The 60,948-nt window shown below is 45.9% G+C and overlaps 2 protein-coding genes across 15 annotated transcripts; both read right to left on the bottom strand.

Annotated features, from left to right (window-relative positions):
* Positions 1 to 373: 373 nt before the first annotated feature.
* LOC105497033 (zinc finger protein 701) lies at positions 374 to 54,211 on the bottom strand. Of its 5 annotated transcripts, none has more exons than XM_071086139.1 (5): positions 14,480 to 15,266; positions 11,162 to 11,282; positions 10,215 to 10,295; positions 8,780 to 8,906; positions 374 to 1,787 (listed from the first exon to the last, which is right to left on the bottom strand). In XM_071086139.1, the coding sequence occupies exons 3-5, from the start codon at positions 10,227 to 10,229 to the stop codon at positions 517 to 519; spliced, it is 1,413 nt and encodes a 470-aa protein (XP_070942240.1). In that variant the 5' UTR covers positions 10,230 to 10,295; positions 11,162 to 11,282; positions 14,480 to 15,266; the 3' UTR covers positions 374 to 516. The 5 variants fall into 5 exon arrangements, with proteins under 5 accessions (XP_070942240.1, XP_070942242.1, XP_070942243.1 ...); XM_071086141.1 differs by having other exon boundaries at positions 374 to 1,745; positions 14,480 to 15,261; XM_071086142.1 differs by lacking the exons at positions 10,215 to 10,295; positions 11,162 to 11,282; positions 14,480 to 15,266 and adding exons at positions 6,502 to 6,533; positions 7,843 to 7,966 and having other exon boundaries at positions 374 to 1,745; positions 8,780 to 8,850.
* LOC105497031 (zinc finger protein 808) lies at positions 18,511 to 45,300 on the bottom strand. Of its 10 annotated transcripts, XM_071086068.1 has the most exons (7): positions 45,215 to 45,300; positions 39,278 to 39,379; positions 33,556 to 33,605; positions 33,369 to 33,482; positions 30,273 to 30,354; positions 26,093 to 26,219; positions 18,511 to 21,624 (listed from the first exon to the last, which is right to left on the bottom strand). In XM_071086068.1, exons 5-7 carry the CDS (start codon positions 30,285 to 30,287, stop codon positions 18,995 to 18,997), a joined length of 2,772 nt encoding a protein of 923 aa, XP_070942169.1. In that variant the 5' UTR covers positions 30,288 to 30,354; positions 33,369 to 33,482; positions 33,556 to 33,605; positions 39,278 to 39,379; positions 45,215 to 45,300; the 3' UTR covers positions 18,511 to 18,994. The 10 variants fall into 10 exon arrangements, with proteins under 10 accessions (XP_070942169.1, XP_011766006.2, XP_070942167.1 ...); XM_011767704.3 differs by lacking the exons at positions 33,369 to 33,482; positions 33,556 to 33,605 and having other exon boundaries at positions 36,363 to 39,379; XM_071086066.1 differs by lacking the exons at positions 33,369 to 33,482; positions 33,556 to 33,605.
* Positions 54,212 to 60,948: the final 6,737 nt, after the last annotated feature.

Here is a 60,948-nt window from a genome sequence, read left to right as displayed (position 1 = left end):
TGTATGAATTCTCCTATGTTTTGCAAAAGATAAAGCTCGACTGAAGACCTTGCCATAATCATCACATTTGTAAGGTTTCTCTCCTGTACAGGATCGCCCATGAACTGCAAGGTGTGAATGATGTCTGAAAAACTTGCCACACTTATTATGCTTGTAAGACCTCTCTTTATTATGGATGCTCCAATGTTTTGCAATGGTTGTAGTGTTACTGAAGACTTTGTGACAATCATTACATTTGTAACTGACCACTAAAGGCTTTGCCACACTCATTACACTTGTACAGTTCCTTTCCAGTGTGAATTCCAGTATGTTGTGCCAGGTGTGACTCACACCTGAAAACCTTGTCACAAACCTTACACTTCTATTATTTCTCTCCAGTATGAACTCTCCTATGTATTTCAAGGCATGATTTGAAATTGAAAACTTTGTCACATTCTTCACATTTGTAAAGTTTCTCTCCAGTATAAAGTCTGTGATGACAGGCAAGGTTTGATTGTTGCCTAAAAACCTTGCAAATTAATTACGTTTATAAGATTTCTTTTCACTATGAAGTCTATGATGACATTCAAGGTTTGATTTTCGATTAAAAACCTTGCCACATTCATTACACTTGTAAGGTTTCTCTCCAGTATGAATGACTTTATGCATTACAAGAGATGAATTTTGAACGAAGGTCTTGCCACAGTCATTACACTTGTAAGGTTTCTCTCCAGTATGAATGACCTTATGCATTACAAGAGATGAATTTTGAACGAAGGTCTTGCCACACTCATTACACTTGTAAGGTTTCTTTCCAGTGTGAACTCTCTGATGTTGTGCCAGGTGTGAATCACGTCTGAAAGCCTTGTCACAAACCTTACATTTGTATGGTTTCTCTCCAGTATGAATTCTCCTATGTCTTTCAAGATGTGATTTGCGACTGAAAACTTTGTCACATTCTTCACATTTGTAAGGTTTCTCTCCAGTATGAAGTCTATGATGACGTGTAAGGTTTGATTGTTGATTAAAAACCTTGCCACATTCATTACACTTGTAAGGTTTCTCTCCAGTATGAATTGCCTTGTGAACTAAGAGGCCTGAATTCTGCCTGAAGGTCTTGCCACACTCATTACACTTGTAAGGTTTCTCACCAGTGTGACATTTATGATGGCATGCAAGGTATCGCTTCTGATGAAAGACCTTGCCACATACATCACACTTATATTGTTTGTCTCCTAAATGGATTATCTGATGTTTTTTAAAGAGTGAGCTATGATTAAAGGCTTTGCCACTCTCATTACATTGGAAAGATTTTTCTCTCATGTGTATTTCCTGTTTTTCTATGAGTAATGAAGAATGAAGGAAATTCTTCCCATACTTATTAGAAATATGGGTTTTGGGCCTACAGGAAATTCTTTGGGATGCTGAAACTGAGAAAGCATCATTGATAGGCTTCTCAACTTGATTGCCAATTTTCCCTTCAGGCTGAAATATGTGCAGTTCAGGCAGATGAGAATGAAAGCTTGATCTAAGCTGATCTTTAATAGGCTTATTTCCAGCAAGTCTTTGATCATATTGGTCTGTACTACTCATCAACATTTTTATTTTTGGCATTGGTGCTTCATGGCCATTTGTTTCATTTTCTTGCCACTGAAACACAAAGTCATGAATATCTTTCCCAATTTCCTGGAAGCAAACATCTCCAATGTGATGACTTGCTTGTCTTTGCAATGTTCCTGTGTGGATCACTTCTGTATTGCCTTGCCCTGTTGATGAGAACATATTCATCATGCATTTGGAAGAGATAGCTACAAAATATAAACACCAATAGGTTTCCAATTAAGTACAGAAGTTACACAATACTGAAATGTGTAAATATGACACAAAAAACAATACTTATTTTAAACTTCTCAAACATGATCTTCAAAGTTTAGGAACACAAAAGGGGTAAGATTTTTTAATAAATAATGGGCGATTACATATTCTTCAAATCATTTTTACTGAAGCCTCTTTCCAATATCATGACAAAACACTGACAGGGCACAAACATGTGTAAGCCTAAAGTAAGGAGTATTTTTCCACTGTGACCCTAAAGTGTGTCACAATTTGCAAAAAACATATCACTGTCACATCAAAGAGGAGAAAAATATATATTCTCCATATTTATAGGGTATTTACTGTATACAAATAAATGCTAAAAAAAACCAGACAAGGTATTATATTTTTTAATAATCCACAATAATCTCTTGTAAGGATAATCAAAACCAATGCAATTTCTATATTGTCAAACAATCATAGCACTGAGAAGAAAATATTACAAAAATTAGGCAGGTGCGGTGGCCCACGCCTGTAGTCCCAGCTACTCAAGTGGCTAATGCACAAGAATTGCTTTAAGCCAAGAGGTAAAGGTTGCAGTGTACCAACATCGCACCACTGCACTCCAGCCTGGGTGAAAAGTGAGACTCCACCTCAAAAGAAACAAGGCAGGGCATGATGGCTTATACCTGTAATCCCAGTACTTTAGGAGACTGAGGCAGGCAAATTACCCGAGGTCAGGAGTTCAAGACCAGCCTCGCCAACATGGTAAAATGCCTTCTCTACTAAAAATACAAAAAGTAGGCGGGCGTGATGGCGGGCACCTGTAATCCAAGCTACTTGGGAGGCTGAGACAGGAGATTTGCTTGAACCCGGGAGGCCAAGATTGTAGTGAGCTGAGATCGTGCCACTGCACTCCACCCTGGGTGACAGAGTGAGACCACATCTCAAAAAAGAAAAATGTTAATACCACATTTTTCTAAATAACTGTTACAAAATTACCTATATTCATGTGCAACAGGCACTTTGTGACTTTTTAAAAATTTTTTTGAATTTTTATTTTTTTGAGATGGAGTCTCGCTCTGTCACCCAGGCCAGAGTGCAATGGCATGAGCTTGGTTCACTGCAGCCTCTGCCTCCTGGGTTCAAGCAAGTCTCTTTTCTAAGCCTGCTGGGTACCTGGGATTACAGATACGCACCACCATGCCTGGCGTCCTGGAATTACAGGCAGGAGCCACTGCGCCCGGCAGCACTTTGTGACATTAACAAGTGGAGTGTGTCAGTTACATTGCATATCACATACCGAAAACTCACAGGTAAAGTCATGAAAATCAGTTAATGAAATATTGTAACCCTTGATAAAAGAAGTCAGAAAATAATAAGTACATGTATACAGCCTGCAGAATTGTACACAATTCCCCATTAAGAAAAAAGCCATAACTTGTACTTACCACCAGTACACAACATAAGAGCTGAAATACATGTTAATATCACTACTTTCTGATTTATTAGGTCAAAAATATACACAGCACTATAAGGAATAAGAATTAACTAATGTCCAGGCACAGTGGCACATGCCTGTAATCCCAGCACTTTGGAGGTCCGAGGTGGGTGAATCACGAAGTCAGAAGTTCAAGACCAGCCTGGCCAACATGGTGCAAACCCATATCTACTAAAAATACAAAAACATTAGCTGGGCATGGTGGATGGTGCCTGTAATCCCAGCTACTTGGGAGGCTGAGGCAGGAATCGTTTGAACCTGGAAGGCAGAGGCTGCAGTGAGCCAAGATCGTGGCAGAGCACTCCAGACAGGGAGACGGGATGAGACTCCATCTCAAAAAATAAGATAAATAACTACTTTTCAAATAAGCTTTGGTATATTTGGTATTCTTTAATAGGATGTTCCTGCAGATGCAGACTTTGAAAGAATTTAGTCATGAGTGTTTACAACTCGTTAATAGAACTAGTACCTTTATGAAGAGACATTAAAGAGCTCTTTCTACCATGGTTCCTCTTTCCACCATGTCAGGACATGGCAGGAAGATGACTGGGCTAAACCATGAAGAAGGCTCTCACCAGGAACCAATTTGGCTGGCACCTTGCTCTTGGATTTCCCACTTTCCAAATTCATGAGAAATAAGTTTCTGTGTCTGAAGCCTCTCAGTTTAAGCTATTTCCTTTTTTGTTTATTTTTGAGATGGAGTCACGCTCTATCACCCAGGCTGGAGTGTACTGGCAGGATTCTCCTACCTCAAGTGATTCTCCCTCCTCAGCCCAGAGTCTCACTCTGTTGCATGGGCTGGAGTGCAGTGGAGTGATCTTGGCTCACAGCAACCTCCACCTGCTGTGCAGATCAAGTGATTCTCCTGCCTCAGCCTCCCAAGTAGCTGGGATTACAGGCACATGCCACAATGCACAGCTAATTTTTGTATTTTTAGTAGAGAGAGTTTCACCATATTGGCCAGGCTTGTCTCAAACTCCTGACCTCAAGTAATTGGTCCATCTCAGCCCCCCAAACTGCTGGGATTACTGGGAGCCACTGTGCCTGGCCCATTTTTGGCATTTAGTACATTCGATGCTTCACCACATTGGCCAGACTGGTCTCAAACTCCTGACCTCAAGTGATCTACCCACCTCGGCCTCCCAAAGTGCTGGGATCAGAGGTGTGAGCCACGGCAGCTGGCCAGTCTAAATTATTTCTGACAGGACAGTGAAATGACTGAGACAGGAACAGGAGCATCTCATCATCAACATCACCAAAAGCTGACAAATCTTATTAAACAAAGGAAGTTAAGAGTCTGTACTGTAAAACTTGCAATCCTTGAAGCCATCTAATAGCACTAATGTGTTAAAAAAAACCTTCAGATGAGCCGGGCACGGTGGCTTACACCAGTAATCCCAGCATTTTGAGAGGCTGAGGCAGAAGGATCACGAGGTCAGCAGATCTAGACCATCCTGGCTAACAAGATGAAACGCCGTCTCTACTAAAAAATACAAAAAATTATCCCAGCATGTTGGCACTCACCTGTAGTTCCAGCTACTTTGTGGGCTGAGACTAGAGAATTGCTAGAACCTGGGAGGTGGAGGTTGCAGTAAGCCAAGAGCCAAGATCACACCACTGCACTTTAGACTGGGTGACAGACTGAGATTTTGTCTCAAAAAAAAAAAAGAAATGAAAGAAGTCTAAAGAGTAACTCCAACCCACAAACATATATGAAGTTCACCAGTAAAGATAAATTAAAAAAAAAACAAAACAGGCCAGGCATGGTGGTTCACATCTGTAATCCCAGCACTTTGGGAGGACGAGCCAGGTGGATAACCTGAGGTCAGGTGTTCGCGACCAGCGTGACCAACAAGGAGAAACCCTTCCTCTACTAAAAATACAAAATTAGCTGGGTGTAGTGGCGCATGTTTGCAATCCCAGCTACTCAGGAGGCTGAGGCAGGAGAATTGGTTGGAGGTGGAGGTTGTGGTGGTGAGCTGAGATTGCAGCATTGCACTCCAGCATGGGCAACAAGAGCAAAACTCTGTCTCATAAATACATAAATTAATTAATAAGAGGACAGATACAGAAACTGACATATGTGTACCTTTTGTTCAGAACTAAACTTTTATAATATTATTTAAAATGAAAAAACACTACATATATGTTACCAGAAATGCAACATACACAGAAATAATTCTGACAAAAATTTAAAAAGTTCTAGAGAAGTAGTTTTTGCAGGTTATGAAACTTTTTTTTTGAGATAGGGTCTTACTCTGTCTCCCATGTTGGAGTGCAAAGATGCAATCTCAGCTCACTGCAACCTCTACCTCCTGGGTTCAAACAACTCTCGTGCCTCAGTCACCTAAGTAGCTGGGATTACTGCCACCCACCACTGTGCCTGGATAATTTTTGTAATTTTAGTACAGATGAAGTTTCGCCATGTTAGCCAGGCTGGATTTGAACACCACCTCGGCCTCCCAAAGTGCTGGAATTATAGGCATGAGCCACTACACCTGGCCAGGTTATGAAAAGTTTAAGTTTCATTATTATGCTATAACTTTAAGATCTTTAACATACCTGCAACAATAACCACTTCCCAAAACTACTACTCCTCTATAACTATTTTTATTTTTGTCAGAATTATTTCTGTGTATGTTGCATTTCTGGTAATATACAAGTACAGTGTTTTTCATGCCTTTTTATTTTATTTATACAACACACTTAACTTCTGTTTACTGAAAGAAATGGGCACAAATGGGCACGGTGGCTCACGCCTGTAATCCCAGCACTTTGGGAGGCCAAGGTGGGTATATCACGAGGTCAGGAGATCGAGACCACGGTGAAACCCCGTCTCTACCAAAAATACAAAAAAAAAAAAAAAAATAGCTTGGTGTGGTGGTGGGCGCCTGTAGTCCCAGCTACTCAGGAGGCTGAGGCAGGAGAATGGCGTGAACCCTGGAGGCGGACCTTGCAGTGAGCCAAGATTGCGCCACTGCACTCCAGCCTGGGCGACAGAGCGAGACTCCGACTAAAAAAACAAAAAGAAAGAAATGGACACTAACGTGGTTGCTATATTCACACTGGAATCATGCTTAAACCACTTACATGTTTACAGAGAACTAAAAGACAAAACTATTTAAAATAATAACAATAGTTGTGCATGGCGGCTCACGCCTGTAATCCCAGCGCTTTGGTGTAGGGTCCAGCCCTACGGAGCTTACCAGGTGTTCTCCCCGTGTGTGGAGATGAGAGGCTGTAATAAATAAAGACACAAGACAAAGAGATAAAGAGAAAACATCTGGGCCAGGGGACCACTACCATCAAGACGCCGAGACCCGTAGCAGCCGAAATGGCTGGGCACTCTAATGTTTATTGCATACAAGACAAGGGGCAGGGTAAGGAGGGTGAATCTTCTAGATGATTGACAAGGTGAAGCAAGTCACGTGATCAGAGGACAGTGGGCCCTTGCCTCTTATGTAGCCGAAGTAGAGAGAGAGAAACCAGCATACATCGGCGTTTTCTTCTATGCACTTATAAGAAAGATCAAAGACTTTAAGACTTTCACTGCTTATTCTACCACTATCTACTATGAACTTCAAAGAGGAACCAGGAGTACGGGAGGAACATGAAAGCGGACAAGGAGCGTGACCACTGAAGCACAGCACCACAGGGAGGCGTTTAGGCCTCCGGACGACTGCGAGCAGGCCTGGATAATATCCAGCCTTCCACAAGAAGCTGGTGGAGCAGAGCGTTCCCTGACTCCTCCAAGGAAAGGAGACTCCCTTTCATAGTCTGCTGAGTAACGGGGGCCTTCCCAGACACTGGCGCTACTGCTTCACCAAGGAGCCCTCAAGTGGCGCTTATGCGGGTGTGACAGAAGGCTCACCTCTTCCCTTCTAGGTCACTTCTCACAATGTCCCTTCAGCACCTGACCCTATACCTGCCGGATATTCCTAGGTTATATTAGTAATGCAACAAAGAGTAATATTAAAAGTTAATGATTAATAATGTTTATAATAATGATTGACAATTGCCATGATCATCTCTATATCTAATTTATATTATGACTATTCTTATTTTAACTATTTTCTTCATTATACTGAAATAGTTTGTGCCTTTAGTCTCTTGCCTCAGCAACTAGGTAATCTTAGGCCCACACTTTGGGAAGCCAAAGCAGGTGGATCACTTGAGACCAGCCTGGCCAACATGATGAAACCCTGTCTCTACTGAAAACACAAAAATCAGCTGGGCATGGTGGTGAGTGCCTGCAGTCCCAGCTACTCAGGAAGCTGGGACACAAAAATCCTTTGAGCCTGGGAGGCAGAGGCTGCTGTTAGCCAAGATCATACCACTGCACTGTAGCCAGGGCAACAGAGTGAGACTCTTTCATAAAATAAGAAAAAGAAAGGAAGAGCAGAGGGATAAGAGGGGGCAAAGAAAGATGTTATTTCAGAGATCTCAGGATAGAAACTTTCCTTTTCCCACAGAATTCTCCCACTTGCAGAGTTTCCCCATACACTATTGGAAGGTGGAGCTTCCACTCTGCCCATCTGAGCTCTTACCTGCCTTTACACCTGTAATACATTCCCACCCAGCTGGATTTTTTTGCTATTTTCACTTCACTCTCCACAGTCCAGGGCTCTTTTTCTCGCTCCAACATGGAGACAGCAGATCAGCAAGAGATTCCTGCTTATAAAAGGAAAGGACTGTGACGTGCTGGAGCTTTTCTAGAGTCCCAGCCCTATGTTTCAGTAGGTAAGAAGACATTGCAGATGATATAGGAAAATATTTCACTGATTGCTCCACTGACTGCCTCCTTCTGAATGCTTGGGGAGCGTTGTAATATGTAATATGTGGACATCGAGCTCTCTTCCAAGAACTACTGAATCAAAAGCACAGGAGAAGAAAACAGGGAACTGGATATCTTTAAAGTATGCCAGAAGGTTTTGTTTTTGTTTTTTTGTTTTTGTTTTTTGAGACACAGTCTTGCTCTGTCACTCAGGCTGGAGTGCAATGGTGTGTTCTCAGCTCACTGGAACCTTGGCCTGCCGGGATCAAGCGATTCTCTTTTGTCAGCCTTTCTAGGAGCTGGGATTACAGGCATGCACTACCACGCCTGGCTAATTTTTGTGTTTTTAGTAGAGATGGGATTTCTCCATGTTGGCCAGGCTGATCTTGAACTCCTGACCTGAAGTGATCCACACGCCTCAGACTCCCACGGTGCTGGGATGACAGGCGTGAGCCACCATGCCTGGTCTGCCATAAGGTTTTATGCTTACTTGACTCTGGAACCCCCCCCCCAAGCTATCATGAAGAATGCAAAACATCTAAACAAAGGGGACAATGAAAGTCCAGAAGCTACATCATGAAGCTTTTCATTTCAAAATCAACATGACTTCCACATTAGTCAAGCAAGGACGCAGCTCCCAGGAGGCAACAAGAGAAAATACAAAGATACACAAGGGCACATCCCCACTTCTGGAGGGAAGGTATCCTCACCCAGGGAGACCAGGTTCCTATAATTCTCCAGCATCACGTCTCTGTACAGAGTCCTCTGAGCAGGGTCCAGACATTTCCACTCCTCCTGAGAGAATTCTATGGCCACATCCCTGAATGTCAGTAGACCCTGAAATGAAAACACATTTTAACCAAATGGCTATGGGAGAAGTTCTTATCTCTACAGAAAATGAGAAGAGGAGAGAGGGAAAGCATGGATTCAATTGTAGGAATGTTCTGACAAATCCAAGTGAGGGATTTTCCACCACATAATGTCTTCCCAGTGGTGTTTGATTACACTTTTTGAAGAGGTCAGGATACCCTCTCAGTATGAATTTCTTATGTTAGAAGTAAATAATTAGCTGGGCATGGTGGCAGGCACCTGTTGTCCCAACTACTTGGAAGGCTGAGGTGGGAGGATGGCTTGACTCTGATGGTGGAGGTTTCAGTGAGCTACGATTGCACCAAGGCGTTCCAGCCTGGGCAACAAAGGAAGACTCCATCTCAAAATAAAATAAAATACATGAAAATAAGATTAATTAAAGTACAAAACTCTATTTTGTATATGTTCAAAAAATAATAAAACCTACACACACTCACAAAAAACTACATGTTAACACAAAGTGTGGTCATTTGTCCCAGATTTTCAAAGTATGCAATATTTTCAAAATACATACATATGTGTATATATGTATGTGTATGTATATATGTGTATATATATAAAGGTTTTAAAAATATAAAAAGTAGCAAGTTTTGTTTAACTGAAGAGGAACCTCATTTTGGTGGAAAAGGATACTTTGGCAGCTAGAAGTACTGCTCCTATACTTCAGAAAAATTGTAACCAGTTTTACAAAAAACACCTGTTTCACAAGACTCTCCACAGTAACACCACTGTCTCCATCAGGTTAATTTGTTAAGAATGGTTTAATAAATCTCCTGCTGTTATTTAGGTTGACTTCATATTCTTAAAATAATGATGGAATAAAACCCCCGTATCATTCATGTCTGTGTATGAATTTCCCATTCTAAGTACTAAGATTTTTTGAGTCAGAAACACAGCAACTCACTCAATTACTGAAAAATTTAGTATAAAATCAGGGAGAAAAGATTTTCCCTTATTGGTCTCCTTTTCTAGAATTTACCACGTACTTTGTGCATATGAATATGTGACTTCCATTGGCAGCTGCTCTAATCCTGATCTACAGAGAACTGACAGAGCATCCAGATGTGGCCCCTGAACAATCCCCACTGCCAAACAGCACTGACACCATGGGACCCTCACCCTGTGAGCAAGATGAGAGGGACTGAGGGAAGGCATGGGTGAGTGTGAGCAAACCTGTCAGGGAGGACACTTGAGACTCAGAGAAGATTCACAACACCAAGGCCCAGGGTTTCTGAAAGGAAAGAACAGAACAATCCACCGAGAATATCATCTCACCTGAGGAATAGCCATCCCTGACCCTTTGCTTTCCTCTTCCGTGTTTTTTCCTCACGTACCAAGAGTCTTTAGAAGTCAATCCTGAATGTTAGAAATATGTTGTTTATTGCTCAGAATCAACACACTTCCTCCCTGTAACACAATGACACATACAAAGGTGCCCTCACCCTGAAAAAATACAGTCACCTCTGCTGCCCACTGCACCAGGGATGATACATTTCTACAAGACTCTCACTTCCCTCCTGGAGAAGCCCACACACACACTGCAGGATTGAGGAGCCGGGATGGAATGAGCTCCCCTTCAGGGCACAGACCCAGCCCTGACCAAACCCCGTGCAGAGGCTGGGTGTGGTAGCTCATGCCTGTCATCCCAGCACTCTGGGAAGCCAAGGTGGGTACATTGCTTGAGCTCAGGAGTTTGAGACCAACCTGGGCAACATGGGAAACCCCATCTCTACCAAAAATACAAAAATTTGGCCATGTATGGTTGGTGCACGTCTGTGTGTCTCTGGTCCCAGCTACTTAGGAAGCTGAAGTGGGACGATCACTAGAACTCAGGAGTTTGAGACCAGCCTGGCCAACATGGTGAAACCCTGTCTGTACTAAAAACACGAAAATTGGGCTGGGCGTGATGGTTCATGCCTGAAATACTAGCACTCTGGAAGGCTGAGGTGGGAGGATTATTTGAGGTCAGGAGTTCGAGAGCAGCTTGGCCAACATGGTGAAACCCTGTATCTACCAAAAATACAAAAAGTAGCCAGGCTTGGTGGGGTGTCAGTAATCCCAGCTACTCCAGAGGCTGAGGTTGCAGGATCACTTGAACCTGGGAGGTGGAGGTCGCAGTGAGCCGAGATGGCACCACTGGACTCCAGCCAGGGCAACAGAGTGAGACTCAAAAATAAAATAAAATACAAATACAAAAATTAGCCGGGTATGGTGGCACATACCTGTAATCTCAGCTACCTGAGAGGCTGAGGCACAAGAATTGCTTGAATTCAGGAGACAGAGGTTACAGTGAACCAAGATCACAAGACTGCATTCACATCCTGGAGGACAGAGTGAGACTCTCTGGGAAAAGAAAAAAAAGCATGTTTCTGATGTGATTGACGCAGAGATAATAAAACCTGAGTAATGTGATAGAGCCTGACAGGCAGAGGGAACTTCAGATGGGGGTGGGAGAGCATGGGAGACATTTCTGAGCCAAGACCTGAAGGAGGAGAAGGGGACAGTGCTGTGAGCATTTAGGGACATAGGGTAAGAGCAGTGAAAACAACCTGAGACAGGAAGGGTTTTGAGGTTTGGGAAAAGAGAAAAAGCAAATGTGACTGGGGCAGAGGGAGACATGAGGTGAGGGTAAGCTCCCAGGAGGAGGCTGGACACTGGCAGGGGCCCTGGACACAGGGCTGTGGAGCCACAGTGAGGAGCTGGACTTTTGTCCCGGGGAACACGGGAAGCCGGTGGAGGGTTCGCTGCCAGGGACTGACATGACCTGCTTTAGATTTCGCTGTGATATCCTCAGAACAAGGACATTTTCAATGAGTTACGCTGAGAAGGTCTGAGATGAGTGAGAAGATGTACCTGAATTCTGACATGGTGGCCTGGAAGCGCTAATGGAAAGGGCTGGCCTTATCAAAATTATCCTTGAAACTTAGAGAAGCATCTTTCACATACCTGGGATAAAGAAACTTCTTTTGTCAGGTTCTGATGCCACTGATTCCCAACATTTAATTCTTCCTCACAAGAAAATTACAGTAACATTTATAAAATGCAGAAGTATAAAGACACAGCTAGTGACCTTGAAAACAGAGAGGCCAAGTGCAGTGGCTCACACCCGTAATCCCAGCACTTTGGGAGGCCGAGGCGGGCGCATCACCTGAGGTTGGGAGTTCTAGACCAGCCTGACCAACATGGAGAAATCCCATCTCTACTAAAACTACAAAAATTATCTACAAGTGGTGACGCATGCCTGTAATTCCAGCTACTCAGGAAGGCCAAGGCAGGACAATCACTTGAAACTGGGAGGTAAAGGTTGCAGTGAGTAGGCCAGGCTTGGTGGCTCATGCCTGTAATCCCAGCACTTTGGGAGGCCGATGCCGGCGGATCACCTAAGGTCAGGAGTTCGAGACCAGCCTGACCAATATGGAGAAACCCCATCTGTACTAAAAATACAAAATTAGCCTGGCGTGGTGGTACATGCCTGTAATCCCAGCCACTAGGGAGGCTGAGGCAGGAGAATTGCTTGAACGAGAAAGTCAGAGGTTGCAGTGCGCCGAGATCGCATCATTGCACTCCAGCCTGGGCAACAAGAGGGGACCTCCCATCTCAAAAAAAAAAAAAAAAAAGGCTTGCGGTGACGTGAGACTGCTCCATTGCACTCCAGCCTGGGCAACAAGAGTGAAAGTGCGTCTCAAAACAAACAAACAAAAAACAGGGAAAGAGGGTCAGCTGTAGAACTAAGACATAAGCAAACTTTTTCAATCAAGAATGCATGAGTGGCCAGGTGCGGTGGCTCACGCCTGTAATCCCAGCAATTTGGGAGGTCGAGGCGGGTGGATCACCTGAGGTCAGAAGTTCAAGACCAGCTTGGCCAACATGGTGAAACCCTGCCTCTACTAAAAATACAAAAATTATCTGGGTTCCATCCTCACATCTTGTTTAACCTCTTGTTGCTCCTTCTCCCCAATCTTTAGATAGTCCTCAATCTCCATCTATTTCTGCCTCTTCTCCCATCTCTGCTCCTCCTCTGCTTTCCCTGTTAAATTCTGTCTTCCCTGTTATACCCCCTGTCCCCGCTCTCTGGCACCCCAGATCCCCAGGTGTCCTCCCTGCTGTGATTCTCCCTCTGTTCTCCTTGCCACCAGCACCACTGTGCTCTGTCTGCCCTGGCTCCAAATCCCTCCTCCTCTCCCTCACTCTGATGAGCCTCCCTCTTTACTGCCCCTCTGTACCTTGCTGTCGTCCATCATCTCTCTGTACATCTAGATTTTCTCTACATTTCTCCGGTTGCTTTTCTCCTCCGCTTGCTTTTCTTTTTTTCTTTTTTTCCCCCACTTTTGCTGTCTCTTGTAGCTTTTCTCTACATTTCTCCTCCCGCTTTCTTATCTTTTTTATTTTCACTTTTGCTGTCTCTTCACAAATCCCTCACCATCCTCTACTTTGCTATCTGTTATGGGACTTTCTGCTTTTCTCTGTCTCAGGTTTTCTATTGCTCTCTCTGTCTCCTGATCCTTTTGGCCCACACAATTGAAAGGAGCTGGGCACATTCCTCAGCCCCGGGCTCAAAACTCCCTGAGCCTAGCACAAACACATCCCATCCTCCCATCCCACCACCATATATCTCTCAAACTCCCTGAGCCCAGTATAAACACCACCTGGAAAGTCTCCGATAAGGGGACAGCCGTTCAAGGTTACTGAAAGCGCAGGAGCCAAAAGAATTTCTTTGTTCCCCTACAACTTTCGGGCTATAAAAAGCAAACGCTCGCATTGTTCAGGGCCCTCTTGTATACTGTGTAAAGGAGGGACCAGGTTCGAACTTGTAGTAAAGATCCTTGCCGCTTGGCTTTGACTCTGGACTCTGGTGGTCTTCTTTGGGGAACAAACAGTCTGGGCATAACACAATCACAGGAGGGTTTGGAGTAAAACGCCTGCATCCCGGAGCAGCTCATTTTTCAGTGGCTGGAGCTGGGCAGGCAAGAACACCCCGTGTCACAGGACAGGCTCCGGGCACCTCCCCAACGCGGGCTCAGGAGAAGCGGTGACTGCTAAGGGGAGACTTGGGGTGCAGCAGGGCCCAGCATGAGGCGGGAGGTGGGGTGTGAGGACGCCTTCGTACAAGGGTGGGGTCCACAATATCCCAGCACCAGGCAGAGAACGTGGCCTCCCCGAGACTGGGGTCGAGGCGTTTGCGCTTCAGGGGCCTTCAAGGGTGAGGCTGGGAGGCGCCCAGGTCGGAAATACACATCTCGGGTGAGGACTTTGAAACGCGCGGGGAGGGAGGAGTTAAAAAATGGTTTTGAGCACAAAAACTACGCGATAGGAAGTGTATACATCGCCCTGTAGCAGAAGACCGGAGACGGGAACAGCCTCAGGTCGACTTTAAGCACAAAAGGAAGCGACTTCCGAATTCCCAGAGGAATGTCCGCATTTTCTCCGGTTGAAGGAAGATGGGCGAGAATTTACAGGTCTGCGGGGACCCCATGTCCCAGGTGCGGAAGTGCTGGGGACCTGCGGAGTGCACACTTAATACAACACAGAGCAAAACTCACCGCCGCGGCGCGATTTTCACTCTAGGAGATCTGCTTCCTGGTCTGCGCGCATCTGTGCGCACAGGACTAAAGCCAGGCCTGGGTGGAGCCAACGAGAAAGTGGGCTGGGCCTGAGCAAGGTAGAGGTGGGGCCCCAGGCGGAGAGACCTCGCCCTTTAGAACCAGCAGAGGGCGGGGCAGGGGCGGGACAGGTCCCTCAGCCTCGCTCCCAGCGACTCTATTTTTGGGACTTTGGATGCCAGAGAGGTCAGGAAGACTGAAGGAAGATTCAAAAGCCCTGGAATTGTCTGGAACGGGGTTGCAAACTAGAATGTGAAATGCAAAACCCTGCCTGGGCAGAACGTACAATTTCATGCTGACGGCCCAGAGAACAGAATAGAAATCCTCTCCCTTTCTACTCTCCATTCACTCAGAAGGGAGAGTTCACCCTGTGCTCAGCTTCAGAGACTTCCCGAGGACCCCTGCATGGGATGCGCGATGGAGGGCTCAGGCCAGGGAGGAGTGAGGTCACCACCTGCTGCTTAAACACAGCAGGGATGCGGCCGGGTGGGCAGGAGCCTGAGGACCCAGGGGCGGGAGGATCGCTGAGCCTGGGGGTCCAGGCCAGCCTGGGCGACAAAGTCACACCTCCCGCAGGGCTCCCTTCCTTGTCTCTTTTAATTTTTAAAATAAAATTTTGATTGTGTGAGATAGGGATCCAACATTATTCGTTTCCATGTGGTTATTCAGTTAATTGTCCTAGCACATTTGTGGAAGAGATCTATTACTTTCTTTTTAAATTTCTTTTCTTTCTTTTCCTTTTTTTTTTTTTTTTTTTTTTTTTTTTGAGACAGAGTATTTCTCTGTCGCCCAGGTTGGAGTGTAGTGGCTAGATCTCGACTCAGTGCAGCCTCTGCCTCCTGGGTTCAAGCGATTCTCCTGCCTCGGCCTCCGGAATAGCTGGCATTATAGGCGCGCACCACCACACCCGGCTAATTTTTGTATTTTTTGTAAAGACGGGTTTTCACCATGTTGGTCAGGCTGGTCTCAAACTCCTGACTTGAAGTGATCTGCCTGCCTCGGCCTCCTGAAATGCTGGTATTACAGGGGTGAGCCACTGTGCCTGGCCCAAGAAATACTCTTCACTTCGCTTTTAAATGTTGAGAAAATATAATTGAAAACTAAAAAATCTTCCCTTAAATGAGATATCATCTTCACGACGATAACAGCGAAAGAAATAAAAACTGTTTTATTAATAAATAAGCCTTATACCAGAATGTGATGGGAAATAGAGAACAGTTGAGAGGTTGAAAAGAGAGAAAGAAACTTAACTGTTCTGTACAACCCAAGTTCATGTTTTCAAGATAAACACCAATCAGTCCTCAGGGAAGAGGACTTGACAACACCCTTGATCACACATAGTTCATCCTGGCTCTACTTGGTAATGGAGGTGACTATCTGTGTCAGCTAATTAGCTTCATCCAGAGGGAGGGGGAGAAACCCTAACCCATGTCTTTTTGACAAATGTGAGTTTTACAACATGGCGACAGGTGCCCTCTCTGGTGAGGCTCCTACAATCCGACAGAAACTGATGTCAGCAGGAAATAATAAAATTTAGAATACATTATTGTCATGCGCGTCCATTTGAAGAGACCACCAAACAGGCTTTGTGTGAGCAATAAAGCTTTTTAATCACCTGGGTGCAGGAGGGCTGAGTCGGAAAAGAGAGTCAGCGAAGGGAGATAAGGGTGGGACCATTTTATAGGATTTGGGTAGGTAAAGGAAAATTACAGTCAAAGGAGGTTGTTCTCTGGCGGGCAGGAGTGGTGGGGGTCACAAGGTGCTCAGTGGGGGAGCTTTTGAGCCAGGATGAGCCAGGAAAAGGAATTTCAGAAGGTAATGTCATCACTTAAGGAAAGGACTGGCCATTTTCACTTTTTTTGTGGTGGAATGTCATCAGCTAAGGCAGGGACAGGGCATTTTCACTTCTTTTGTGATTCTTCAGTTACTTCAGGCCATCTGGGCGTATACATGCAAGTCACAGGGGATGCGATGGCTTGGCTTGGGCTCAGAGGCCTGACAATTATTAATTATAGAGTTTATTTGAACACAAAGCATGAGAATAGCCACCTGGAAACCTCAACTCCAAATGAATGGGGTCAGTGTTCCGAAGTAGAGACATTAACGTTTCACACAGATAAGGAAAGATGAGAAGCTTTAGCAGAATCACCACTTTTTCCATTCAAGTCCAATGCATAGGTTGCAGTAGCTTGATTGGTGACAGACTGATACACTTCAAGGAAAGTTACATTATCACTCTGTAAGAAGGGACAATGATGCCAGGAGGTCTTATCTCTGGGACTGCTTAGCTTTCTTATTTACATGAAAAAATTTTTAATTGATATTAGGAAACTCAATTGTATAGCACATTTTGTTTTGTTTTGTTTTGTTACGGAGTCCTGCTCTGTTGCCCAGGCTAGAGTACAGTGGCACGATCTCGGCTAACTACAACCTCCACGTCCTGGATTCAAGCAGTTCTCCTGCCTCAGCCTCCCAAGTAGCTGAAAATACAGGCGTGCACCACCATGCCCAGCTAATGGCTTTGTGTTTTCAGTAGAGACGGGCTGGTTTATAATTCCTGACATCAGATGATCCGCCCACCTCAGTCTCCCAAAGTGCTGGGATTACAGGTGTGAGCCACCGTGCCTGGTCAGGAAAACATGTAGAAGTTGAGCCTGCATGCCACTGGACTCAGGTTGCATGACCATGTTCCTCTCAAGGCTCAGAATTACTTAAAAGTCTGTAGCTTTAAATTTGAAATATTTGATGTTTGAAATATTTAATTTCCTACTGACAGTCCGAGTGACCTTGGACTGAAGCCTTTGCCACACTGATGACATTTGTAAGATTTCTGTACAGTATGGATTCTCTGATGTCTAATGAGGTGTGAACATGAAGTAAACGCTCTGCCACAATCACCACAGTTGTGAGCTTTCTCTTCTGTATGAATTCTCCTGTTTTGCATAGGATGAAGTTTGACTGAAGACCCTGCCACAGTCATGACATTTGTAAGGTTTCTCTGTGGTATGAGTTTGCTGATGAACTGCAATGTATGAACTGTGTCTGAAAAATTTGCCACGTTTATTACACTTGTAAGATCTCTCTTCATTATGGGTTCTCCAATGATTTGCAATGGTTGTAGCATTACTGAAGACTTTGTGACAAACATCATGAGAGGTGACAGTGCACTAGCAGCCCCCACTCTCGGCGCCTCCTCAGCCTATGTCCACTCTGGTAGTACTTGAGGAGTTATTCAGCCCGCCACTGCACTGTGGGAGCGCCTTCTGGGCTGGCTGAGGCTGGAGCCAGCTCCCTCTGCTTGTGGGGAGGTGTGGAGTGAGAGGCACAGGTGGGAACTGGGGCAGTGCACGGCGCTCACAGAGAGTTCCAGGTGGGCATGGGCTTGGCGGGCCCCACACTTGGAGCGGGTATCTGGCACCGCCAGCCCCGGGCAGTGAGGGACTTAGCACCTGGGCCAGGAGCTGAGGAGGGTGCGCCAGGTCCCCCAGTACTGCCAGCCCAACTACGCCATGCTTGAATTCTCACGGGGCCTCAGTGCTTCCCCATGGGACAGGGCTCAGGATCTACAGCCCACCATGCCTGAGCCCAACCCCGCCTTGTGGGCTCCCCCGTGGACCGAGCCTCCCCAAGAGGCACCGCCCCCTGCTCCATGGCTCCGAGTCCCATCGACCACCCAAGGGCTAAAGAGTGTGGACGTGCGGGACTGAGGGACAGCTCTGCCTGCGACCCCAGCGCAACATCAACTAGGCAAAGCCCGCTGGGCTCCTGAGTCGGGTGGGGACTTGGAGAACTTTATGTCTAGCTAGAAGATTGTATATGCTCCAATCAGTACTCTGTGTCTAGCTCAGTGTTTGTGGATGCACCAATCAGCACTCTGTATCTAGCTAATCTAGTGGAGACTTGGAGAACTTTTCTGTCTAGTACTCTGTGTCTAGCTAAAGGATTGTAAACGCACCAATCAGCACTCTGTGTCTAGCTAAAGGTTTATTAACACACCAATCAGCACCCTGTAAAAATGGATCAATCAGCTCTCTGTAAAGTGGGCCAATAAGCGCTCTGTAAAATGGACCAATCAGTATGATGTGGGAGGGGTCAAATAAGGGAATAATAGCAGGCTGCCCCAGCCAGCAGTAGCATCCTGCTAGGGTCCCCTTCCACACTGTGGAACCTTTGTTCTTTCACTCTTTACAATAAATCTTGCTGCTGCTTCACTCTTTGGGTCCACGCTGCCTTTATGAGCTATAACACTCATTGCAAAGGTCTGAAGCTTCACTCCTGAAGTCAGTGAGACCATGCACCCACCAGAAGAAAGAAACTGTGGACAAATCCGAACATCTGAAAGCACAGACTCCGGATACACCATCTTTAAGTACTGTAACACTCACCGCGAGGATCCGTGGCTTCATTATTGAACTCAGTGAGACCAAGAACCCACCAATTCCGGACACAATTACATTAGTCAACTTTCCCTAAACCATGAATTGCCTGATGGTGAATAAGCACTGACTGCTCACTAAAGGCTTTGCCACACTCACTACACTTAAAAAGTTTCTCTCCAGTGTGAATTCTACTATGCCTTTTAAGGTGTGATTTGCGACTGAAAACTTTGTCACATGCTTCACATTTGTAAGGTTTCTCTCCAGTATGAATTCTATGATGACTTGAAAGGTGTGACTGTCGATTAAAAACCTTCCCACATTCATTACACTTGTAAGGTTTCTCTGCAGTGTGAATTGTAGTATGTCTTGCCAGGAGTGAATTACGCACGAAAGCCTTGTCACAAACCGTACATTTGTAAGATTTCTCTCCGTTATGAAGTCTACGATGGCATACAAGGGATGACCAGTGACGGAAGGTATTTCCACACTCATTACACTTGTAAGGTTTCTCACCACTATGAAGTCTACGATGGCATAGAAGGGATGCCTTCTGGCTGAAGGTCTTGCCGCACTCATTACACTTGTAAGGTTTCTCACCACTATGAAGTCTATGATGGCATACAAGGGATGACCTGTGACTGAAGGTCTTGCCGCACTCATTACACTTGTAAGGTTTCTCTCCACTATGAATTCTAGTATGTTTTGTCACGTAGGAACGACACGTGAAAGCCTTGTCACAAACTGTACATTTGTAAGATTTCTCTCCACCATGAAGTCTTCGATGGCATACAAGGGATGACTTGTGACTGAAAGTCTTGCCACACTCATTACACTTGTAAGTTTTCTCTCCAGTGTGAATTCTGGTATGTCGTGCCAGCTGTGAATTCCACGTGAAAGCTGTGTCACAAACCTTACATTTGTACGGTTTCTCTCCAGTGTGAATTCTCTTATGTGTCTCAAGGGTTGATTTGCGACTGAAAACTTTGTCACATGCTTCACATTTGTAAGGTTTCTCTCCAGTATGAATTCTATGATGACGTGAAAGGTGTGATTGTTGCTTAAAAGCCTTCCCACATTCATTACACTTGTAAGGTTTCTCTGCACTGTGAATTCTAGTATGTATTGCTAGGACTGACTTACGCACGAAAGCCTTGTCACAAACTGTACATTTGTAAGATTTCTCTCCAGTATGACGTTTACGATGATATACAAGGGATGACCAGTGACGGAAGTTATTGCCATACTCATTAAACTTGTAAGGTTTCTCACCACTATGAAGTCTACGATGGCATAGGAGGGATGACCTGCGACTGAAGGTCTTGCTGCACTCATTACACTTGTAAGGTTTCTCACCACTATGAAGTCTACGATGGCATACAAGGGATGACCTGTGACTGAAGGTCCTGCCACATTCATTACACTTGTAAGGTTTCTCTCCACTATGAACTCTACGATGGCATACAAGGTATGACCTGTGACTGAAGGTCCTTCCACACTCATTACACTTGTAAGGTTTCTCACCACTATGAACTCTACGATGGCATATGAGGTATGACATGTGAATGAAGGTCTTGCCACACACATTACACTTGTAAGTTTTCTCTCTAGTGTGAATTCTTCTATGTCGTGCCAGCTGTGAATTACACGTGAAAGCTGTGTCACAAACTTTACATTTGTATGGTTTCTCTCCAGTGTGAATTCTCTGATGTATCTCAAGGGTTGATTTCTGACTGAAAACTTTGTCACATTCTTCACATTTGAAAGGTTTCTCTCCAGTATGAAGTCTATGATGACGTGCAAGGTTTGATTGTTGGTTAAAAGCCTTGCCACACTCATTACACTTGTAAGGTTTCTCTCCACTATGAATTCTAGTATGGTTTGCCAGGTAGGAATGACACGTGAAAGCCTTGTCACAAACCTTACATTTGTAAGGCTTCTCTCCAGTATGAAGTCTATGATGACGTGAAAGGTGTGATTGTTGATTAAAAGTCTTGCCACATTCATTACACTTGTAAGGTTTCTCTCCACTATGAATTGCCTTATGAATTACAAGGGCTGAATTATGACCAAAGATCTTGCCACACTCAATACACTTGTAAGGTTTTACTCCATCACATTTATATTGTTTGTCTCCTAAATGGATTATCTGGTGTTTCCTTAAGACTGAGCTACAATTAAAGGCTTTATCACTCTCATTACATTGGAAAGATGTTTCTCTCATGTGTACTTTCTGTTTTTGTGCAAGTAGTGAAGAATTTGGGGAATTACTCTCATAGTTATTAGAAATATGGATTTGGGGCCTACAGGAAATTCTTTGGAATGTTGAAAGTGAGGGAGCATCATTGGTAGACTTCTCAAGTTGATTAGCAATTATACCTTTGATCTGAAATAAGTGGAGTTGAGGCAGATGCGAATGAAAGCATGATCCAAGCTGATCATTAATAGGCTTGTTTCCAGCTTGCCTTTGATCATATCGGTCTGTACTCCCAGTCAATATTTTAATTTTTGTCATGGGTGCTTCATGGCCATTTCTTTCATCTTCTTGACACTGAAAATCAATGTCATGAATTTCTTTCTCAATATCCTGGAAGCAAAAATCTCCAATGTGATGACTTTCAAGTCTTTGCAATGTCCCTGTGTGGAACACTTCCGTATTGCCCTGCCCTGTTGACAAGATCTCCTTCATCATGCATTTGGAAGAGATATCTACAAAATATAAACACCAATAGGTTTCTAATTAACTACAGACGGTAAATCATACTGAAGTGTGTAAATGTGACACTTCAGTATGACACTTCATATTTATATGAAGAAGGCTCTCACCAAGAACCAATCTAGCTGACATCTTGCTCTTGGATTTTCCACTTTCCAGATTCATGAGAAATAAATTGCTATGTCTTAAGCTTTCCAGTTTAAGCTATTTCTTTTTTTGTCTGTTTTTGAGATCAAGTAATGCTTCATCACCCAGGCTGGAGTGTAGTGGCACGATTCTCCTCCCTAAAGAGATTCTCGTGCCTCAGCCTCTTGAGGAGCAGGAACTACAGACACATGCACCATGCTGACTAATTTGTTTTTTTTTGTTGTTGTTGTTTTCTTTTTTTTGGGAAATGGAATCTAACTCTGTCACCCAGGCTGGGGTGCAGTGGCACGATCATGGTTCACTGCTACATCCACCTCCCAGGTTCAAGTGATTCTTCTGTCTCAGTCTCACAAGAAGCTGGGATTACAGGTGCATACCAACACACCCAGCTAATTTTTGTATTTTTACTACAGACGGGGTTTCACCATGTTGGCCAGGCTGGTCTTGAACTTCTGACCTCAGGTGATCCGCCTGTCTCGGCCTTCCAAAATTTTGGGATTATAGGCATGAACCATCATGCCCGTCCAATTTCTTTTAATTTAGTAGATTCAAGATTTCATTATGTTTGCCTGACTGGTCTCAAACTCCTGACCTCAAGACATCTACCCACCTCAGCCTTTCAAAGTGCTGGAATTAGAGGCGAAAGTCACTGCAGCTGGCCAGTCTAAGCTATTTCTGACAGAACAGTGAGATGAGTGAGACAGGAAAATGGGCATCTCATCATTAACATCACTGAAGGCTGACAAATCTTATTAAACAAAGGAAGTTGAGACTGTAGTATAAAATGTATATGAAGTCATCTAATAGTATTCACTTGTTTTAAAAAGCAGGTGAACGAAATCACCTGAGGTTGGGAGTTCGAGACCAGCCTGACTAATATGGAGAAACCCCCTCTCTCCTAAAAATACAAAAATTAGCCAGGTTTGTGCCAGGCATAATCCCAAATACTTAGGAGCCTGAGGCAGGACAGTCACTTGAACCCAGGAAGTGGAGGTTGCGGTGAGCAGAGATTGCACCATTGCACTCCAGCCTGGGCAAGTAAAGGGAAGCTCCATTAAAAGAAAAAGAAAAAAAAAAGAGGCCGGGTACAGTGGCTGATGCCGGTAATCTCAGCACTTTGGGAGGCTGAGATAGACAGATCATTGAGGTCAAGAATTCGAGACAAGCCTAGCCAACATGGGGAAAATTCATCTGTACTAAAAATACAAAATTAGCCAGTGTGGTAGCACATGCCTGTAATCCCAGCTACTTGGCAGGCTAAGGCAGGAGAATCACTTGAACCCGGGAGGTGGAGGTTGTAATGAATTGAGATTCTGCCATTGAACTTCAGCCTGGGCAGCAGGAGCAAAACTCCATCTCAAAGAAAAAAAAAAAAACCAAAAACCCTGGAGGCAAATTAACATAATTTCTCAAATAACGACAGCAGGCCCACAGTGTTCATGTACATGATCCCAATTTGCACATACGGTAAGTGAGGGACAAGACTTGATCCTGGACCTGAAGGATCCCACAACATCTACTTAGGCACAATAGTCAGCCCAGGCATTACAGTAAATGACTGCACACAGAAAATACAAGCAGAACAGAAAGAAGTACACCAAGGGGGATACAAGGGCTGAGCTGGGACAAAAGGGCTGAGCTGTGCTGCTTACAGTGGTGCCAAGTCATCCCTCATGGATCATGTGCTGAGTCATCATGCCCTGCACATTGATTCAGGCAGCCTCCTATAATTTTGTCCAGTGGATGAACAAGGTCTTGACTTACTCAGTGAGAGTAGTGTTGGAGGAGAGGGGCTCACAGGGAAATTGGGGTGTTCAGCATTACAAAATCAATAGACTGGAAAGAAACTGTATTTGCATCCAGATCAATGTATCACGTGAGGCAAGGCCAGGAAAGGAAGGGTAAGTGTGGAAGGCAGGAAGTAATTGGCACGTAGGAGCGAACTTTGTGCGTGCACATCTGTGGGAATAGAATTCCACTAGGATAGACCAAATCTTGAGCTTGGAGGAAAGTGGAACTAATTTAGCAATGGTAAAATATTGACCCAAGGTTAACTATGTAAATTACAATATGGGCAAGGGACAAGAATGAACGAGATCCAAACAAGCAGCAGTATGGTGGCCTGAGGTGAAAGCAGTTTTACATCTATTAAGTTAAATGCCTCTGATTCCTAGTTTCAAGAATATACTCAACAAAATCCCTTGTGTAGATTCCAGAAATACATACACATACACACACACACACACACACACACACACAAAACAAGTAAACTATGAAGAGTACAATAGAGCAATGCAGGAGACCACAGGGGTGAACAAGGATCCTCTGGCTGAGTAGGTAGAGATGTGTTTGTGAAAACAGAGCCAGGCTGAGTGAAGTGGCTCACGTCTGTAATGCCAGCACATTGGGAGGACGAGAGGGTGAATCACGAGGTCAGGAGTTTGAGATCAGCCAGGCCAGCATGGTGAAACACTGTCTCTACTAAAAAAATAGAAAACATTAGCCGGGCATGGTGGTGCACATCTGTAATCCCAGTTACTCAGAAGGCTCAGGTAGGAGATTGCTTGACCTGGGAGGCAGAGGTCGCAGTGAGCTGAGATTGCACCACTGCACTCCAGCCTGGGTGACAGAGCAATACACCATCTTAAAAAAAAAGAAACTATACCTTTAAAAAAATGTGGTTTCACCATGTCGGCCAAGCTGGTCTCAAACTCCTGACCTCAGGTGATTCACCCACCTCAGCCTTCCAATGGGCTGGGATTACAGACATGAGCCAACGCACCCAGCCTGGCAGTATTATTTATAATAGTAAAGAGAAAAAACCAACCCAGATATCCATCAACAGATAAATATATGAGGAAAATGTGGTACACACATAAAATGGAATAGTATTCAGCATTAAAAACAAACTCGGAGAGGCAGTGGCTCATGCCTGTAATCCCAGCACTTTGGGAATCCAAGGCAACCGAATCACGTCAGACGAGGCTATCAAAACCAGCCTGGCCAACATGGTGAAACCACCATTTGGAATAGAACTACCAAAAATTAGTCGAGTGTGGTGACACATGCCTGTAATCCCAAGCCACTCAAGAGGCTGAGGCAGGAGAATCACTTCAACCCAAAAGGTGGAGGTTGCAGTGAGCCAAGATCACACCACGGCACTCAAGAGACTCTGACTCAAAACAAACGAACAAACAAACAAAAAAAAACCATAGAAACGAGCAACTTGAAAGCCACTGTGTATCTTAAGGAAATGACAGTAGAATTAAACTATGGAAACCTCATTCAATCTCACAACCTCCCTCAACAACATTGATTAAAACCATATCTGCTACAGGGTTGATCCTACAAAAAACTGAACAAAGGTTTTCTTGTTAAAAATGAACAATGACGGCCGGGCGCGGTGGCTCAAGCCTGTAATCCCAGCACTTTGGGAGGCCGAGACGGGCGGATCACGAGGTCAGGAGATCGAGACCATCCTGGCTAACACGGTGAAACCCCGTCTCTACTAAAAAACACAAAAAACTAGCTGGGCGAGGTGGAGGGCGCCTGTAGTCCCAGCTACTCGGGAGGCTGAGGCAGGAGAATGGCGTAAACCTGGGAGGCGGAGCTTGCAGTGAGCTGAGATCCGGCCACTGCACTCCAGCCCGGGCGGCAGAGACTCCGTCTCAAAAAAAAAAAAAAAAAAAAAAAAATGAACAATGACACATATTGGTATGAAAATGTGAAATGAGCAAGAGTTCAGTGAAGAGCCTCATACATAGGAGGCTGTGAGCCCGAATGACGTCCTTGCTGGGAGGAATTTCAACACCACTGACTGCTACTTAGAGAACATGATCATTAGTTTATGAGATGAACATTGTCACAGTGCCAGTGAGAGATGCTTCTGTGATGCTTCTCAAAAACCAGAATGAGCTGGGCACGGTGGCTCATGCCTGTAAACCCAGCAGTTTTGGAAGCCAAGGTGGGTGGATCATCTGATGTCAGGAGTTAGATATGAGCCTGACCAACACGGAGAAACCCTGTCTCTACTAAAAATACAAAATTAGCTGGGCATGGTGGCACATGCCTGTAATCCCAGCTATTTGGGAGGCTGAGGCAGGAGAATCGCTTGAACCTGGAAGGCAGAGGTTATGGTGAGCCAAGATCACACCATTGCACTCCAGCTTGGACAACAAGAGTGAAACGCCACCTCAAAAAACAAAAACAAAAACAAACATGTATGGGGCAAAATCACAAAAGAGAATACAAAACCAGGAAGAGCCAAGACAGACAAGAGCAGACTCCTCAGGCCTACAGGGACATTTTCCTCACCCACAGACTCCAGGTTCCTGTAGTTCTCCAACATCACTTCCCTGTATAAAGCCCTCTGCGCAGGGTTTAGGCATTTCCACTCCGCCAATGAGAACTCTATAGCCACATCCCTGAAAGTCACGCGTCCCTAAAATGAAACACATTTCAACAAAACATTATGGAGGACGGAGTTATCACCTTCACAGGAAATGAGAAAAGAGAAAATAAGTATGTATTTGATCAAAGACCATGTTCTGACAAAACCAAGTTAAGGTATTTTTGAATATTTTTTCCCTATAGTTGCATTTTATTATACTTTTCCTTGAAAGATGTTAAGATCCCATCAGTCATTAGGGAAGTCTGGATTTTATGGACAATATAAAAACTATATAAATAAAAAGGAAACACAGGGTCAGGCGTGGTGGTTCATGACTGTAATCCCAACACTTCAGAAGGCCAACACAGGTTATTTGAGGTCCAGAGTTCAAGACCAGCATGGCCAACGTGGTGAAAACTTGTCTCTACTAAAAATATAAAAATTAGCCGGGCATGGTGGCAGGCACCTGTTATCCCAGCTACATAGGAGGCTGAGGCAGGAGAATCACTTGAACCCAGGAGATGGAGGCTGCGGTGAGCCAATTGTGCACCACTGTATTCCATCCTGGGCAACAGACTGATACTCCATCTAAAAAAAAAAAAAAAAAAAGCAGTGATGGGCAGTGGCTCTCGCCTGTAATCCCAGCACTTTGGGAGACCAAGGCAGGCAAATAATGTGGTCGAGAGATTGACACCATCATGGCCAACATGACAAAACTACGTCTCTACTAAAAATACAAAAAATTAGCTGGGTGTCATGTTGTGGGTCTGTACTCCCAGCTACTCAAGAGGCTGAGGCAGGAGCATCGCTTGAATCTGGGAGGCAGAGGTTGCAGTGAGCCGAGATCGCACCACTGCACTTTAGCCTGACAACAGAGAAAGACTCCATCTCAAAAAAACAAAACAAACAAACAGAGTTTTCTCTACAGATGTGTCAGATATTACGTTCCACATACAGGTGACATTTAGTCTCTAGGTGAGCTAAAATACAAGTGCTGTTTCAGAGAGGACAAAGTGCAATGTCTTTGAAAGAAAAGTATGAATCTAAAAACTATCATGATTGGTCAGGCACAGTGGCTCATGCCTGTAATCCCAGCACTTTGCGAGGCTGAGGTAGGTGGATCATGAGGTCAGGAGTTCGAGACCAGTCGGGGAACATGCTGAAAACTCTTCTCTACTAAAAATACAAAAATTAGCTGGGCGTGGTGGTGGGTGTCTGTAATCCCCGACATTCAGGAGGCTGAGGCCAGAGAATTGCTTGAAACCAGGAGGCAGAGGTTGCAGTGAGCCAATATCATGCCACTGCACTTCAGCCTGGGTGACAGAGCAATACTCCATCTCCAAGAAAAAAAAAAAAAAAAAAACTGTCATGATCACAGCAATAGCCATGACTAACATTTTTGAATGCTTCACATGTGCTACACACTGTTCTAAGTGCTTCCCGTGTCTTAGGCCACAACATAACATACTATCCCATGAAGAAAGATCTGTACTTGGAGACAGTTACATCACACACACTATAGGAAACTTGCCACAAATCAAATAGCTAAAAATATCAACACGAGCACCCGAATCCAGATGTCTGGGATTCACATGTGAACATAAACACCTAAGTAACAGACACAGCTTTAAACTAAACTGACACTGACACAAGTCTATCCAGTGGAGAGAATGTGATACAGGTCCAAGGGTAAGAACATGGAGCATCCTACAAGGTCACTGAATGGACACACACAGGCATGCACATAATCCTTCACGATACTTCTTATTTTATTTTTTTCCCAGACAGTCTCACTCTATTGCACAGGCTGGAGTGCAGTGGCACAATGTCTCAGCTCACTGCAACCTGTGCCACCCAGGTTCAAGCCATTCTCTGGCCTCAGACTCCCCAGTAGCTGGGGTGTGAGGTACCTGCCACTGTGTCCATCTAATTTTTGTATATTTAGTAGCAACGGGGTTTCACCATCTTAGCCAGGCTGGTCTTGAACTCCTGACATCTTGATCTATCCACCTCAGCCTCCCAAAGTGCTGGGATTAAAGGCGTGAGCCACCAAGCCTGGCCCCTTCTTACTATTAACTCATTATGATGATAGTTGACAACAATGAAAAATACTTAAAATCATTACAATTATTATAAAAAATAAAACTTATTGCAAATGTGTTTCCTACATAAACCATGGGCTTATCCATCTATGTGTTCATACACACACATCATGCCATTATACCCGTGGTGGTGTGCACTTCTAATCCCAGCTACCCGAGAGGCTGAGGCAAAAGAATCACTGTAATCCGGGAGTCAGAGGCTACAGGGAAACGAAATCACACCACTGCACTCCAGTCTGGGTGAAAGAATGAGAGCCAATTCAAAAATAAAATAAAATAAAATAAAATAAAATCAATGATATAATAAAGCATCCCGTACCACTGATGCCTATCTCCACTTCCCATTCCACCATGAGTCATTAAAAGTGCAGAGTTTGGCCAAGCACGGTGGCTCAGGCCTATAATCCCAGCACTCTGGGAGGCCGAGCTGGAAGAATCACAAGATCAGGAGTTCAGCCAGCCTGACCAATATGGTGAAACTCCATCTCTACTAAAAATACAAAAAAAAAGACTGGGCGCGGTGGCTCACGCCTGTAATCCCAACACTTTAGGAGACCGAGGCAGGCGGATCATGAGGTCAGGAGATCTAGACCATCACGGCTAACACGGTAAAACCCTGTCTCTATTAAAAATTTTTTAAAAATTAGCCGGGAGTGGTGGTGGGCGCCTGTAGTCCCAGGTACTCAGGAGGCTGAGGCAGGAGAATGGCATGAACCCAGGAGGCAGAGTTTGCAGTGAGCTGCGATTGCGCCACTGCACTCCAGCCTGGGTGACAGAGCAAGACTCTGTCTCAAAAAAAAAAAAAAAAAAAAAAATTAGCAAGGCGTGGCAGCAAATGCCTTACTCGGGAGGCTGAGGCAAAAGAATTGCTTGAAGCCAGAAGGCAGAGGTTACAGTGAGCTGAGATCATGCCACTGCAATCCAACCTGGGCAACAGAGCGAGACTCCATCTCAAAAACCTGCAGAGTCAGGCCGGGCTGGCTATCTGCCATCAAGAATGTCAGCAATTTGGGAGGCCAAGACAGGAGGATCACTTGAGGCCAGGATATCAAGGCTATAGTGAGCTATGATTGCACCATGCACTCCCGCCTGGACAACAAAATAAAAATATAATATAAAAAATAAGGCCGGACACAGTAGCCCACACCTTTAATCCCAACACTTAGGGAGTCTGAGACAGGCAGATCATGAGGTCAGGAGTTCCAGACCAGCCTAACCAACATGATGAAACCCCGTCTCAACTAAAAATACAAAAATTAGCTGGGTGTGGTGGTGCGTGCCTGTAGTCCAGGCAACTTGGGAGGCTGAGGTAGAAGAACTGCTTGAAACTGGGAGGGGGAGGTTAAATTGAGCCAAGATGGTACCATTGCACTCCAACTTTAGTGACTGAGACTCCATCTTAAAATAAAGAAATATGTACATACATACATACATACATACGGTGACCCATGTCTATTATTCAGGCTCTTTGGGGGGTTAAATTAGGGATTAGTTGAGCCCAGGAGTTTGAGGCTGCTGTAAACTCTGAATTGTGCCATTGTACTCCAGAACAAAGCCACAGAGTGACACCTTCTCTCTCTCTCTCTTTTTTCTTTTGAGACAGAGTCTCACGCCATTTCCCAGGCTGGAATGCAGTGGCACAATTTCGGTGTACGGTAACCTCCACCTCCCGGATTCAAGTGATTCTCCTGCCTGAGCCTCCTGAGTGGCTGAGATTACAGATATGCACCACCACATGCAGCTAATTTTTGTATTTTTAGTAGAGATGGGGTGTGAGCCCTTCCCACAACCATGCCCAGTAGAGCCTCTTCCCAAGTTCATGTCACTGGGTCACAGGAGACAGAATCTCAGAGCAGGTGACAAGAATTGAGGGCAGGCATGGGTGAGTGTGAGCGAACCTGTCAGGCAAAATGCTTCAGACTCAGAAAAGACTGGCTACTACAATACCTGGCATTTCAGAAAGGAAAGAGACAGATTAATCCCCAGAGGAACATCACTTCACCTGAGGAAAGGCCATGCCTGGCTCCTTTCCTTTCCTCTTCTCAGCTGCTTCCTCACGTAACCTGAGTCTTTAGAAATCAATCCTGTATGTGAAAAAAAGACTTCATGTTAGAAATGACTCACTCCCTTCCCGTGACAAAAACACATGAACAGGGGAGACCTCACCCTGTAGAAAGATGGTCCCCACTGCCCACTGCACCAGAGACCATGCAGAGATAAGAAAGCCCCACAGGAAGACCTGTAAGTGTACGTTTGACCCCGGTCTTCAGATCTCACTCCCCTCCTGGAGAAGCCCCCACACACGAGGCAGCAGGGGCAGCTGGGCTGGACTGATCTCCCCTTCAGGATACAGACCCATCCCTGACCAAACCCCATCCAGAGGACAGCCCCTCATCTCTGTGGATCACAGGCTGAGCTCAGCCCTCAGAAACGGGGGACACAGAGCTTCGATGCTCAATGCTGCACACAGATGACAACACCTGGGCCACTGCAGCTATTACTGAGGGTGGACTCCAGCCCTTCAGAATAAGAACCCCAGTAAAGCAGCACAAATGCTCTATTTGTAAAATGCTCTGCAGTCTAATGTGAAGCCAGGGTTGAGCTCCACTCAGAGGGGTGAGCCCAGCACAGCCCCATGTTCTGGCTCTGCTCTTCCCTTGGGGCCTTGTTCTCACCAGGATCCAGACAGTGGATGGCAAAGGCACAAAAGTAATCACAGTGAGGCCGGGCACGGTGGCTCACGCCTATAATCCCAGCACTTTGGGAGGCAGAGATGGGTGGATCACGGGGTCAGGAGTTCAAGACCAGACTGGTCAACATGGTGAAACACTGTTTCTACTAAAAATACAAAAAATTAGCTGGGCATGGTGGTGGGCACCAGTAATCCTAGCTATTCAGGAGCCTGAGGCAGGAGAATTGCTTGAAGCGGGAGGCGGAGCTTGCAGTGAGCTGAGATCCCACCACTGCACTCCAGCCTGGGTGACACAGCAAGACTCCGTCTCAAAAAAAAAAAAAAAAAAAAAAAAAAACAAAATCACACAGAACAGTAAACGTGGACCAGAGGTGGGAAGAAGGTTGGGCTGTAAGGAAAATAAACCTTGGCGCCCCAAATCACTAAGCAAAAGAGAAATGTCAAGGTGGAAACTGCTTAGGGAACGAGACTCCCCTTCTATTCAAAGTCACCCCTCTGCTCCCTGACATAGATGCATATCTGAGTACCTCCTTTGGAAAGGCTAATCAGAAACTCAAAAGAAGGACCCAGCAGTGGCTCAGGACTGTCTGTCATCCCTGCACTATGGGAGGCCTAGGCAGGCAGATCACTTGGGGTCAAGACATGGAGACCAGCCCAGCCAGCATGGTGAAACCCCATCTCTACTAAAAATACAGAAATGATCCAGGCATCTACTTGGGAAGCTGTGGCAGGAGAATCACTTGAACCCAGGAGGCAGAGGTTGCAGGGAGCCGACATCCTGCCACGGCACTCCAGCCTGGGTGACAAAATGAGACTTCATCTCAAAAAAAAAAAAGGAAACTCAGAAGATTGCAACCATTTGTGCCTCAGTTCTCTGTGACCTGGAAGCCCCCGCCCTGCTTCAAGTCTTCCTGCCTTTGTTTAAAGTTGGCCACCATGCAGACCAAACCAACGTACTTCTTACATGTACTGACTGATGCCGCATGTCTCCATAATATGTGTAAAATGAAGCTCTGCCCCGACCACCTTGGGCAAAATAAACTTTCTAAATTAACTGAGATCTGTGTAAGATTTTCTGGTTTCACAGCTGCAATGTCAAACGGGGGGCTGTGGGAGATCACAAAGGAAACCCGGAGAAGATGATATCAGAACACGGACCTAGCAAAGAAAGGCTGCTTGTCACTTGCAGCTGAGGGGCAGAGAGTCCTAGACAGAGGGACAGCTCAAGCGAAGGCCCTGAGACAGGAGCAACCTCAGCAGCAGGAAAAGGAAAGCGACCCATGTGGCTGGAGCAGCGGAAGAGAGGAGGGCACAGGTAGATGAGGTCAGAGAGGTCCTCGGGGCACAGACACATAGGGATACGGTCTTCAAACATTTTTCTCCCACAACCCAAAAGAATTTTGAAAGTCAACTATGATCCCAGCCTCTCGGCAGTCTGAGGCAGGAGAATTCCTTGACCCCAGGAGACAGAGGTTGCAGTGAGCCGAGATCGTGCCATTGCACTCCCCCTGGCCCACAAGAGTGAAAATTTGTCTTAAAAAAAAAAAAAAAATTGGAAGTGATGTATCTTCTCACTCTTTTCACATATACATGTAAGTTTCTCTTTATATTATAAATTACAACACTTACAAATAATGTAATTTATTTCCCATATTTAAAACACATACTGTCAAGTTTGGCTAAGTTTCTGGAAGAACACAGTCACTCTCAACTGAGCTGTGCAGACTGCAAGGGAATGTGTTTGGGGATTTAGGAAGTCACTTATGGACACCTGAAGGTGGGGATGCCTGTTTGATGTCCCAGGAGAGAGCTGAGGAGACAATTGGACACAGGATTGTAGAGCTCAGTGGCGAGGCCTGCAGGGGACACGGAGTCGTGTAGGTGGCTGAAAGCTCTGAGATGATAAGGTTCAAGGTGATTTGAGTCTAATCCCCTGTTTTTGCTCATCTTGGAGAGCTGGAATCCACTTGAAATTTGAGTTTAAGGCCGGGCACGGTGGCTCAAGCCTGTAATCCCAGCACTTTGGGAGGCCGAGACGGGCGGATCACGAGGTCAGGAGATCGAGACCAGCCTGGCTAACACGGTGAAACCCCGTCTCTACTAAAAATACAAAAAACTAGCCGGGCGAGGTGGCGGGCGCCTGTAGTCCCAGCTATTTGGGAGGCTGAGGCAGGAGAATGGCGTAAACCTGGGAGGCAGAGCTTGTAGTGAGCTGAGATCCGGCCACTGCACTCCAGCCTGGGTGACAGAGCCAGACTCTGTCTCAAAAAAAAAAAAAAAAAAAAAGAAATTTGAGTTTAAAATGAGCAGTAACCTCTCCCAGAAGAAAAGCCACTCACTGTATTTTGTCAGTCATTTCAGGGGTCAGTGTCACTCTGACTGAGCTTTCCTGGTCGTATTCCTCACCTCTATGTTCCAGGTGGGCTCACCGAGGCTCACGTTGGGAGACATCTCCCCAAGTTATCCTGAGAAGCTCCGAGGTGAGGAGGAAGGAGGTGTGGCTGATTCCCATGTGAAGGCCTGGAAGTCCCAATAGGCTGCCTTGGTCTTCCCCTCTAGAAAATTCCAAGACCAGCCAGGAGTGATGACTTACCCTTGTAATCCCAACACTTTGGGTAGTTGAGGCAGGCAGACCACTTGAGCCTAGAAGTTTGAAACCAACGTGGGCAACATAGTTAACCCCATCTCTATCAAAAATAAAAAATTAGCCAGAGCTCATGGCATGCATCTGTGGTCCCAGTTACTTGGGAGAATGATGCAAGATCACTTGAGGCTGGGAGGCAGAGGTTGCAGTGATCTAAGATTGTGCCACTGCATTCCAGCCTGGGTGATAGGGTAATACTTGATCTTACAAAAAAAAAAAAAAAAAGGCAGCCAGACAAGGTAGCTCATACCTGTAATCCCAACACTTTGGGAGGACAAACTGGGTGAATCACGAGGAGTTCGAGACTATCCTGGCCAATATGGTGACATCCCATCTCTACTAAAAATACAGAAATTAGCCAGGTTTGGGGATTCACGCCTACAGTCCCTGCTACTTGAGAGGCTGAGGCAAAAGGATTGCTTGAACCCGGTAGGTGGAGGTTGCAGTGAGCTGAGATCATGCCACTGCACTCCAGCCTGGGTGAAAGAGCAAGACTCCATCTCAAAGAAAAACAAACAAACAAAAATTCCAGGACTATCTTTTATATACCTGAGCAAAGCAAACTTCTTTCAAGTTGTAAGGTTCTGATGGCACCAATCCCAAACATATAATTACTCACTCCCAAAAAAATGTTCAAAATATGCACGACTGTGCACACATAGCAATAGGTCTTTGAAACACTAAAAAAGAGGCAGCTGTAGAAATGAGATCTGAGCAAATGCTTTTCTCATGAACATATGGGCTCTGCTAAACCAAGGTTCCAAGTCAATCCACTCCACCCTTCAACATCTGTAGAGAATATTATGGACCAGAGATACTTGAGGGAGACACTTACTTAGAAGCTCACAGATCACCATTTTTTCTGATGACAAAAGAAAATGGAATAGGCTACTTCAACTAAATTTTCATGTTAGGGTAAAGAAAAAAGGTCCCTGATATCATTATCAAGTACACACTGAAACAACCTAAAATCATATATCACATAGTAGAAAATGTTTTTGATATATGATAAAGACTAGAAAGCACACAGTCCTCAATGTAAACTGAACACAATTTCATAGAGAAACAATTTTTAAATGGTTAAAAAATATAGATCTAATGAAATCTTGGGTAAAAGGAGAAATATTTGAAAATATATCATACTTTAAAAACAATGAGGCCAGGCATGGTGACTCACACCTATTATCCCAGCACTTTGGGAGGCCGGGGCAGGAAGACCACAAGGTTAGGAGTTCGAGACCACCCTGGCCAACATGGAGAAACCAGGTCTGTACTAAAAATAGAAAAATTAGCAGGGCATAGTTGTGCACACCTATAACCCCAGCTACTCAGGAGGCTGAGGCACAAGAATCTCTTGACTCCAGGAGGCGGAGGTTGCAGTGAGACCACTGCACTCCAGCCTGAGTGACAAAGAGAGTTTCAATAAATAAATAAATATATATATATATATATATATATATATATATATATATATATATAAACATTAGCCAGGCTACTCCTCCAGTCCCAGCTACTCCAGAGGCTGAGGTGGGAAAATCACTCGAGCTCAGGAGGTTGCCGCTGCACTGAGCTGTGATCCTGCTACTGTACTCCAGCCTGGGAAACAGTAAGAATGTCTCAAAAAAAAAAAAAAATTAAAGGCTGGGCATGGCGGCTCATGCCTGTAATCCCAGCACCTTGGGAGGCTGAGGCGGGAGGATCACTGAGGTCAGGAGTTCAAGACTAGCCTGACCAAGATGGAGAAACCCCATCACTACTGAAAATACAAAATTAGCCAGCCATGGTGGTGCTCGCCTGTAATCATAACTACTCAGGAGGCTGAGACAGAAGAATCACTTGAACCCCAGAGGTGAAGGTTGCGGTGAGCCAAGATCACGCTGTTGTACTTTAGCCTGGGCAACAAGAGCAAAACTCCGTCGGTCCTTATTTAACCTCTTGTTGCCCTTCTCCCCAATCTTTTGATCGCCCTCAATCTCTATATATTACCGCCTCTTATCTCTGCGTCTCCTCTGCTCTGTTAAATTCTCTCTTCCCTGTTACATTCCCCTGTCCCCACTCTCTAGCACCCCAAAAACCCAAGTGTCCTTCCTTCCGTGGTTCTCCCTGTTCTCCTGCCCACCAGCACCACTCTGGGGGTTTGAAGTAAGACGCCTGCATCCCGGAGAAGCGCATTTTCCGGGGGGTGGAGCTGGGCAGGCAAGAATACCCGGTGTCATAGGGCAAGCCCCTGGGGCCTGCCCAACACTGATTCAGGGAAAGCAGTGACTGCAGAGGGAAGACTTGGGGAGCAGCAGGGCCCGGCACAAGGAGGGACCTGGGGGACAACGGCGCCTTAAGACAAGGGTGGCCCCTGCAGGCACCCAGGACCCAGGAAGAAGACGCAGCCTTCCCGGGACCGGGGCCGGGAGCCTGGGAGGCGAGCCTGGAGGCGCTCAGGGCGGGAATCCACCTCGCGGATGAGGACTTTAAAAAGCATGGGGTGGGAGGAGTCAGAACAAGGTTTTGACCAGGAAAACTGCGCTATAGGAAGTGTATACACTGCCCTATAACAGAAAGACCGGGTAGGGGACCAGCCTCCGGACGACTTCAACCCCAAAAGGAAGCAGCTCCTGGACTCTTAAGGGGACGTCTCAGTTTTCTCTGGGTGAAGGAAGACAGGCAAGAATTTCCAGGTCCGTGGGAACTCTACGTCCCAGGGACAGAAGCGCCAGGGACCTGGGAAGGGCATACTTAACACAAGACAGAGCGAAACTCACGCGCCGCGGTAGGACCTTCACTCCAGGGAATCCCCTTCCGGGTTTGCGCGCGCAGGACAGAAGTCAGGCCTGGGCGGGGCCCGCGAGCAGTGTAGCGGGGCCTGGGCGGGGTAGCAGCGGAGAGACTTTGCCCTTTAGAACCCGCAGACAGCCGGGCCGGGGCGGGAACCGTGCGTCTCTCCGCCTGGCACCCAGCGTCTCTGTTTTCTGGGTTTTTGGAGGTGAGAGCGGCCAGGAAGGCTAAGGCGTAATTCAAAAGCCCTGGAATTCTCTGGAACGGGCATGCAAACTAGAATGTGAAATGCAAAGCCCTGCCTGGGCGGAACGTAGGATTTCATGCTGACAGCCCACAGAACAGAATAGAAATCCTCTCCATTTCTATTCTCCATTCACTCCAGAGGGAGAGTCCACCCTGTGCTCAGCTTCAGAGACTCCCCTAGGGCCTCCCCCTGGGAAGAGGGACGGAGTGTTCAGGCCAGGGAGGAGTGAGGTCACCACTTGCTGCTTAAACAAAACAAGGTTGCAGGCACGGGGCTGAAGCCTGAGGTCCCAGCTACTCAAGAAGCAGCAGCGGGAGAATCGCTGAAATTGGGGGTCCAGGCCAGTCTGGGCGACAAAGTGACATCCCCTCCCGTAGGGCTCCCTTCCTTGTCTCTCTCTGGCTGTGCAGTGGCAAGATTTTGGATCACTGCAAGCGCCTCCTCCTGGGTTCACACCATTCTCCCGCCTCAGTCTTTCCAGTAACTTTGACTACAGGTGCCCGCCATGATGCCCGTCTGTTTTGCATTTTTAGTACAGAGGGGGTTTCACCATGTTAGCCAGGATGGTCTGGATCTCCTGACCTCGTGATCCGCCCGCCTCAGCCTCCCAAACTGCTAGGATTACAGATGTAAGCCACTGCGGCTGGCCTTGTGTGTGTTTTTTCTTTTTTTACCGTTTTTAAATAAAATTTTTCATGGTGTGAGATAGGGATCCAGCATTATTCTTTTCTATGTGAATATCCAGTTAGTTGTCCCAGCACATTTGTGAAAGAAATCTATTACTTTCTCTTGTTTTCACTTTTTTCTTTCCTTTTATTTATGAGACAGAGTATTTCTCTGTGGCCCATGCTGGGGTGCAGTTGCGAGATTGTGGCTCACTGCAGCCTCTGCCTCCTGAGTGGAAGCTATTCTTCTGCCTCAGCCTTTGGAGTAGCTGCTATTACAAGCGCACACGACCACACCCAGCTAATTTTTGTATTTTTGGTAGAGATGGGGTTTCACCATGCTGGCCAGGCTGGTCTGGAACTCCTGACTTCAAGTGATCCACCTGCCTCGGCCTCCCAAAGTGCTAGGATTACACTTGTGAGTCACCGTGCCTGGCCCAGGAAATATTCTTTACTTCACTTTTTAAATGTGAGAAAATATAATTGAAAAACAAAGAGTATTCCGCCAAATGAGAAATCATCTCTATGACGATAATAGAGAAATTAAAACTATTTTATTAATAAATAAGCTTCAGGACAGAATGTGATGGGAAATAGAGGCAAACAGCTAAGAGGTTGACAAGAGAGAAAGCAACTTCACTGTTCTGTACAACCCATTAAGTACATGTTTTCAAGATAAACACTAATCAGTCCTCAGGGGAGAGGACTTGAGAAGCCATTGGTTACACATAGTTCATCCTGGCTCTACTTGGTAACAGAGTTGAGAATCTCTGTCAGCTAATTAGCATCATCCCGAGGGAGGGGGAAATACCCTAACACTAACCATAATACAAAAATAATCTGGGCGTGGTGGCAGACACCTGTAATTTTTCTGTATTTTTAGTACAGACAGGGTTTCACCAAGCTGGCCAAGCTGGTTTCAAACTCCTGAAGTCAAGTGACTCAGAAGTCTCGGTGTCCCAAACTGTTGGGATTACAGGCGTGAGCCACCAGGGTCAGCCAGGAAAACTCTTAGAAGTTGCGCCTGCATTCCCCTGGACTCAGGTTGCAGGACCACATTCCTCTCAAGGTTCAGAATTACTTAAAGGTACAAAGCTTTAAATTGGAATCATTTGATATTTGAATTATTTAATTTCCTACTGAGACACAGGTACTATTTATCTTGTTGTTTGCCTTTTGTTTTTTTCCTTTTTGTTTTGAGATGGAGTCTCACTTTGTTGCCCAGGCTGCAGTGCAGTGGCACAATCTTGGCTCACTGCAGCCTCTGCCTCCCAGGTTCAAGCAATTCTCCTGCCTCAGTCTCCCGAGTAGCTGGGACTACAGGCGTGTGCCACCATGCCCGGCTAATTTTTTTTGTATTTTTAGTAGAGACAGGGTTTCACCATGTTGGTCAGGTGGTCTCGAACTCCTGACCTCGGGATTGGCCCACCTTGACCTCCCAAAGTGCTGGGATTACTGGCCTGAGCCACCACACCCGGCTATTGTTTGTCTTTCAAAGCGAGTACCCAAGTTCTTCAGAAATACAACCCTGGGCCAGGTGTGGTGGCTCACACCTGTAATCCCAGTACTTTGGAAGGCTGAGCCTGGAGGATCATCTGAAATGAGAAGTTCAAGACCAGCCTGGCCAACATGGTGAAACCTCGTCTCTACAAAACTATAAAAATCAGCCAGGCATTATGGTGGGTGCCTGTAGTCCCAGCTCCTCTGGAAGCTGAGGTGGGAGAATCGCATGTACCGGGCAGATGGAAATTGCAGTGACCAGAGATCACACCATTTAACTCCAGCCTGGGCAACAAGAGCTAAACCCCGTCTCCATCTGAAAGAAGAAAAGACTACCTCAGAAGACAGAAAACGCATTTGCAAATTTTCTAAATAAATGTCCTAAGAAAAGAGACGAAAGGAAAGAAAATCTCTTTCTTTATTTTCAAAGGAGGAATTGTACCTCTCATTTATTTGCTTGTTTGTTTGAGACAGGGTCTAGCTCACTCACCCAGGCTGGAATGTGGTGGCAAAAACAGGGCTCACTGCAGACTTCAACGCCCTGGCTCAAGTGATCCTTCCACCTTTTTCATCAAGCATTTGGAAGAGATATCTACAAAATATAAACATAATACATTTCCAATTAAGTCCAGATGGTAAACCATACTGAAATGTGGAAATACGACACAAAAAAATACTTATTTTAAACTTCCCAAACATGATCTTCAAAGTTTAGGAGCACAAAAGGAGTAAGATCCTTTAATAAAAGGCGATTACATGTTCTTCAAATCATTTCTATGGAAGCCTATTTCCAATATCATGACAAAACACTGACAGGGCAGAAACATGTATAAGCCTAAAGTCAGGAGTGTTTTTCCACTGTGACCCTAAAGTGCATCACAATTTACAAAAAACATATCACTGTCACACAAGGAAAAGAAAACTGTATATTTTTCATATTTACAGAATATCTACTGTATACAAATAAATTCTAAAAGACCAAACAACATACTATGTTTATAAATAATCCACAACAAGCTTATGTAAGGGTAACCAAAATCAATGGAAATTCTGTATTGTCAAATAATCATTGCACAGAGAAGATAAGAAAAGATTACAAAAATCAGGCAGGCATGGTGGTGGGCACCTGTAGTCTCAGCTACTCGGGAGGCTGAGGCACAAGAATCGTTTGAACCTCGGAGGCGGAGATTTCAGTGAGCCAACATTGTGCCACTGCACTGACAGAGTGAGACTCCATCTCAAAAAAAAAAAAGTTAATACAATCTTTTTCTGAATACCTGTCATAAAATTACCTATATCCACGCAGAACAGGGACTTACTGAAATTAACAAGTGCAGTGTGTCAGTTATATTACATACCATATACCGAAAAGCCATATGTGAAATCTTAAATATTAATCAGTAAGCCATTGTAACTCATGATAAAACCAGCAAGCAAACAATAAGTACATTTATACAGCCTGCAGAATTCTAAACAATTCCCTCTTAAGAAAAAAGCCACAACTTCTACTTCCCACCAGCACACACTATGAGAACTGACATACATGTTAAGATCACCACCTTCTGATGTATGAGTTCAAGTAAATACACAGCATTAAAAGGAATAAGAACTGATGAACAGCGTCGGAGGGTGAAATTAATTATGATGTCACAGGTACAGTTAGGTAACACCAGGCAATACAACAATTTTATATATATGCATTGCCCTTAGTTATCTAGTTAACTGTGCATAAAATACGAAACATAGACTGTGTACTAGGAAAATTTATAAACTGCGATCACAGAAAACACTGTATAAAACAAATTGCACAATAAAAACAAGAAAAACCTGATGCAGGCTCCCTGGTCTGAATGATTATATCGGCCAAAAGCAATGTTCAGAGTTCTTATTGTCCAATAGGATGTTCCTGCAGATGGGGTCTTTGAGAGAATTTGGTCATGGGTGTTGACTACTCGAGAATAGGGCTAGTGCTTTTATTTTTATTATTTATTTATATATATATATATTTATTTATTTATTTATTGAGATGGAGTTTCCCTCTTGTTGCCCAGGCTGGCACGCAACCTTTGCCTCCTGGGTTCAAGCAATTCTCCTGCCTCAGCCTCCCGAGTAGCTGGGATTACAGGCATGCGCCACCACACCCAGCTAATTTTGTAGTTTTATAGAGACAGGTGTCTCTATATTGCTCAGGCTGGTCTTGAACCCCCAACCTCAGGTGATTCACCCGCATCAGCCTTCTGAAGTGCTGGAATTACAAGTGTGAGCCACCGCGCATGGCCACAACTACTGCTTTTATAAAGGGAAACATTAAAGAGCTGATTGTTATTTCTTTTTTTGTTTTTTGAGACCAGGTCACGCTCTATCACTCAGGCTGGAGTGCAGTGGCATGATTCTCCTGTCTAAAGAGATTCTCCTGCCTCAGCCTCCAGAGTAGATGGGACTACAGATGCATGTCACCATCCTTGGCTAATTTTTTTTCTTTTTTTGGGGGGGAGACAGAGTCTCACTCTGTCACCCAGGCTGGAGTACATTGGTGCGATCGTGGCTCACTACAATTTCTGCCTCCCAGCCAGGTCCAAGTAATTCTCCTGCCTCAGCCTCCAGAGTAGCTGGAATTAGAGGCATGTGTCAACATGGCCAGCTAATTTTTGTATTTTTGGTAAAGACAGGGTTTCACCATGTAGGCCAGACTGGTCTCGAACTCATGACCTTCAGCAATCTGCTCCCAAAGTGCTGGGATTACAGGCATGAATGAGCCGCCACACCTGGCTTTGATGTTCCTTACTTTTTATTTTTTTTCTCAGACGGAGTCTAGCTCTGTTGTTCAGGCTGGCATACAGTGATGGAATCTCGGCTCACTGCAACTTCTGCCTCCCGGGTTCAAGCAATTCTCCCACCTCAGCCTCCCGAGTAGCTGGGATTTTAGACATCTGCCACCACGTCCAGCTAATTTTTGTGTGTGTGTGTGTATATATATATATATATATATATATATATATATTTTTTTTTTTTTTTTTGAGACGGAGTCTCGCTCTGTCGCCCAGGCTGGAGTGCAGTGGCTGGATCTCAGCTCACTGCAAGCTCCACCTCCCGGGTTTACGCCATTCTCCTGCCTCAGCATCCCGAGTAGCTGGGACTACAGGCGCCCATCACCTCGCCTGGCTAGTTTTTTGTATTTTTTAGTAGAGACGGGTTTTCACCATTTTAGCCAGGATGGTCTTGATCTCCTGACTTCGTGATCCGCCCATCTCGGCCTCCCAAAGTGCTGGGATTACAGGCTTGAGCCACCGCGTCCGGCCTAATTTTTGTATATTTTAAGCAGAGATTGGGTTTCACCGTGTTGGCCAGGTTGGTCTCGAACTCCTGACCTCCTGATCCACTCACCTGTCTCCCAAAGTGCTGGGATTACAGGCATGAGTCACCACACCCTGACATCCCTTTTAAAAACTGCTATGGCCTCAGCTTGGTGGCTTACACCTGTAATCCCAGCACTTTGGGAGGCCAAGGCAGCAGGTCACCTGAGGTCGGGAGTTAGAGACCAGCCTGGATCAACATGAAGAAACCTCATCTCTACTAAAAACACAAAATTAGCCAGGCATGGTGGTGTATGCATGTACATCCAGCTACTCAGGAGGCTGAGGCAGTAGAATCGCTTGAAGCCGGGAAGCTGAGGTTGTGGTGAGCTGAGATCATCTCATCGCACTCCAGCCTGGGCAACAACAGCAAAACTCCCTCTCAAAAAAAAAAAGGGGAGGGCTATGTAAACCAGACGTGGTGGGTCATCTCTGTAATCCCACCTGTAATCCCAGTAATTTGGGAGGCCAAGGCAAGAGGATACTTTGAGCCCAGAATTTTGAGACCAGCCTGGGAAACATAGTGAAACCCCGTTTCCAAAACAAAACAAAACAAAACAAAAACTAGCCGGGCTTGGTGGCTCATGCTTCTGGTCCCAGTTACTCAGAAGGCTGAGGTAGGAGGATCGCTTGAGCCCAAAATGTTGAGGCTGCAGTTAGAGGAGATCACGATAGTGCACTCCAGTCTGGGTGATAGAGCCAGACCCTGTCTCAAGATATTATTTAATTAATTAAATTAAAAGCATTATGTAATAACAGACAGTGACTTTTTTCCCACTTCACTACCCACGTCCTACCCCATCCTAGGAAAAGGGAAGGCAGTGATTCACAACTGAATAAGTCACTTCCCTCTGGCTGAATAGGGATTCCAAGTGGAAGATACCCCTGATGCCAAGATTTATAGAATGTACATGTCTTATAGATACAAATTTTGAAATTCTCAATCTCATCTGTAAAATTTAAACAAGTTTTCAGTTGTTAGATTATATACACGGAAGTCAACATGTCACAACTAATCATATCCAATGAACTCACGCACTCATCTAAACCCAAAGTCTCTCGCCCCTTTTTTTTTTTTGAGACAAGATCTCTCTCTGTTGTCCAGGCTGCAGTGTAGTGACATGATATCAGCTCACTGCAGCCTGGACCTCCTGGGCTCAAGTCATCCTCCCAGCTTGGCCTCCAGAGCAGCTGGACTGAGTACAGGTGCACACCATTAGGCCCGGTTATTTACTGTTTTTTTATTGTTTTTTTTTTTTGGCAGAGATGGGGGTCTCACTATGTTGCCCAGGCTTGTCTCGAACTCCTGGCCTCAAGCAATCCCCTTGCCTCAGTCTCCTGAAGTGTGGAGAGTACAGGCGTGAGCCACTGTGCCCAGCCCCTCTGTCTTCATTACGGTGCTTCCTTCCCTAATTCTGTACCTATCTCTCATTCTCCCCTTTTCTCTCTAGCTCTTGTTTTCTTTTCTTTCTCCCTCGGATTCTGTTCTTCATTTTGTACCCCTCTCCTCTTCTGCTGTTTATCTCCTTCTTCCCTCTATTCCTTATCTTCCACCTCTTCTGCTCCATCCTGGCAACTTATTAACCTCTTAATGCTCTTTCTCCCCAGTCTTTCAGTTGTCCTCAATCTCCATCTATTTCTGCCTCTTCTCCCATCTCTGAGCCTCCTCTGCTCTCCCTGTTAAATTCTCTCTTCCCTGACATACTCCCCTGTCCCCACTCTGTGGCACCCCAGATGTCCAGGTGTCCTCCCTGCTGTGCTTCTCCCACTGTTCTCCTTGACACAAGCACCACTCTGCTCTGTCTGTCCTGGCTCCAAATCCCTCCCTCTCTCCCTCACTCTGATGAGCCTCCCTCTTTGCTGCCACTCCCTCTACCTTGCCGTCCTTCATCTCTCTGTACATCTAGCTTTTTCTACATTTCTCCAGTTGCTTTTCTTCTCCTGCTTTCCTAGGTTTTTTTGTTTCTTTTTTTCCCCACTTTTGCCATCTGCTGGCATATCCCTTACCAATCCTCTATTTTCCATCTGTTATGGGCTTTTCTTTTTTTTTTTTTTTTTGAGACGGAGTCTGGCTCTGTCACCCAGGCTGGAGTGCAGTGGCGCGATCTCCGCTCACTGCAAGCTCCGCCTCCCGAGTTTACGCCATTCTCCTGCCTCAGCCTCCCGAGTAGCTGGGACTACAGGCGCCCGCCACCTCGCCCGGCTAGTTTTTTGTATTTTTTAGTAGAGACGGGGTTTCACCGTGTTAGCCAGGATGGTCTCGATCTCCTGACCTCGTGATCCGCCCGTCTCGGCCTCCCAAAGTGCTGGGATTACAGGCTTGAGCCACCGCGCCCGGCCTGTTATGGGCTTTTCTTATTCTTCTTTTCTCTGTCTCAGGTTTTCTACTGCTGTCTGCCTCCTAATCCCTTCGGCCTACACAATCGCAGGAAGGTTTGGAGTAAGATGCCTGCATCCCGAAGGAGCGCATTTTCCAGGGGCTGGAGCTCAGCAGGCAAGAAGACCCCGTGTCACAGGACAGGCCCCTGGGACCTCCCCAATGCGGGTTCAGTGGAAGCGGTGACTGCGGAGGGGAGACCTGGGGAGCAGCAGGCTGTGGCAAGAGGAGGGAGGTTGGTTGCGGGGCGACAGCGCCTTTGGACAAGGATATGGTCTGCAGGATCCCAGGACCCAACAGAGGACTCGATCTCCCCGGGACTGAGGCTGCGGCACGGCGCTCCAGGGCCCAACGACGGGGAGACTGCAAGGCGCGCCCTGAGCAAGAATCCACCTCCCGGGTGAGGACTTTAAATAGCGCGGGGCGAGATGAGTCAGACAAGGTTTTGAGCAGAAAAACTACACAATAGAAAGTGTATACATTGACCTACAGCAGAAAGACTGGGGACGAGAACAGCCTCCGGCCGACTTTAAACCCAAAAGGAAGCGACCCCCGGGCTCTCACGGGGATGTCACAATTTGCTCTGGGCGAAGGACGACCAGAGAGAATTTCGAGGTCTGTGGGGACCCCACGTCCCAGGGACAGAAATGCCGGCGACCTGGGAATCGGAGACCTAATGCAACACAGCAAAACTCACCGCCGCGATGTGACCTTCACGCCACCCGATCCGCTTCCCGGTTTGCGTTAATCTGCGCGCGCAGGACAGAAGCCTGGACGGGAAGCGGGAGGAGGTTGGCGGGGCCTGGGCGAGGCAGCGGGTGGGGGGGGGGCGGGGCACCAGGCGGACAGACCCTGCCCTTTAGAACCGGCAGAGGGCGGGGCCGGGGCGGTACCTGCGCGTCTCAGCGGCTCTCCCAGCATCTGTTTTCAGGTATTGGAGGCGAGAGCGCCAGAAAGTCTGAGGAATGATTCCAAAGCCCTGGACTTATCTGGAACTGGGATGCAAACTAGAATGTGAAATGCAAAGCCCTGCCTGGGCGGCACGTACGATATCACGCTGACAGCCCACAGAACAGAATAGATATCCTCTCCCTTTCTATTGTCCCATTCACTCGGGAGGGAGAGTCCGCCTTGTGTTCAGCTTCAGAGACTTCCTTAAAACCACAGGCTGGGGTGCGGGATGGAGTGCTCAAGCCAGGGAGGATTGAGGTCACCACCTGCTGCTTAAAGACAGCAGAGGCGCGAGGGCGGGAGCCTGAGGTCCCAGGGACTCAGGAAACAAAGGAGAGAATGGCTGAGCCTGGGGTTCCAAGCCAGCCTGGGCGACAAAGTAACACCCACTGCCACAGGTCTCCCTTCCTAATCTCTCTCTCTTTCCCTTAAAAAAAAAAAAAAAAAAAAAAAACTTTTTTAAATAAAATTTTTGATGGTGTGATCTAGGGATCCAACATTATTCTTTTCGATGTGGATATCCAGTTAATTGTCCCAGTACATTTATGGAAGAAATCTATTACTTCATTTTTTTAATGATTATTTACTTTTTTCTTTCTCTTTTTTTTTTTTTTTTTTTTTGAGACAGAGAATTTCTCTGTCGCCCAGGCTGGAGTGCAGTGGTGAGATCTCGACTCAATGCAGCCTCTGCCTCCTGGGTTCAAGCGATTCTCCAGCCTCAGCCTCAGGAGCAGATGGCATTACAGTCGCGCGCCACCATGCCTGGCTAATTTTTGTATTTTTCATACAGACGGGGTTTCACCATGTTGACCAAGCGGGTATGGAACTCCTCACTTCAAGTTATTTGCCTGCCTAGGCCTCCCAAAGTGCTGGGATTATAGGCATGAGCCAACATGCCTGGCCCAAGAAATATTCTTTACTGTGCTTTTTAAATGTCGACAAAATATAATTAAAACTAAAAAATCTTCTCCCAAAGGAGAAATCATCTCCACGAAGATAACAGAGAAATAAATAAAAACCATTTTATTAATAAATAAGCCTTGGACCAGAATGTGATGGGAAATAGAGGCAAACAGCTAAGAGGCTGAAAAGAGAGAAAGCAACCTCACTGTTCTATACAACCCATTAAATACGTGTTTTTGTCGGACGCGGTGGCCTACAGAATTCAAAACAATTTCCTTTTAAGAAAAAAGCCTGGCCGGGTGCGGTGGTTCAAGCCTGTAATCCCAGCACTTTGGGAGGCCAAGGCGGGCGGATCACGAGGTCAGGAGATCGAGACCATCCTGGCTAACACGGTGAAACCCCGCCTCTACTAAAAAAAAAAAACTAGCCGGGCGAGGTGGCAGGCGCCTGTAGTCCCAGCTACTCGGGAGGCTGAGGCAGGAGAATGGCGTAAACCCGGGAGGCGGAGCTTGCAGTGAGCCGAGATCCGGCCACTGCACTCCAGCCTGGGCGACAGAGCGAGACTCCGTCTCAAAAAAAAAAAAAAAAAAAGAAAAAAAAGAAAAAAGCCACAACTTGTACCTACCACCAACACACAATATAAGAACTGAAATACATGTTACATTCACTACCTTCTGACATATGAGGTCAAGAAAATACATAGCATTATAAGAAATGAACATTGACTAACGTCCATGTGCAGTGGCACATGCCTGTAATTGCAGACTTTGGGAGGCTGAGATGGGTGGATCATAAGGTCAGGAGTTCGAGAGCAGCCTGGCCAACATGGTGAAACCCCGTCTCTACTAAAAATACCAAAAAAAATTAGCTAGGCATGGTGTAATCCAAGCTACCTGGGAGTGTGAGGCAGGAGTGGTTTGAACCCAGGAGGTGGAGGTTGCATTGAACCGAGATCACGCTGTTGCAATCCAGCCTGGGTGACAGTGCATGTATAAAAAGAGACAGTAAAGAGCTTGTTGCCTGTTCCTCTTTCCACCATGTCAGGGCACAGCAGGAAGATGGCTGGGCTAAACCATGAAGAAGGCTCTCACCAGGAACCAATTTGGCTGGCACCTCGCTCTTGGATTTCCCACTTTCCAAATTCATGAGAAACATATTTCTGTGTCTTAAGCCTCCCAGTTTCAACTATTTCCTTTTTGTCTGTTTTTGAGACTGAGTCATGCTCTGTCACCCAGGCTGGAGTGTAGTGGCACGACGATTATCCTACCTCAAGTGATTCTCCCGCCTCACTCTGTAGTCTCGCTCTGTCACTTGGGCTGGAGTGCAGTGGCAAGATCTTCGCTCACTGCAACCTCCACCTCCCAGGCTCAAGAGATTCTCCTCCCTCAACCTCTCAAGTAGCTGGTATTAGAGGTGTGTGCCACAACACCCAGCTATTTTTTGTATTTTTAGTAGAGACGGGGTTTCACCATGTTGGCCAGGCTGGTCTTGAACTCATGACTAAAGTGTGCTGCCTGTCTTGGCCTCCCAAACTGGTGAGATTGCAGGTGTGTACTGCACCAGGCCCATTTTTAACATTTAGTAGATTAAATGTTTCACCATGTTGGCCAGAGTGGTCTCAAACTACTGACCTCAAGTGATCTACCCACCTGGGTGTCCTAAAGTGCTGGGATTAGAGGTGTGAGCCACCACAGCCAGCCAGTCTAAGCTATTTCTCACAGGACAATGAAATGACAGACAGGAAAAAAAGCATCTCATCATTAACATCACCGAAGGCTGACAAATCTTATTAAACAAAGGCAGGTGAGAGTCTGTACTGTAACACTTGCAATACTTGAAGCCATCTAATAGCACTAACATGTTTTTAAAACCTTGAGACAGGCCGGGTGTGGTGGCTCATGCCTGTAATCCCAGCACTTTGGGAGGCCAAGGAGGGAGGATCACAAGATCAGGAAATTGAGACCATCGTGGATAACAAAGTGAAAACCCGGCTCTACAAAAATAAAATATATATGTATATACACACATGTATATATACTTATATATATATTCCAAGAAATAAGACTGGCGTGTTGGCACAAGCCTGTAGTGTCAACTACTTGGGAGGCTGAGGCAGGAGAATCACTTTAACCCGAGAGGTGAAAGTTGCAGTGAGCTGAGAAAGCAACTTTGCACTTCAGCCAGGGTTACAAGAGCAAAACTCCATTTCATAAATATATAAATTAATTAATTAATAAAAGGACAGATACAAAATTGGCATACATGTACCTTTTCTTCATAATGAAACTTTTTTCATATTATTTAGAATAAAAAGGCATGAAAAACACTGTATGTATATGTTAACAGAAATGCAACACACACAGAAATAATTCTGACATAAATAACAAACAGTTCTAGTGGATAAGGAGTAGTTTGTACAGGTTACAGTTTTTTTTTTTAATGGTGCCCAGTATGCCATAAGGTTTTATGCCTACTTTAGTTCTGGAATCCCCAATGAGCTATCATAAAGAATACAGAACATCTAGGCCGGGCGCGGTGGCTCAAGCCTGTAATCCCAGCACTTTGGGAGGCCGAGATGGGCGGATCACGAGGTCAGGAGATCGAGACCATCCTGGCTAACACGGTGAAACCCCGTCTCTACTAAGAAATACAAAAAATAGCCGGGCGAGGTGGCAGCGTCTGTAGTCCCAGCTACTTGGGAGGCTGAGGCCGGAGAATGGCGTGAACCCGGGAGGCGGAGCTTGCAGTGAGCTGAGATCCGGCCACTGCACTCCAGCCTGGGCTACAGAGCGAGACTCCGTCTCAAAAAAAAAAAAAAAAAAAAAAAAAAAAAAAGAATACAGAACATCTAAACAAAGGGAACAGTGAAAGTCCAGATGCTACATCATGAAACTTTTCATTCCAAAATCAATATGGCTTCCGTGTTAGTCAAGGAACAATGGGGCTCCCAAGAGGCAACAAGAGAAAATGCAAAGATACGCAAGGGCACATCCCCAGGAGGGAAGTTATCCTCACCCAGGGAGACCAGGTTCCTATAATTCTCCAACATCACATCTCTGCATAGAGTCCTCTGAGCAGGGTCCAGGCATTTCCACTCCTTCTGAGAGAATTTTATGGCCTAAATGTCATACCTAAATGTCAATAGACCATGAAATGAAAACGCATTTTAACCAAATAGTTCTGGGAGGAGTTCTTATCTTTACAGAAAATGAGAAGAGGAGAGAGAGGAAAGCGTGGATTTAATTGTAGTGAATGTTCTGACAAATCCGAGTAAGGGATTTCTCACCACATGACGTCTTCCCAGTTTTATTCTACTACATTTTTTGAAGAGGTCATGACACCCTCTCAGTATGAATTACTTATGTTTGTGAAAAAATACAAGCAATACATAAATAAAAAAATCAATGCAGGGTTCCCATTATAGAAATGTTAGGAAGTTTTACTGACACACCAAGTGACATTTATCTGGATGAGCCAAAGCATGAGTGAGGTCTTCAAAGACGACAACATCCACAGTGAAAGATCAGCCAGGCATGGTGGCACATGGCTATAATCCCAGCTACATGGAAGGCTGAGGCAGGAAAATCACTTGATCACTGGAAGCAGAGGTTGCAGTGATCCGAGATTATGCCACTGCACTCCAACCTGGGAAACCGAAATTCAGTCAAAAAAAAAAAAAATTAGCCAGGCATGGTTCCAGGCACGTGTGGTCCCAGCTATTTGGGAGACTGAGGTGGGAGGATGGCTTGTTCCTGAGGGTGGAGGTTGCAGTGAGCTATGATCCTGCCACTGTGTACCAGCCTGGGCAACAAAGCAAGACCCTGTCTCAAAATAAAATAAAATACATGAAAACAAAATTACTCAAGATACAAAAATCCATTTTGTATATATATGTCCACAAAATAATAAAACCTGCACAGACTCACAAAAAGCCAGATGTTAATACAAGGGGTTGTCATTTGTCCCAGATTTTCAAAATATAAAAGATATTCAAAATATATACATATGTGTGTATACATGTATTTGTATGTATATGTGTGTGCATGTGTGGGGGATGTGTATATACATATATAAAGATTTTTAAAATATAAAAAGTAGCAAGTTTTGTTTAACTGAAGAGGAATCTCATCTTGCTGGAAGAGGACACTTTGGCAGTTGGGGGTAGGGAGGAATCTTGTCAGATCTAAGAAAACAGGGAATGCCTCATCCTAGAGGAAGCAATCACCATTTCAACTGCCTGACCTGGAGGAAGCTTCAGATATCTGTAGGAATGCAGGCGTGTGCAGTGGCAGCCACTGTGGCACTCTTTATACAGGGAAAAATCAAAAAGGACCCAAACATTGTCATTCAGCCAATTTCCAATGCAGATGGCAAAGAGCAAGCTATCCATGTTCACTAACATGACATGTAAATTTTTACAACCAATAGGATCAAATATCAAAGTAAAATATTTACTAGAACACAAAGAAGAAAACAACAGAGGCTTGGATCTACTTGAGGGTGGAGGGTGGGAGGAAGGAGAGGAGCCAAAAAAATAACTATTGGGGGCCAGGCCAGGCGCAGTGGCTCCTGCCTGTAATCCCAGCACTTTGAGAGGCCGAGGGGGGTGGATCAACTGAGGTCAGGAGTTCAAGACCAGCCTGGCCAACATAGTGAAACCCTGTCTCCAGTAAAAAATACAAAAATTAGGGAGGTATGGCAGCAGGCACCTGTAATCCCAGCTACTTGGGAGGCTGAGGCAGGAGAATCGCTTGAACCTGGGAGGTGGAGGTTACGGTGAGCTGAGATCATGCCATTATACTCGAGCCTGAGCAACAAGAGCAAAACTCAGTCTCAAAAAATAAATAAATAAAAAATAACTATTGGGTACAGGGCTTAATACAAGAGTGATAGTCTACTACAACAAACCCTGATGATACAACTTACGTAACAAAGCTTCACATATAGCCCCAAACCTAAAGTAAAAATCTAGAAATAATCTGTAGAACAAACCCCGATGACACAACTTGACATATGTAACAAAGCTTCACATATAGCCCCAAACCTAAAGTAAAAACATAAATATAAAAAAAAAAATTGGCCACACACAGTGGCTCACACATGTAATCCCATCACTTTGGGAGGTTGAGACGGGAGAATCATGAAGTCAGGAGTTCAAGACCAGCCTGGCCAAAATGGTGAAACCCCGTCTCTACTAAAAATATGAAAAAAAATTAGTCGGGGGTGGTGGCACTTGACTATAATCCCAGTTATTCTGGAGGCTGAAACAGGAGAATTGCTTGAACCTGGGAGGAAGAGGTTACAGTAATCTGAGATTGCACCACTGAACTCCAGCCTGGGCAACAGAGACTTTGTATCAAAAAAAAAAAAAAAAAAGAGAGAGAGAGAGAGAGAGAGAAAAGGCCAGTAGAGGTGGCTGACACCTGTAATCCCAGCACTTCAAAGGCCGAAGTGGGCGGATCACGAGGTTAGGAAATTCAGACCATCCTGGCTAACAAGGTGAAATTCCATCTCTACTGAAATACCAAAGCATGGTACTGGCACCGTGGCACTCACCTATAGTCCCACACACTTGGGAACCTGAGGTAGGAGAATCACTTGAACCCGGGAGGCAGAGGTTGCAGTGAGCTGAGATCATGCTGCTGTTCTCCAGCCTGGCTACAGAGTGAGACTCCATCTCAAAAAAAAATTAAGAGAGCATGGTGGTACACACCTGTGGTCCCTGCTACTTGGGAGGCTGAGATTGGGGGATGGCTTGAGCCTGAAGGAGGTTGCAGTGAGCTAAGATCACGCCACTGTGCTCCAGTCTAATCGACAGAGCAAGACCTTGTCTCAAAATAAAATCAAATATATGAAAACAGAATACTCAAAGTATGAAAATCCATTGTGTTTATATAAGTTTGCAAAATAATAAAACATACACAGACTCACAAGAAACTAGATGTTAGTAAAAAAAAAAGTTGTCATTTTCTCCAGTTTTTTTTTTTAAGACAGGGTCCTGTTCTGTCACCCAGGCTGCAGTGCAGTAATATAATCTTGGCTCACTGCAACTTCTGCCTCCTGGGTTCAAGTGGTTTTCCTGCCTCAGTCACAGAGTAACTGGGATTACCAGTGCCCGCCACCATGCCCGGCTAACTTTTGTATTTTTAGTAGAGATGGGGTTTCACCATGTTGGTCAGGTTGGTCTTGAACTCCTGACCTCAGGCGATCCACCCACCTTGGCCTCCCAAAGTGCTGGGATTACACACGTGAGTCACCAAGCTCAGCAGATTTTCAAAAAATATACATGTATATGTAAATATGTATATATATATGTGTATGTGTGTGTGTGTATGTGTGTGTGTGTGTGTGTGTGTATATATATATAGTCTTAAAAATATAAAAAGTAGCAAGTTGTGTTTAGCTGAAGAGGCATCTCATCTTGCTGGAAAAGGACACTTTGGCAGTTGGGGGCAGGGGGAATCTTGTCAGATCTAAGAAAACAGGAAATGCCCCATCCTAGAGGAAGCAATCACCCTTTCAACTGCCTGACCTGGAGGAATGTTCAGATATGTGTAGGAACGCAGGCGTGCACAGAAGGAACCACTATGGCACTCCTCATACAGGAAAAAATGGCGAAGGACCCACATGTTGTCATTCAGCCATTTTCCAATGCAGATGGCAAAGAGCAAGCTAGCCATGTTTACTAACATGACAACAGGTAAATTCACAACCAGCAGGATCAAATATCAAAGTAAAATATTTACTGGAACACAAAGAAAACAACAGACACTGGGGTCTACTTGAGTGTGGAGGGTGCAAGGAAGAAGAGGAGCAGAAAAAATAACTATTGGGGGCTGGGCACGGTGGCTCACGCCTGTAATCCCAGCACTTTGGGAGTCTGAGATGGGTGGATCACTTGAGGTCAGGAATTCAAGACCAGTCTAGCCAACATAGTGAAACCCTATCTCTACTAAAAATACAAAAATTAGCCAGGCATGGTGGGGGGCACCTGCAATCCCAGCTACTCAGAAGGCTGAGGCAGGAGAATCACTTGAACCCGGGAGGCGGAAGTTGCAGTAAGCCATGATCTGTGTATGAACTCTCCATTTTCATGAGATTTTTGGAGTCAGAAACACAGTAACTCACTCAATTACTTAAAAATGTAGTATAAAATCAGGCAGAAAACATTTCCCCTTATTGGTCTCCTTTTCTAGAATGTACCATGTACTTTGTGCTAATTAATACGTGACTTATATTGGCAGCTGCTCTAATCCTGGTCCATCCTGGATGACAGAGCAAGACTCTTGTCTCCAAAAAACAAAAAACAAAAACAAAACACAGAAAGGCAGAAAAGATTTCCTGAATTCTTATTGCAGAATTTACCAGGTACTTGCGCACATTAGTACATGACTTCTGAGGGCAGCTGGTCTAATCCAGGTCCACAGAGAGCTGACAGAGCATCCAGATGTGGTCCCTGAACAATCCCTGCTGCCCAACAGCACTCACACCACGGGACCCTCACCCCGTCTCCATCCATGTCTGGTGTGAGCCCTTCCCAGGCCCATGCCCAGTGCCGCCTCTTCCCAAGTTCATGTCACTGGGTCACGAGAGATGGAATCTAAGCGAGATGAGAGGGACTGAGGGAAGGCATGGGTGAGTGTCAGCAAACCTGTCAGGCAGGAAGCTTCAGACTCAGAGAAGATTCCCAACTCCAAGGCCCAGCGTTTCTGAAAGGAAGGAGACAGAACAATCCACCGAGAATATCATCTCACCTGAGGAAGAGCCATCCCTGACTCCTTTGCTTTCCTCTTCCTCTTCCGGGTTTCTTCCTCATGTACCAAGAGTCTTTAGAAGTCAATCCTAAATGTTAAAAATATGTTGTTTATTGCTTAGAATCAACAACCCCCTCCCCCTGTACCACAATCGCACATACAAAGAAACTGGAAGCTAACCTCTGATGCCAAGATTTATAGAATGTACACATATTATAGACAGGAATTCTAAAATTCTCAATCTCATCTGTATAATTTTTTTTTTTTTTTTTTGAGATGGAGTCTCGCTCTGTCGCCCAGGCTGGAGTGCAGTGGCGCGATCTCGGCTCACTGCAAGCTCCGCCTCCCGGGTTCACGCCATTCTCCTGCCTCAGCCTCCCGAGTAGCTGGGACTACAGGCGCCTGCCACTACGCCTGGCTAATTTTTTGTATTTTTAGTAGAGACGGGGTTTCACTGTGTCTGCCAGGGTGGTCTTGATCTCCTGACCTCATGATCCGCCCGCCTCGGCCTCCCAAAGTCCTGAGATTACAGGCGTGAGCCACCGCGCCCGGCCTCATCTGTATAATTTAAACAAGTTTAACTTATTAGATTATATACACGGAAGTCAACATGTCACAACTAATCATATTCAATGAACTCACCCACTCATCTGAACCCAAAGTCGCCTACCCCTTTTTTTCTTTTGAGACAGGGTCTCGATCTGTTGACCAGGCTGGAGGTCTCGCTGTGTTGACCAGGCTGGAGTGCAGTGGCAAGATCTCCGCTCATTGCAGCCTGGACCCCCTGGGGTCAATTGATTCTCCTGCCTCAGCCTCCAGAGTAGCTGGGATTACAGGTGAGTACCATCAATCCCAGTTAATTTTTTTATTTTTGGCAGACATGAGTGTCTCATTATACTGCCCAGACTGGCCTCAAACTCCTGGACTCAAGGAATCCTCTTGCCTCAGTCTCCTAAATTGCTAGGATTACAGGCGTGAACCACTGCGCCCAGCCCCTTTCTTCATTACTGTGCTTCCCTCCCTAATTCTGTACATATCTCTCATTCTCCCCTTCTCTCTATGTTCGTTTTTCTTTTTCCCTGGGATTCTGCTCCATATTTTGTACATCTCTCTTCTCCTGTTGTTTATCTCCTTCTTCCCTCTATTCCTTCTCTTCCCCCTCCTCTGCTCCATTCTCGCAACTTTTTTAACCTCTTGTTGCTCCTTCTCCCTAATCTTTAGATCGTCCTCGATCTCCATCTATTTCTGCCTCTTCTCCCATCTCTGCTCCTCCTCTGCTCTCCCTGTTAAATTCTGTCTTCCCTGTCGTATCCCCCTGTCCCCACTCTCTGGCATCCCAGATCCCCAGGTGTCCTCCCTGCTGTGATTCTCCTCTGTTCTCCTTGCCACCAGCACCACTCTGCTCTGTCTGCCCTGGCTCCAAATCCCTCCTCCTCTCCCTCACTCTGATGAGCCTCCCTCTTTCCTGCCCCTCTCCCTACATTGCTGTTCTTCATCTCTCTGTACGTTTAGTTTTTCTCTACACTTCTCCAGTTGTTTTTCTCCTTTTGCTTTCTTATCTTTTTTTCACTTTTGCTGTCTCTTGGCAAATCCCTCACCCATCCTCTACTTTGCCATCGGTTATGGGTCTTTTTCATTCTTCTTTCCTCTGTCTCAGGTTTTCTATGGCTCTCTGACTCCCTCTTTCTGTCTCCTGATCCCTTTGGCCCATACAATCACAGGAGAATTTAGAGTAAGACGCCTGCATCCCTGAGAAGTGCATTTTCCAGGGTCTAGAGCTGGGCAAGCAAGAGCACCCGTGTCACAGGACAGGCCCTGGGCACCCCGCGGGCTCAGGGGAAGCGGTGACTAGCAGTAGAGACCTGTGGAGCACCAGGGCCCCGCACGAGGAAGGAGGTGGGGGGCGACGGCGCCTTAAGACAAGGATAAGAGCTGCAGGATCCCAGGACCAGGCAGAGGACGCCGCCTCCCCGGGGCTGGGGCCACCGCGCTGCGCTACAGGGGCCGACTAGGGCGAGGGTGGGAGGGGCCCAGGGTGAGAATCTGCCTCCCGGGTGAGGACTTTGAAAAGCATGGGGCAGGAGGAGTCAGAAAAAGTTTTGAGCAGGAAAACTACCAGACAGGAAGTGTACAGAAGCACCCGGGACCTGGGAAGCGCAGACCTAATACAAGACAGAGAGAAACTCACGCGCCGGCGGTGGGACCTTCCCTCCACGTGATCCGCTTCCGGGTTTGTGCAAATCTGCCCAGGCAGAACAGAAGCCAGGCCTGGGCGGGACCCGCGAGGAGGTGAGCCGGGCCTGAGGGAGGTCGGGGTGGGGCGCGAGGCGGAGAGACCTTGCTCTTTAGAACCAGCAGCGGGCGGGGCCTGGGCGGGACCTGTGCGTCTCTCCGCGTCGCTCCCAGAGCCCCTGTTTTTCAGGTTTTGGGGGCGAGACCAGCCAGGAAGGCTGAGGCATAATTCAAAAGCCCTGGAATTGTCTGGAACGGGGATGCAAACTAGAATGTGAAATGCAAAGCCCTGCCTGAGTAGAACCTACGATTTCATGCTGACGGCCCACAGAACAGAATAGAAATCCTCTCCCTCTCTATTCTCCATTCACTCGGGAGGGAGAGTCCACCCTGTGCTCAGCTTCAGACTCCCCTAGGGCCTCTGCCTGGGATGCGGGATGAGTGCTCAGGCCAGGGAGGAGTGAGGTCACCACCTGCTGCTTAAACACGGCAAGGATGCGGGGGTGGGGTCGGGAACCTGAGGTCCCAGCTACTCAGGAAGCAGCGGCTGGAGGGTCGCTGACACTGGGGGTCCAGACGACTTTGCTTTTGTTTCTTGGCGGTAATCGCTTAATCCTGAAAGTCCTGAGAGGACATGGGAAGCGTAGTCAAGCACACACCACCATGATGGAGAAAATAAGAGAGGGGATGTCAGGCCTCTGAGCCCAAGCCAAGCCCTCGCATCCCCTGTGACTTGCACTTATATGCCCAGATGGCCTGAAGTAACTGAAGAATCACAAAAGAAGTGCAAATGCCCTGCCTCACCTTAACTGATGACATTCCACCACAAAAGAAGTGAAAACGGCCAGTCCTTGCCTTAAGCGATATTATCTTGTGAAATTCCTTTTCCTGGCTCATCCTGGCTCAAAATGCTCCCCAACTGAGCACCTTGTGACACCCCCACTCCTGCCTGCCACAGAACAACCCCCCCTTGACTGTAATTTTCCTTTACCTACCCAAATCCTATAAAACGGCCCCACCCTTATCTCCCTTCGCTCTTTTTGGACTCAGCCCGCCTGCACCCAGGTGAAATAGACAGTATTCAAGAGGATATAAAAAGGATTACAGATATTCAAGTGCCACTTATTTCTGAGATGCAAGGATGGTTCAACATATTCAAGCAAATCAATGTGATATTCTGTTGCAGGAAATCAGGGACCCTGAAAGGAGGGACCAGCTGAAGCTGCAGCAGAAAAACATAGATTGTGAAGATTTCATGGACATTTATTAGTTCCCCAAATTAACACTTTTATAATTTCTTACACCTATCTTTACTATAGTCTCCGAACATAAATTGTGAAAATTTCATGAACACTTATCACTTCCCCAATCAAAACTCTTGTGATTTCCTATGCCTGTTTTTACTTCAATCTCTTAATCCCGTCGTCTTTGTAAACTCAGGAGCATGAATGTCGACTCAGGACCCTGTGATGATTGTGTTAACTGCACAAATTGTAGAGCATGTGTGTTTGAACAATGTGAAATCTGGGCACCTTGAAAAAAGAACAGGATAATGGCAATCTTCAGGGAACAAGGGAGATAAGACGTGGAGTCTGACTGCCAGTGAGCCAGTGGAAGAGAGCCATATTTCTCATCTGGTACCAAGGCTGATGTGCAGTGGCACAATCATGGCTCACAGGAGCCGTGACCTTTCAGGCTCAAGCCATCCTCTCTACTTAGCCTCCCAAGTAGCTGGGACTACAGGTGTGCATCACCATGTGTGGCTTTTAAATTTCCTATAGAAACTGGGTATTGCTATGTTGCCCAGGCTGTTCTCAAACTCCTAGACTCAAGTGATCCTCCCACTTTAGCCTCCCAATATACTGGGATTACAGGCATGAGTCTCTGTGTCCAGCTGTATGCATAAAATGTTCTGGTAGATTTTTTTTTCCCTCAAGATGGAGTCTTGCTCTGTCACCCAGGCTGGAGTGCAGTGGTGCAATCTCGCATCACTGCAACCTCCACCTCTCGAGTTCAAGCAATTCTCCTGCCTCATCCTCCCTAGTAGCTGGGACTACAGGCGTACACCACCATATTCAGCTAATTTTTGTATTTTCAATAGAGATGGGGTTTCACCATGTTTGTCAGGCTGGATTCGAACTCCTCACATTGTGATCCTCCCGCCTCAGCCTCCTAAAGTGCTGGGATTACAGGTGTGAGCCACCGCACCCAGCCTGATTTATTATTATTATTGTTACTTAATTTAAGATGGAGTCTCCCTCTGTCTCCCAGGCTGGAGTGCAGTGGCACAATCTCGGCTCACTGCAACCTCTGCCTCCCAGTTTCAAGTGATTTTCCTGCCTCAGCCTCCCAAGTAGCTGGGATTACAGGTGCCTGCTACCATGTTGGGGTAATTTTTGTATTTTTTTAGCAGAGACAGGGTTTCACCATGTTGGCCAGGCTGGTCTTGAACTCCTGACCTCAAGTGATCCACCTGCCTCAGCCTTCCAAAGTGCTGCGAATACAGGCAGTGTGAGCCACTGCGCCCAGGCATAATTTGTTTTAAGACTTAGTGGAAAAAAATCAAACCGTATTTTCCTCTGTCTGGTCTCACACCACAAAAGAATAAACACAGAAAACTTCTGTGACCAAATGTGGGTTTTTTCCTCCACCAATAAGCAAGCAATCAATTCTGCAGTGTCTACTGGCTGAGTGCCCTTGAATTCAATTCTGACACTATGTACCTGGAGGTAGCATCAAATCCTACAGGTTGAGGGCTCAGTCCCCAAGATTGCAAATAGACTAGTAGCAAGTCCAGGCCTCCGGAACTTCTTTTTTTTTTTTTTTTTTTTTTTTTTTTTTTTTTTTTTTTTTTTTTTGAGACGGAGTCTCGCTCTGTCACCCAGACTGGAGTGCAGTGGCCGGATCTCAGCTCACTGCAAGCTCCGCCTCCCGGGTTCACGCCATTCTCCTGCCTCAGCCACCCGAGTAGCTGGGACTACAGGCGCCCGCCACCTCGCCCGGCTAGTTTTTTGTATTTTTTAGTAGAGACGGGGTTTCACCGTGTTAACCAGGATGGTCTCGATCTCCCGACCTCGTGATCCGCCCGTCTCGGCCTCCCAAAGTGCTGGGATTACAGGCTTGAGCCACCGCGCCCGGCCGGCCTCCGGAACTTCTGACCAACTGACTTCAAGTTGGGTTCCCATGACTCCTACTTTGAGATTGATCAATTTGCTAGACAGGCTCACAGAACTCAGAGTAACACTTAAATGTGCAGGTTTATTGTAAAAGATATTACAAAGGGTGCAAGTGAACAGCCAGATGGAGAGATACATAAGGTGAGGTCTGGAGGGGTCCCAAGCACATGAGCTTCTGTCCCCTAAAGTTGGCTTGTGCCACTCTCCTCCTGGCACGTGGAGGAGTTCTCATTCATCTTACTGTTAGTTTTCATGTGTTCAGCCTTCCAAAACTCTCTAAACCCAGTCCTTTTGGGTTTTTATGGAAGTGTATTACATAGACATTACTGAAATATGGACAAATGTGTCAAAATGTAATTCTAGAGTATATGATCTAAACCCTGTAAGGCCCATCTTTTCAGATTCTTCTTGACCTCTTCTGGGCAGGATTTTTTCCTCCAGGCTATGGGGCAGAACCCTGTCTGGAATGAGGGTCTTGTGACTCACCATTAGAAAAACAGGAACAAGCCGAACGGTGGCTCACGCCTGTAATCCCAGAACTTTAGGAGGCCAAGATGGGTGAGATTGCTTGAGCTCAAGAGTTCAAACCAGCCTGGATGACATGGCAAAACCCCATCTCTACTAAGAATACAAAAACTAGGCAGGTGTGGTGGGTCATGTCTGTAATCCCAGGTACTCAGGAGGCTGAGGCAGGAAAATTGCTTGAACCTCATAGGCAGAGGTTGTAGTGAGCTGAAATCACACCACTGCACCCCAGCCTGCATGACAGGGTAGGACTGTCTCAAAAAAAAAAAAAAAAAAAAAAAAAGAAGGCCAAGTACGGTCACTCATGCCTATAATCACAGTACTTTGGGAGGCCAAGGTAGGTGGATCACAAGAGGTCAGGTGTTCGAGACCAGTCTGACCAACATGAAGAAACCCCATCTCTACTAAAAATACAAAATTAGGCAGGCGTGGTGGCGCATGTCTGTAATCCCAGCTACTCGGGAGGCTGAGGCAGGAGAATCACTTGAAGCTGGAAGGCGGAGGTTGTGGTGAGCCGAGATCATGCCATTGCCCTCCAGCCTGGACAAGAACGAAACTCCAAAAATAAATAAATAAATAAAATAAAATAAAATAAAAGGCCGGGAGCAGTGGCTCAAGCCTGTAATCCCAGCACTTTGGGAGGCCCAGACGGGCGGATCACGAGGTCAGGAGATCGAGACCATCCTGGCTAACACGGTGAAACCCCGTCTCTAATAAAAAATACAAAAAAACTAGCCGGGCGAGGTGGCGGATGCCTGTAGTCCCAGCTACTCGGGAGGCTGAGGCAGGAGAATGGTGTAAACCCAGGAGGCGGAGCTTGCAGTGAGCTGAGATCCAGCCACTACACTGCAGCCTGGGCGACAGAGCAAGACTCCGTCTCAGAAAAAAAA

The sequence above is a fragment of the Macaca nemestrina genome, chromosome 20 (genome assembly GCF_043159975.1).
Source record: "Macaca nemestrina isolate mMacNem1 chromosome 20, mMacNem.hap1, whole genome shotgun sequence".
NCBI classification, from domain to species: Eukaryota; Metazoa; Chordata; class Mammalia; order Primates; family Cercopithecidae; genus Macaca; species Macaca nemestrina.
This window is presented reverse-complemented; position numbering and strand designations above follow the sequence as displayed.

Excerpts from the sequence above, each read along its gene's own strand:
- LOC105497031 (XM_011767704.3), bottom strand. Across the intron at positions 21,625-26,092 it reads CAGGAACCTGGAGTCTGTGG|ATATCTCTTCCAAATGCATG; the intron begins GTGAGGAAAATG and ends TATATTTTGTAG.
- LOC105497033 (XM_071086140.1), bottom strand. Across the intron at positions 1,788-8,779 it reads TAGGAACCTGGTCTCCCTGG|CTATCTCTTCCAAATGCATG; the intron begins GTGAGGATACCT and ends TATATTTTGTAG.